General features: G+C 42.6%; 2 protein-coding genes across 3 annotated transcripts in view; one reads left to right on the top strand and one right to left on the bottom strand.

Moving 5' to 3' along the window:
• The window catches only part of PPM1D (protein phosphatase, Mg2+/Mn2+ dependent 1D), a 24,759-nt gene extending 11,431 nt beyond the window's left edge, over positions 1–13,328 (bottom strand). The window contains exons 1-3 of one of the 2 annotated variants that reach the window (XM_084299660.1): positions 12,678–13,328; positions 6,342–6,567; positions 3,870–3,994 (exon numbers count right to left, since the gene is read on the bottom strand). In XM_084299660.1, the coding sequence (XP_084155786.1) occupies positions 3,870–3,994; positions 6,342–6,567; positions 12,678–13,101 (775 nt within the window). In that variant the 5' untranslated portion in view covers positions 13,102–13,328. Of the gene's footprint in view, positions 1–3,869; positions 3,995–6,341; positions 6,571–12,677 lie in introns of both variants that reach the window. The other variant, XM_084299659.1, reaches the window with a different exon arrangement.
• Positions 13,329–21,251: 7,923 nt separating this feature from the next.
• Positions 21,252–45,930, top strand: APPBP2 (amyloid beta precursor protein binding protein 2). The gene is made up of 13 exons (XM_084299587.1): positions 21,252–21,413; positions 30,912–31,000; positions 32,053–32,204; positions 32,466–32,589; positions 35,541–35,709; positions 36,431–36,520; positions 36,999–37,066; positions 37,146–37,251; positions 37,607–37,731; positions 37,922–38,007; positions 38,440–38,630; positions 39,033–39,198; positions 40,009–45,930. The coding sequence occupies exons 1-13, from the start codon at positions 21,273–21,275 to the stop codon at positions 40,260–40,262; spliced, it is 1,761 nt and encodes a 586-aa protein (XP_084155713.1). The 5' UTR covers positions 21,252–21,272; the 3' UTR covers positions 40,263–45,930.
• Positions 45,931–69,983: the final 24,053 nt, after the last annotated feature.

The raw sequence follows: 69,983 nt of genomic DNA on the forward strand, positions 1-69,983 counted from the left end.
AGAAAACTGTAGAAGCTGCAGTAAGACATCTCCAGAACAAGTCTAGAAATCCAAATACACTGCACATTTATATAAAGCAGTATCAGTAAAGTCTGTAGAATGCTGTGCAGCGTTTAAATATAACTTACTGGCTTGTGTAATCCATTACAATTAATCTTCATGGTGTGGCCTACACACAAGCAGGAAAGACAACCCAAGAAGCACATACTGTCTAACAACTCTGCCCATTCAGATTTAAAATGTGTGTGCTTATGTACACACTCACCAAAAATTAAACCCTTAGACAACAATCTACTTAGATCATTTGAGGTCAACCACTCCCTCCTCCCTAGGGTTTCATGGTATGCATGCTCAGAGAGCTTTACAAAACAATTCTGGCATGCAGTAGGGTGCTCTGGAAGACAGCTTCCATATCACTGTCAGAGCCACCGTTCTTATAGCAGCTATACATCCAGAGTTCACTGTTCTGGTACATAGCTGCTTTTAGGGGTCAGCAAGAAATTCATGTTCATATGAAAAAAATCAATCCTGTATTGTGGAAGCCGCTACACCAAAAATATGGGAATGGTGGGGACATAAGATATCATCTTGTACTGTCACAGCCTTGTATTTATCATCCTGCATTTTGTCCCAGAAACCAAAGGTTTGCATTAATATATTTCGACAGCCAGCATGTGCTGAAAATGTAAACTTTCTGCTAGCACAAATCCGGCTACTATGCTACACATTCAGAGTTATTTCCTCTCTCAGTTCTTTCCCCAAGAGATGCACCTGTAAGCATGCTCAGTGGAGCCCATCCACGATGCCTTCCTGGCTGCCACATGGAAAAAATCCAGCTTGTAAATCTACAGCAGAGAGACAGTAACTAATGCACCATGCACACACGCTGTTCAAATCACACCAGCAAGTTACACGAGGGCTTGCTGCCCCTGAGCACTCAGGCTGTATGGTATGCAGCCACTTGCACTCATATCCTTGCCTTACACAAGGGGATTCAAGTATTTTGAGTTGCCTCACACCTGTTATAGGGACGGGCAAATAAAATGGTCAGTTACCATGGAACTCTGGATGCCGGGAAGCTTACACAAAGAATTGCACTCGAAGGAAACAAAACGCTCTTCTGATCAGAATGGGTAGCAAGTCCAGAGGTGAACAATTCTCTGAGACTGCGAGGGATTAAGTATCTATTACGAGGGAAACTGGTATAAATACATTTTCATTTCACAGAAAAGGTTAGCAGAAATAGCTATGCTCGGAATGCAGAACACTGTGCTACAGCTTAAGATATTTCATTAGAAGACATAAAACTTGCATACAGTAAGAGCAGCATACAGGTACTTTACAAAGACAGTACAAAACCTAAACACTTCTGACTTGTTATGGGACTATAAATAAATAAAACATCACTTAATCACAGTGGTGCCACAAGAAGCAGCAGTAATAAGAAGTGCATACCACAAATGCTTATTTTAGGACAGAAAGACACTAAACAAATCAAAACAGTAAGGGGAATGTCAACAGAATTAAGCTGGCTTAAAAGACTTCTAACACACCAGTATCCTGTCTGCTGTCCAAATACTTGACCAACTTGTTTTTCCCCAGTGTTTTATTCCTGCTATTCAGATATCTGCCCACTTTAAAGACAGTAAATTCACAAGTATCGGTTTATCTTGTAAGCGTGGGGCAGTGTCAAGAGACTCCTGCTGCCCCACTAAAAATTCTCATCCAAATAGTGAGTCTGGGGCCTGTATTCTGCAGCATGGGATTTCTGTTGACAACAGCCACCAAATTTGGACTTGGCAAAAAAGAATCACTGTGCAAGATCTTCGCGGGCTTGACTAGAGTATTGGTGACCACTGTATGCCAGCACTGATGGTTACTACTCCGCTTGGAGAGGCTCCAGAGTAGCAGTGCTGTGCCAACCAGGGTAGCAATCTGGGAGCCAGCCAAGAGGTCGAGCAGGCTTCCATAGCTTGAATGCAAATGGTTTTAGTTGTGGTAGGTCTTTTGTAAGCAGTGGAAGGGGCATGCTGGCCTCAGAAAGAAGTTAAATCCTGTTTCCAAACTGTGAGCGTCTGTGCGCCATCTGGGTCCCACAGAGCAAAGCAGCTGCGTTCCTTTTTGCAGGAGGTTTGTCATACCTCCTCAGAAGGGGATGTGAAAAGGCTTACACAGACTCCTTGAGCAGGCAAACACCAAAACACTGCCACATTGTAAACCCCTTTCTCCTACACGATTGCAAGACGCCAATGCCCCCTTTTAAGCGTTCAAATCTAACTATTGACACCAAGAATTGTGAAGTGTTCCCATTTCTTGGACCTGAAACTCCACAGTAATCCTCTTCATCGACATAACTGGAAAGAATGCAATAGGGGGCTAACAGATGCATCATTCCTTGAATTCCCATCTGCACACAGAACCCAGCCAAATCCTTTTGTTAAACTTGCTGCAAGGAATCAGATCAAAAAATCACGGAGCTATTTAGACAAAAAAAATCAAAATTGTAAGAATGAAAGACTTATCAAAATGTAACCTATGACGAACACTTTGCAGAAAAGGGGAAAGGAAGGATATGTTGCTTGGTGGATGAAAATCTTTGCTAGTCATCTATTAACTCCAAAGAACTTACTCAAACTCTCAAGTCAGTTTTACTAACCATAAAATAAGCAGCTAAATATGACACATAGTAAGATTTTTAAGATATGGAGGAAAAAAGTCAGTAAACTTAAATTTTTAATTTTATGGAAAAGATAACTTCAGCCACCTGTGGCCTCCTCCTTGATATGTAGCTATCTTCTACAATGTTAATTATCGCTGCAAAATGTTTAACACTAGACAAATCCATGCAAAACACGTATCACTGCCTCTGAAATAAGATGCAGTAATGTTATGCACTTATCACAAGAAGACAGTCCCAGGAACAGACTGTCCCCGTGACACACTGCCAACTGATCTAGGAACACTGACAACACTATCACATAACTGCCGTGCTTGCCAAGAAGAAATTAAGTCACAGGACAGTTTTCACAGGTAAAAACGTGGTACATTTCCATAAAACCTAACCTATACTGGGTGTATCTGGATAGAGAACTCCTCACTGGGGCAGAGGGAAGTTGAAAGGAAAGAAAATGTACAGCAGATTGGAATTCTGCAGTGAAATTTAAGGCAAACAACTGACTAGAAAACAATAACACATATGGGCAAGAGGAGGCAAACTTCAAGTTATGAAGTACTTCCCAAAAAAGAATTCATAACAAGTTTGCTCGGTATTGTAATATGCCTTTCTGTCTTCTGAAAGAAGTGTTCCTAAAAAAAAAAAAAAAGTTTCCCATTACCACTACTTTTGCAAAGGCAAATTACAGATAACACACACACACACACGGGCTGACTTCTATCCTTTTGTTAATTCAACATTGTCTTGGAAGAAAACAGCTTCACCATGAAAAGGAAGACTGAAGTAACACATATCCTATGCAGCAGAACTTAATCTTACCACCACTTAGTCAAGAATGACTGTCCTCCCCTCTCAGCCAGACAGTGTGCTCCATGTCTCGGAGGCACTAACTGCTTTGTATGTTTCCATTTGCAGCACAAAGTACCATCCTTGTTGTAAGAGTGACATTGGAAATCCTGCATGTTGTACAACTAGGCCTTTATTCACTGGTGACACCTTTGACAGCTTTATTTGAAAAATCAAATCCATAATATATTAACAAGCTTTTATAAGGCCTTTGCTTTTAGAAGGTCTTATAATCAAGGCAAGCGACTGAATTCCTTTTAACCGAGTGTTTTGGCAAAATGGGGGGTAATTCAGTTCTGGTGGCCTGCATGGAGTGGTGTCTCACTTCCCGAACACGGGCACCACTTACCAAGTGCTCTGGCAACTGCTAGGAACGGAATCTGGTCAATGACAGTGCTGCGGCGCACGGGGCCATTGTGAGTCAGCCGAGGTCTCTTCCAAACGACGCGATTCACGCCAGACTTGTTGATCACACTGAAAGCATCAGAAAGCGGCAGGGGTTATAAAAAGGAATGGAAATGAAAGCATGAGAAATTGTTTCAATGACATTAGAACAGTTAAGTCTGTAAATATGGAGTCAATAATGACAGCACCCTCAGTGAGGTCCGCCACACAATTAAGTATTTCAAAACACCTGGTATCACTTGTACAGTCTCATTCCATATTAAGCCAAAGGGAAAAGTGAGAGATGAAGGGAGAGGAAAAGAAAAAAAGTAGAGGAATGAAGAGTTGGAAGAAGTTCTGGCTAGTTGCAACAACCAGATGTAAAAGTATCTTTTTTATCTGTCAGCAAAAAAGCAAAACACAATTTGCTTTTCTCAGATGAAGACCATCAACATCAACTCACTTGGGTGGAAATATCATGTAGTTCTTCCCTCAGTTTTCGCCATCTGCCAAAGTTTGGCAGTAAAGAACATCACAGTACAGTTGGGAAAAAAGAAATGAGCAGCCTTCTGTAGGAATTTCCTTACTGGTGCACCAACATGAGAGAGAAATAAACAAGGGATTGTTCATCGTTATCTGAAAGCAGGACACAGGAAGAAACAGCTCTGCCTTTAAATGCTAACACCTGCTCTAGGGCACTGAGCACAATGGTTTTAGTTCTCACAGGTGACTTCAGAAGGGTCAAAAGAGAAGCTACTGTGCAAGTGAAACCAACTATTATGGGGCAGAAAGAAAGAAGGGAGAGCACAAGGTACCAAGAGAGAAGAGGTAATGGAGCAAGGAGCTAGCAAAGTTTGGTCCCAATCAAGCCAAGAACTAGACACTTAAAAGCTAGCTTTTATCCAAGGAACAGCCAATGGTAATTAGGAGCTGAGGCGCTCTGGAACAGCCTCAAGATTCCTCATACTGAAGCTATTCAAGATGCACTTCCTGAGACTTCAAAGGCCTTAACAACAAGGGCATGTTTAGCTCCATCCTTTCACATGCACAGTGCAGCAGTCAAACACCACATCCTAAAATCCATCTCATCCATTTGTACAACTAATGACCACACAAAGCTAAGCCGTTATCTGAAAGGCTTCATTCCACACTCGGAGACTGGTACTAGGAATATCCTACTTTTAATGAGCAATCCAATCATGCTCTCACATTAACTTTTCCCAATTCACTCTCATGACAGAGAAGTCATTAATAAGCGTAACTGAAGTTTCACCTCACTCATCGCCTCACAACAGCCTGTACAGCCTTTAACATCCAGCTGGGAAAAAACAGGAGTATTTGTAGAGAGCAATTTTAAAAATATATGCTTTTTTTTTTTTTTAAACAATTTCCACTGATACAAAGTTCTAGAGAATGTTTCTTCAAAGCTTCGGAGACTTTCAATCACTGAGATACGTGACTTGGAAACCCATACATTAACAAATTTAGGCTAATTTAGTGTAGCTTGCAGTTTTGCTTTCTGAAAAGCTACCATCTGAAACACAGCTAACTGACCAGCTTCCACCTGCTAGAGATACAAATATCTAAAAGTTAATGAGCTGACAGGGTTCTTGTATGACTGATGTCAACAGGAAAACCTTCAGTGATCTCTGCCTCTGAACTGCTAAGAGAAGGAAACTGTGCCCATCCATCTGGTGCAGTACTGTAGAACGAAAGAACAGAGAGCTCCTGTGAAGCTATGCCAAATCCGAGCCCTGAGGTTTGTCTCAAAACATTAGTGCCATCTGACGAGGCTGCCTGCTTTCACCCTCAGTCACAGGGAACATGCATCAACCACAACTTGGAGATGTTCTAACTAACATCTGCCAGCTCCTGACAGTGAAAAAAGTACTCAACGTTAAGATATATGTTAAAGCGTCACATTTTAACATTTTAAGCATATATTTAAACAGCAAACTCAGTATCATATTTCAAATTAATATCTTTAATGTTCCTTAAACAGCAGCTTTGAAGAGCTTACTGAACAGCCGTCTACCTCACCTCAGGAACAGTGAAGTGTTTTTTTTCCCCAAAAAATCCATAGAATTTAATGAAAATAGATCAAACCATACCTCCGCTTACAAAGTTATCAATGAACACTTAGAACTGTAACCAGCTCAGCCACAGCAGAACCCACCAGGAAATTAAAGTTCTGTTTATACCATAAACCACTAACAAAAAGCACAACAGTGTAACACTGGAACACCAAGTTACTACCCAACAAGCTAGGAATCAACAAGAAAACAACAAAAACAGAGCATAGAGAGAGAAGGAATATAAACAGGCTGTGAGACTGACTGACACCATCCCCTAAAATGAGCAAGCTTAAGCCCAGTTAAGAGAGAAAGACATGGATAGCACTCAGATCAAACCTGAAGTGAAAAGCATAGACAGTTACCTGCCCCCGAGGCCTTCAATTCTCTCCCTTTCTTTGGGAAGTTCAGGCTTGTGGTCCTGCGTCACCTCCACAGCTCTCACAAAGTCATCTTTGGGGTCATCCTGGACTCCCAGCACCACTCCTGAATCACCAACATGAGCAACGTACATCTTCGACCCGCGGATAATTACCACGCTGGCAGTAGTTCCTGATGTGCTCGGGAGACCTGTCATGGTCTTTGGCCACTCTGCTGCAGTGAGAAAAAAAGCAAACAAAAATACCTTTGTTTTCAATGCTGCAGAACCAGTAACGTTTTGAAGATCAAGGCTGCGTCACAGAGGTTTGCATTATGTTTCAACAGGGTGTGCACACAACTACGGCCAGGCAAACCAGTGCCCACAGGTCCCCCCCCAACTTTCACAACATCACTCCCCCAGCTACAGCTTAAACTGAAACAAAGCCAATATGAAAGCACGGAGACCGGATTCCAAAAATTATCTCCTCAGGTTTAAATTTTCCAAGCATTTCTAGAAGAACAAGAGTATGTGGGAAGTGTTACTTGAGTGCTGACCAGATCAACCGTGTGTTTTGTTAGGATTCTACTGTTCACTTCCCTGCCTGAAGAGGAAGAAACATAAATCCGGTCATTTTGCCTGGACATCAAGTTGTCCGGACACTCCTGATTCTCTCAGAAGGAAATAAAAATGTTATTTTACTTTTATATTTTAGGTTGAATAATACCTCAGCCGTTTTATTCGTGTTTCCCTTTAAAGGACTGAACAATGAAGATTACTTCAGTATGCTATCCAACATCAAACCTTTTACAGAGAAGATATTCCTTGAATTCAGAACAATAAAATACCTTTATTAGTATGAACTGTGCATGGTTAGGTTAAACTCCTCCTTTCTCAAATCGTTTGCCCTTAATTTCTTATTACACTACTCTCACAATTTACATGCAATTGAAGTTTCTCTTTCATGCCTTTTCTCGTCTATTTCTGTGTCTACACACTGGTTGTTCTTCCAAAACACCACTAAATGACTGGGACAACATCCTAATTAAGAAAGATTAGGCATACCAGTCCTCCTCCCTACTTCAGTACCCTCAGATAGCAGACTTCAACTTATCAGTTGACTTCAACTGTCAACAGCAACCTCATGTTTCTTCTTCGCTGCACACCCACTCATGTCTTCAGACAAACTAAGAAGGGGGACTCATCTCCTTGTCACATTTTGTCTTCTGCGCTTCGCAATCCGTGCTTACACAGTACAATACAACAATTCCACTGTGATGCATTCTGTTTGCAGGAAATAGTCAGGCCAGATAGCCAAAGCACTGTTTTGTTTTTCTCTCTACAGCATAACAACACAAGAAAAAAAAAATCATTGAGGCCTTCCTCCCTGTGAAAATATTTTAAGCTGCAGACATGTAAAGCAGAAGCAAAAGATTAGGACCTTATTACATTCCAGTGCCACTGAACAATGTTCAGATGCCCAGGGCAAGAAAAAGAAAATAGGGACGATGTGCTGAAGGGGAAGCACGTTTATAATATAGACGGCCTCCTGATAAAAGCTGCATTTCCTCATTGTTAGCTACCAAGATATCCAGCATCATTTAAGCATTTAAGTCCTGACAGAGGCTTCTAGCTTTGCGTTCTAAATACTAAAATACACTTTCTCCCTCAGAGTAGCATTATTTCAAGAGCAAAAACATTCAATCAGCTTATTGGAAGTACTTTGTCTGGCAATTTTAACTGTGGATATTAAATTTAACACATTCCAAATGGAAAGCAAACAAGGGAGGAAGCCAAGTGGTAATGACGACTTCAACCATGCACTTAACAGAAAACAAGCTGCAGCTAATGAGTTTCTGTCAGTGTAACAACCCCTCAATAGCAATAAAATATATTAGAGAGTCAAATCAGTCTTTATGGGAAATGAAGAGCACAAAGTGAAATCGCCCACTTATGAGAAGAAGAATGATAGAGCAGCCTCGGTTTTTAGGCTCCGACAGAACTAGAAATTACATCTGCCCATCATCGAGGCATTTCACAGTTTATGTCTTGCTCTTGGTTAGAAATGAGTATTACACATAGCACAGCACACTTCTTTCTTTAGAGATTGGCTCATCATAAATTAACAGAAGTGTCAAAACTCCTGAGCTCTCTTCCAAGCTCAAGTACTACAATCAAAGTCACTTACCCAACTCCCCCACACATCAGGGCTACGTTTTTATCAATCTTATAAATTAAGCAATAGGACATCTTTCTGCAACAATTTTCCCTCTATTTGAAAGACACCACCCTTCACCCAGCTAATTCCAACTGGTGTTATAGCTGGCACGTCAGCCAGCACCCTGAAATCATCACCTGCTACCTAGGACAGTAAGTAGCAAGCGTTTTGCCTTATGAAATTCGACTTGGTTATATCCCTTCCTTCAACACTTAATTGTCAAAAAACCTTAGTGCAAACTATATGTAAGCCCTTAAAAAAAAAAAAAAAACAGGTTGCTATCACGAATTCCTTGCTGAATTTTTCCTGCATACTACCACAACCCAGTAAACTCCAAATGCTATTTTCAATGCCTATTCTTGTCATTTTGTTCTTTCTTTCTAGTATTTAGATGCAAAATAAAATAGTTTTAACTTAAAAAAGTCCTACATTTCTTCTGTGCGATACCCCAGTAGTCCAAGTGATCCACTTAAGATCAAAAGGCATCTTCTCCTCTAAATAATTAACAGAATAGGCAGTCATGCACTGTTATGAGCATTAAACTCCTCCACTGGTAGAAACTTCAGCTTCAGTTGCCTTTTCATTCAAATACAGACACACCACTTATTTTCCCCTACCTGGCCACACCAGCCCCAACAAAAAATGCAGGTTTTCTTCGCACACATCCCTTCAAAGCAACCAGATGAAAAGCCATCCCCTTTCGAGTTTAGAACTTTACTTTGGTAAGTTCAGAGCAGACTGTTACCGACTTTTAATACCACCAGTTCACAAATTCAAAGAAATCCTGACACTACAAAGCTCTCAAAACAGGGCTCACACTTCAACATTATACCTGAAATGTCCATGCATTTCATACCACTTCCACACCTTTAGGAAGGGACAGATGTAACTACGTAGCATGCCAGGATTTCAAAGTTAGTAAGAGTTTCTTTGTGGGGCCCACATCCCTAATTCTGTACTTACTGTCATATAATTATTAACCTACATACTAGAAACATGACTACATCCCAGAATGGACACAACTCCTCTACAGCCAGGGGGGTTTAGAACTGAAAAACACATTGCTCATGAAACAGCATGATGCACAAAGTGAACCAGCTGATGCTAATGGCAAGTAGGAGGTAAACCCACATCTGCGTCTAGCAGGGCACCAACAACATTGCCCGACTGCTACAGACTCACAATACATGCCCACAAAATATCACATTTCCCAGTTTAACAGATGCACTTCCCACTCTTCCAAGACAAAATAGAAAAAAAAAAAAAAAAGAAGAGCATGCATGTGAAGTGCTTAAGCTATACAAAGCCATCAGATTTATAATCTACTTTGTTCCTTACAATATTAGACGGCTTCAAGAGAGAAATCCATGCAGTGTTTTAAAACAATTCAAACTACAACACCTCATTTCAATTTGGTTTGATTCTAAAAACCTTGATAACTTTCAAAAAAGTAAATGCTATATGAACTTTTAATGCACCTGTAGACTAAAAAAAAAAAAAAAAAATGTACATTATCCTGAAAACCTGCATTGCCTCCAGTGGTCTAGCTCCTTTTCAGATAAGGACACATCCATAAACTCAAACATTGCTAAGAATAACCCTGACAATATGACTTCCTTACAGAAGAAATTAAAATATTTTAGTTTTATTCTTCAAATTAAGTTTAATGGAAGAATTATAAGCAATGCAGGAGCATACAACTTTCTAAGTTTTAACTAGCAATACTAGTAACTTGTACTTTTTTCAACTAAAAAATTGTTTAAGTAGTACCGAGATAAATTTAACACTTACAAACAAGCTTTTGACTAGACAAATGATGAGTTACAAAAGCAACACAATGCAATCCCCAGTAAAGCCCTGTCAAAATCTAGGACCTGCAGAGCCTGCTTCTTGCAGAAACCTTTCCCATCACTGCTAGTTGTAAAAACAGGCTTCAAATACAATTTTTTACTTTGGGAGTTCTAGCACACAAAGATTTGGGAATTTTATTAATATAATTAACCTCACTAATCACCAGCAATGACAAAAGGGTGTTCTTCTTTCTTAACGTTTCTGCTGTACTCATCACCAACACATTTCGTGTTAATCACAGGAGATGGCTGCTGGGGTAGCCCACTGCTTCCAAGAGCCCAGAGCACAAGCTTCCCTTCCAATGGCCATCCACTGCGAGCAATGAAGGCTCCGTGCTTCACACCAAAAACCCAACCCAGCCTCCTGCCCCCGTTCCACAATCCTAAAATACCCAGTCTCTCCAACACAGAGTTAAAGATCCAGACTACATAAAATGACGTGGAAAAATTATTACAAGCAAGATGGGCACTGGGATTTCGTAACACAGCGTGAGAAGTTATAAACCAGATTAGTAATTGTTTTATCCCATTACACTCTAGCTATTAGACACATGCAGAAGAAACCAGCAAGACCAAACATGTTACTTAGAAGAAAAGTTTACTGTATACCCTACCTCAAACTGCCATCAAATACAGCCAGAGCTATGCTGTTTTTAACAACAGTTTAAATTAGTTCCACAACCAAAGTATTATTTACTAAACACATTGTATTAAAGGAGCATTTCCTGCATTCTGTCACTTGCCTCTCTCCATTTTGTAGCTACACATGGTTACAGTGACAAAGAGCAGATGAAGGATACTACAACCAGACAACCGATCTCCTTATCTTTCTCCCCACACCACCTCTCCCTGTGTTCACACATCCTTCTCCTTATCGTGCAAGTCTGCAGCCCAGGAGGCCGTGTGCCCATTCACCACTTGTTCTTCAGCATCAAGGTTATGGTCAAGTTCTGGCGCTTCTAAAATTCACACCCTTTCCTTTCTGCCTGGTATCAGCGTGCCCTGACCTCGCCATTCCTCCTCTTATATCTTTTCAAGCATCTGACACTTGTGCAACTTCTCTATTTCGATATTCAAGGAAAAACAAAAAATGAAACCATTCTGACAGCATAATACTCTCACACCTCCCTCCTCCCCAGCCCCAAATCACTCCACCGAAACCCCGCTGTGCTGTAAATGCAATTCTTGCTTTTCATGTTTGCCTCCCAGGCCCAACTGTCAGTATTCTTTGTCTACGTTTTTGATCCAATTTTACTGCGCTCCCCTCCTGCCTGCCTGTTTTTATATGCTTGCTATTTATATATTTTCTCTTTCTAGTGCTTTCAAACGCATAAAAGAATACGTATTACATCATCCACACATATCTACTTATGTTGGATATTAATGCACACATAATAACGACCATACCCTAAACCATAACCTTTACCCTTTCAGGAAACTCGATTCTGCAGTATCACCAGATATCGGGGAGAAGGAAGAGGACAAGAATGATTACTGACACCCGTCCTGGCACTCTTCTTTGCCTTACCTGTTTAGGACCCCCACTGTCCTGCTGCACTTAAGTAACTGAGCCCACGTATAACCTTAAGGAATACCGAGCGTGTTCTGTTTTGGCAGGTACCCTGCATATTCCCTGATGCTCAAACAGTCAAGTGAGCAAACTACAGCCCTGTATGAAACAGACACATTTCTCATCGTTCCATCAGGACTCAACAGAAACAGCTGGGATCAAGAGACAGGGGAATCAAATATTTTAGGCTGCTAAAATAACTTCTCATGACACTCTGCTCGAGAGAAACTTGGGGGGGTTCCATGTAATTCCCCAAGACAACAAGACAGAACCTCCTCTGCTAAAGGTACCTGGGACATCCAACTTGCGATACCTTCAGAACAAACTACAGCTCTACACTCTTCAGCTACACAGCACAATTGCCCTGTAGTTTGTCCTCAGCCCCCGATTCTCTCTCTTCCTCTCCCTCTGCTCTCTACTTTCCCTCGATTTTCCACACCACCCGCTTCAACGCCGCGGGTCGCAGCCCGCTTGGTGCCCAGCGCCCCGCGGGGCTGGAGGGGGCTCGGGGCGGCCGTCCCACGGCCGGGAGAAGAAAGAGCCCGGGGAAAGGCAGCGGCGGCGCCCGGTGGAAGGGAAGGGGACAGAGAGGGGGGGTCCCTGGCCCCTCGGAGGGGCTGCGGGGGGGACCGGCGAGCCGGGGACCGCCGCCTGCGGGAGGAGGGGACGGGGCACGGCGGCGGCCGGAGGGCGCCTGGAACTTACGCAGCTTTTTCCACATGGCCCGGTGGCAGGCGATGAAACCTTTGCGCAGGGCGGCGCAGACGGCGGCCGGCTCGGCGGAGCCGAAGCCCTTCTGCTTCTTGATGAAGCCCCAGAGGTTCTCCCAGGCGAACTGGGCCGCCTCCCGGCCGCCGTGCCCGTCGCACACGGCGAAGAAGGCCACGGAGCGGCTCGGGGGCCGGCCGGGGGGCAGCGTCCCCTCCTCGGCCGCCCGCGGGCCGGCCCCGCTCCGCCGCCCGCTCTCGCCGGGGGGGCTCCCGGCCGCCGCCGCTCCTTTGTGCGGGGGGCCCCGGCGCGCCTCGGCCGGCGGCTCGGGCTCCACCACGATCTGGGTCACGTCCTCCATGTATTTCCTGCCGCCCTGGTCGGAGAACACGCTCACCCCCAGCGAGTACGGCCCCTCCATGGGGCGGAGAGGGAGAGGAGGGGGGGGGGGAAAAGAAAAAAAAAAAAAAAAAAAAAAAAAAAAAAGGAAGGCTCGGCCCGGCGCCGCCCGCCCGCAGCCCCGCTGCTGCCCGCCGCGCTACTGCCGGGGGCGGCGGCGCCGCTGCTGCTCGGCCATGGCCGCGGCCCCGCTCCGCGCCTCCGCCGCTCCCCGATCCCCGGCGGGGCCGCGGGCGCGCCCCGCTCCGCCCCGCGCTCGCCCGGAGCCCGCCGCAGCGCCCCCGCCTGGCCCGGCCCTGCCGCGGCGGAAGGGGCGGCCGGGAGCGGAGCGGAGCCGCCCGCAGCGCGCCCCCTGCTGCCCGCCGGGGAGCCCCGGGCCACGAAACCCGCCCGGAGCAGGAGGCTTCGCTGACCTGGGGGCGTCCTGCGGTGCTCCGCGAGGTGTTGGCACGGCCGCCTTCAGCTCCCGGAGATGCTTCTAAGGAGGCTGAGCGCGGCACTGAGCCTCGCAAAAGTGTCCGGGCTCGCTAAGACGGAGACAACTCTCGGCACGAGTGCTGCAAGTACTTCGGATTTCCTTCCCTTAACCACCTCGGAGTCGGGAGGACTTAAAAATAGGAGACGTGCCGGCAAAGCTTTGCATTTCTAGAGCACCTAGGGATTTGAAAACCTGTTACAAACATTAATGAATTAATCCGCGCTAATCCAATGAGATAACTATCCCTCCCCTATTTTACAGGTCTTTATGCCATCAGATCAATCGTCAGATCAACAGCCAAATATAGAACTGAGAAATCCTGCTTTAAAGAAGTCTGCCCGTTACATTTCAGAACAGAATATTTTATAGAGGCACACTTGCGATGAAATCTACGTTAAAGATGAGTAAAGTAGGTAAAGACCAATTTGAGCTTCATGCAATCCACAACACTGCAACACAGCCTTATTTCCCTTCTAATTACCATACAAAGCATGGCACATTGATTGCCAGGCCCGAAGCAGATCCTCTGCCACAGCACAACACATGGGGTGAATAGATTTTCTTCCTACTCTGAAACAGACAGAGAACAAGGAAACTGACTCAAAACTATTGACAAGAAACTAACAGAAGAGTATTGTCTGATCTATTTCATCACAGGGACAACTGGAGTCTCACCATTACTCCTGAAAAAATACAATATTTCTATTTCATAATAGAATAAATGTAGCTACTCCAAAGATTACAATGTAATATCAGTAACAATTTCCTAACCCATTTAGAGAGGAAAATCATGGGCTACTCCTACAGCAGAACCAAACAGACTGACTCCTACCCCGTGCCCTATGTGTGTGTATATATACATACACACACACATACATAATCCTATGTATATATATACACATATCCTAGATAGTCTGATATTTGTGAAGTTAAGGAAAAAAAAGTAGTTCTGACAGAGGACTCGCCTATTCAAACTCCCAGGTCTCCTATGTCCAATGACAGTTTTGCATTTTCAGGTGGAATAGAGCACCTAGTTTCTGTTGATACCAACTTTTACAATCAAGACAATTAACACCACATAAATAGTGCCTACACTCATAGACTTTAATTGAATTACATTACATGGTTTTTGATTATTTTTTTTTTTGGCATGTAACAACTACATTCTCACGGCTACCACTGGAAAACAACAATGCCACTATTTACAGGGCACGCAACCAGCTGATTCTCTAGCAACAAAATGCCTTTTCCCTCCTTATTTCGTCTTGAAGTTCTTTAGCTCACAAGAAAGATTCAACTAAACCAAATACAGGAAGAAATGGGAACATGCATACAAAAGTTGAAGTTTCAGGGAGAAAAACATTTACTCCAAAACCCAAGTAACAAGAAATAATTGAAGGGCAAGATTTCTTCATGCATCTCTCTCTCAGACACAAATATTGGGAACGCTTTTTTATTGTTATTACTTTAATACTTAAAGGAACTAAATGCTAAGCAGAAATCACTCTGGTCCAAGAGCTATTTTAAAGGCAGAATATTCTAAAGTGAGGTTAAGTGGTTTGTCAATAATAAAAACTCATACATGAAGAACTGCAATTGTTTAATGGAAAATGTTTTTAAATCAGATATTTAGTTGACCTTGACAATGGCTTATTCTCATTTTGGCCAACAAAAAATGAAATAATTTCAGAGTGGCTGTACAAGGATTATTATTGCTTGGTCTGGCCCAACTAATTTAAGTCACCTCTCAAAATTAAACAGCCACAATTTCTTTTGTGTAGCAAAGCTGTTAGCTTTTTTTTAAAAAAAAAAAAAAAAAAAAAAAAAAAAAAGTAGTTTAAAAGAAAATCTCAGACAGGCTTCAATTAGTTGCATTCTGAAAAAAGAATTACACTATTTTTAGCCAAAAGCTGTTAAAATAGTAAAAGAGATAACCACCTATAGTTTTAACCCAGTGAGGCTGTCAGGTTAGCTGACATCAGAAGAAGAGCATCATAACTTCCATTAATTACTTTCAGATGTTCACTAATGCACTGTGTAGTTCACTAGACATAACCATCATTGTTCTCATTAGCGTATCTGTTGAGGATTACCTATCAACAGGCTCAAAGCCTGCAAAAACAAAAAGGAAATAAAGACACAAAGGAGAAAAAGATGAAAAAGATCAAATGCCTGGGGCTCAAATACCAGAAAAAAGAGAGGCACGCTAACCAAGACAGAAAATCCAAGAGAGCACTGCGCACCAAAACACCGTATTGCTCCTCACATGACACCTCCTATGAAATTAAGCATTTTATAGTTCTACACTCAACCAAGTGAATAAATGAATTTACCTTCTCTCTAGGAGGAGGAGGGAAGAAAGTTCACACAGGTACTAACAGTTTTCACAGCAGTATGCCTTTCCCTCAGCTGAGTCAGACAACAAAAAGAATTGACAAAGCTACATTCAAATTCATCGTAACTACACGTAACAAGACAGCACTGGGTGGCCAGCATCCTGCCTTCTCTTCTAGTAGGGTGCTTTAGAGTTGCATAACATTGTGTTTTGTAAAAGCCATGACTAATTTTCTCTGACATTAAAAATACAGAAGTATAACAGATCAGATGCTTAAAAACTCAGAACTGGGGCACAAGCTTAATAATCACAAGACACCAGAAATCAGCACTGCCCATCTGACTTCAACATACACAAGTTCTTGAAGTCTCTTAATTCGTAAAGCACCTCAGCTAACATTGGTTGCTAACCTTCAAGTCTTTGCGCTCACAGACACACAATAATCTCTCCTTCCTCCTGCTCCTAAGCAAGCTTTGGCAACCTTCGTTTGCTATCAGCTTGGTTTCTCTTCTCGTGCAGCTCTTCCATAGCCTACATGGGATGTGTTTGACCAGAAAGGCAAAAGAAAAAGATCAAACCAAACAGTATCCACATTCTTAAAGCTTTTCCCTAGCCAATGAAAGAGTGCGGGACCTGACCGTGCAAGGAGTTAACCTCTGAAGCTGATGGAGTACAATCTCAATTTCTTCACATTTGCTATGCCATAACAGCATTGCTTTAACATTTCTTCTGAAATGTGACTACTGAACTGATATATATAAAGAGTGCAAAAACAAAAAAGTATTTATCTGGGTTGCAGTAAACATGAAAGCAAAAAAACATGCCAGCATTAAAAAAGATCTGACAAGTTCACGTGCATGCTCCGCATTTAGCTCTTGTTTTAGAGCAACAGTCTGTTATGCTGGCTCCTCTACAGTTTAATGATTTCCTGTTAGGAATTTAAAATTAGAAGCCTCCAACAACTTCCCCATAAACTATTTTCAAGGTTCCTTTAATATCCACATCAAGGAGATATAGAAGGTTCATATGTTATCCATGTCAGTTCACTTCCTTCCCACTTCAAAATAAGCACATTGCAAGAAAATTCAGCAGGTTTTTGTATTGTTTTCTTAGAACTTTTTCCCCTACTAAGTATGTCCAGCCATAGTAATTAAAAAAAAAAAAAAAAGGCTGTTCATTTACACAACCTCATATTTAAACTGAGAGAAAACGAGAACCACCAACCACTTCTGAAAATCCTAGAGTATGACAGCTGATTGCTTAAGTCTTGTAAGAAAGCTAAGTTTTCCATCAATGAGCTGGCTTCCATCTTCAACTCCATCCATACTGAATTTCACCTATGTGAACACAGCAATTTCACAAACTGATTTTTGCACTTTGACAAGTACATTACCTTTAATGAAAGCATGTAAACGCTCTTGCAGTGGCAGCACGTGAAACAGATTGGATCTTTTTCATCCATGCTTTCTAGAATTATATTCCTGCAATACAGACATGGTATTTTAGTACTTCACACCTATAGATCAGAAGTCATACACCACTGTTTATTCTTTTGACTCTGAAATGATGTAATGTAACTACCACTATTACACCCCACTCACAAAACCATTTGAGCACTTGCAGGCAGACATCCCATCTCGGTTCCTCACTGGGTCGATGAAAGGACTCAAACACTAATCACCACCTTTCCAACAAAAACCAGCATCTATACCTAACAACCAAAAATCACTTAGTATATGAATGCTTTTTAACTAATTTCAGATCAAAGCAAGTCAGGTGAACCTGCAGTTAACTTAATCTGACTTCAGAGCACCTGTGAAAAAAGCACTAGCAAAAGAGGCAATCCTGCTGCTTCCCAACTAAGCTCTAACAAACATAAAGGTTCTACTTTGGCTGAAATAAAAATCTGCATATGCAACCGAAATAAAATATACGACCACTTTCCAATTTTCAACTCAGCCACAGAGTCAGAGAGAGAGAGAGAGAGAATACTTCTACTCTTTGTAGCGGTTTCCAGATTGAATTATTTGTTAGTCATGAAAGCATGGTTTTGGACACCAATTTGGAAATGTTCATGTGAACAACCACCTCTAGCAAGGCAAACTTCAGCAACTCACCGCTGTATCGACAGTAACTCCGTATCAATAACTTGTTGGGATTTTTTTGTTTTTAAAAGGTTTTGAGGACTGTTTTTTTAACATGGTGTAGCATAGCATCAAGCTTCAACCACATTCTATCCAAATTATACAACCATCTTTCTCTGCAGATGTAAAGTCTCTTTTGCATGAACTTCTACAGACAGCATTTTGACAACCAAGGGGTTGTTTGATCTTCGGGGACAGCTTTTATAATAGCAGACTATGATTAGATTTTCTTTATACGTTTACCCATTACATAGGCTTGTCTGCATCCCTATTCACTGCAATGATACACAGATGTACAGAGCCATTGCTCTCCATACGCGTTACATGTGAGTTGTTCAGATACCCAGATGCATCTTCAAAAGCTGAGATTACAGAAGACAGACTGACTGAATGCTTTTGCCTAAGCAACGTGCATTACCATTTTGCTTTCAGACGCAGACAGTATTTGTAAGCGTCCTTTAAATGTTTCCCTACATAAAAAAAAGACAAAAGAATAGAGAAAGATATCAACAAAGATAAGAATATCCATCAGAACCTTTGCCAGCAAGTACTGGAGTCAGAAAGATTTTCTAACATCTGCAACTACTAATAAGCAATCACATTAAAATAATTTACATATGTGAAGAGCACATCACTGAATGAAGCCAGTTTGCTAATAGGTTCACAGTACAGTTTAAGCAAATAAATCCATATATTGAACAAGATAAATTTAAAGGTGTCTGGAGAACTAAATAATGATTTAGGGAAACATATTTTTTTTCTGAAGTAGCATGCTACTGTATGTTACTCAGAATGGTGATCTACTATCTCAACATTAAACACACTGAATTGCCAACTCCACAAATACTCTATCCATGCTTTTGCAACTCAAATATGTATCTACAATAGAAGATTACCAAGTTGCTCACTGGATAAATATATTAAAACACACACTACTAATAAATAACAGAGCTACCACATCCAAGTTGTATTCCTACCTAAAGATTAAAACACTTCAGCCATTAAGATTACTCCTTGGCCTCTATCAAAGTTAATTACAGACTCAATATATAACAATGCACTCCAGAGAAAGCCTCTATCACATCTTTTCATAAAGATGTTTATTTCTTCCCCTTGAATTGCACGTGATACACCTACCTACGTAAAATTACACAATAACAGGTGTATCCTGGCTAGTTATTTTTTAAGGCATAGCAACTTAAGAAGATAAAGCCTGTTGCTACACTCTCTTGGAAATTATATTTACTTTATACAGATGTTACTCATTATTAGATTTTTTTTCCTCTATTTTAAAGCACAATAAAAAGCATTATAACTTCAAAAATTACCATTTTCTAGGCATAATTAATACTTTTCTTTTATACAGCAGAAAGCTGCCTTATCTGTACTCTCCTCGCATGCCTCCAGCTCCACATGCTCTGAACTAGCTCTCTAGAAAGTAACTGAGGTAAATAGCCTCTGCTTCTTGGGGGACTGATTGCCAATAGAAACCATCTGTCTTTCTTCAATTGAAATAAAAACCACATGATCTCAGAAAATAATTAAAAGACACCTGAAAACACCAACAGGCAAACGAGGATAAAGCAATCTTCTGTGGTCTGTTTGTACCATGCTCATTTCTTTCTACCCCATAACACTTTTTTCTGTAAGTAAGTGATGAAGAATAATGCTCTCATAAAACTGGGGGGTGAGAGAGGGCAGCACTAGCAACACCTCAAGGGTTATTAGAAACAGTCCCCAAAGTGAAGTGGTAGATGCTCCACAACCAGTAACTTTTAAAATAATAAATATGCAGTAAGTCACAGCCACCACCCTATATTAGCTAAGCTAAACCAAAATAAAAGTTAATAGAATAAGCAATATTTCTCTGTCCAGTTAGTGCATCTGGGATTTGTGTTTTTTTTTTGTTTTTTTTTTTTGACCACAGTTGTGATTAGTTTTATAAGTTCTAAAACTGCAGAATACTGACTGTGAATAGATGGGACCACTGTGGTTCAGGACCACATAGCAGCAGTCAAATCTGAGCATTAACTTAGTGCGGTATCAAAATCTACACCAAGTAGTAATCTCTTAGCTCATGCCTGTATTACACAGGGGCGACTACATCGCTGGCTACAGACATAGTGCAAGGCTGTTTTACTCCAAGTTATCTTAATTGCCTGTCCCGAAAGTATAGCATCTGCGGCCAAACACTATTTAATATGTCCCTAGTGGCGTGTGCACACCCCACATGGAAAACAAATTAAGAAGAAAAACATACCTCAAACAGCGTGATAAAGATAAGGAGATATTGGCAAACTATAGTGGGGCCATGGGGTTCATTTACACAGGGAAAAGGGCGTTTTTACCACACGGCAGCCCACGAGGAACACCAGGCAAGCATGTGCACGTAGGGCACGTTAATAAACCCATGGCTTCCAAATAACGCTCACCTTGAGCTGCCTGCGCACCTGAAAGCCCCAGAAGGCGAGCACCAGCAGCACATCACCGCGGGTTAAGCTGTAAATACAAACACGGGTCCCTTCCAAGGCGGGATATTTGCTGATTCCGTGAAATCCCTCTGCTCACGGCAGGGCAGGCCGCGGAGCTCGGCGTGGGAGGGGGAGCCCGGGGCCTCCCCTGAGGCCAGGTACGGGGGGTGCCGGGCCCGCTGCCCCCCTCACAAACAACTCTCAAAAATAACTTCCTCACGCCAATAACGCCCCTATACCAGTAACGCCCCTACACCAATAACGCTTCCAGACCCCGAGCCCAGGGACCCCGAGCAGCCCCCGGCAGCCGGGCCGCAGGTCACGGCGCTGCCCGCTCACCTCACGCTCCCCCCCCCCCAGCCCCTCCCCCCCTGCATTTCCCCTCACCCCCGCCGCAAATCCCGTAACCCCTCAGCCCTTGACTTCCCCTTGGCTTTTTCTTCTTCTTCTTTTTCCTCATTTTTTTTTTTTTTTAAATCCTCCTCCACTCACCGCCCCACATTCGTTCCCTCGCGCCTCCCTAGAGCAGGCGGCTCAACCCCCCCACACCCCCCCCACACCCCACACCTTTCCCCTCTACCCCCCTCTCCGCCATCCTCCCTTCGCACCCCGGCAGCGCCTCACATCCTCCCCTTCCCTCCCTCTTCCCTTCCTTCCCTCCCTCCCTCCCTCCCTCCGGGGGCCGGGCGACCGCGCAGGGCTGCGGGGCGTGAGGCGGAGCGGGGCCGGGCTGGGGCTGGGGGAAGGCGGCTCCGCACACGCAAGATGGCGGCGGTGGAGCTGGAGTGGGTGCCCGAGACGCTGTACAACACGGCCATCTCGGCTGTGGTGGACAGCTACGGGCGGGCCCGGCGCCGGGACATCCGCTCGCTGCCCGAGAATATCCAGTTCGACGTTTACTACAAGGTGCGGGGGGAGCGAGGGGTGTGTAGGGAGAGGTCTGGGCCTGGCTGGGCCTTAAGGGAGGGGGGGGGGGGGTGGAAGGAGAAGCGGCCACGGGGAGGGAGGAGGAAGGGGAAGGGGAAGGGGAAGGGGAAGGGGAAGGGGGGGCCGCAGCCGGGCCTGCCCCACGCAGGGAGGCTCTGAAGGGAAGGGGCGCGGGGTCTCGGCTCCCTCCCCGGTGCTGCTCGGCCGCAGGGCAGGGCCCGAAGGACGTGGGGGGGGGGACACGGAGCTGAGGGCCTGTGAGGGGGGAGGCTCCGGGGGGGAGGCTCCGGGGGAGGCTCGGGCAGGGCTCGGCTTGTGGGGTTAGCGGGGGGGGGTCCTGGGGAGGGCTCGGGAAGGGCCCGGCCCTGCCCTGCCCTGAGGGGCTGCGGGGACGTGGGGAAGGGGTAGGGGCAGGTTGGGACCGAGCGGTTTGGGTTTGGGGGTGTTTTCGGTCCAGTTCGGCCCCCCCCCCTTTATTTTTTTTCCTTCTACCGGAGAAGGTGATATCTGGTAGAAGGCGCTGAGTTTGCCAGGCTCTCCTACGTTTAAAGATCTGGTGGGAGCCAGATCCGAGACTCTTTAAATGATCGAGCTGGTTCGCCTTAAATCTGTCTTTCACGCAGTGGCTATTTCTCATTCAGCTGCCTCTAAAATATCCCGAGTTAGAGGAAAAGGTGTGCGAGGACGGTCCATTAATTTCTATTGTCCACTAAATAGGTGCTTCATCCATCTACAGGAGCTGCTGGAAAAGAGCATTTGTCAGGAGAGAAACAGTGTGTAAGAGCTATGGAGGCGGATAACCTTTTTTTCCTCGGCCAGTAAATTTCTAAAAACCTAGGATGTGCTAAATGAAGTAGTTTTTCAGATGAGTCCTTATGAACCAGGAGTAGTGGCCCATCCCATACGTATGGAGTAACGGTATTTAGAAGGGTGTCTAGTTTCGGTAGACAGAGAAACTGTTTCTGTGGAGTTGAAATACACGTTTTCTGTATATTAGGCACTACTTACCTAATCCATAAGTGTTAAGAAGCACGGGAAATCTGTATATGAACATGCTCACAGAAAATTATGGGGTTGGATACAGCAAGTATTAGATAAACACTAAAGGTGTGGAACTAATAATGCGGACAAACATTTTGAGGTTTATTTTTAGCTGTTCGCAGGTATGGCCATTGACAAGTAAGCTTCCTTGACCCTGTCTTGACATTCATACTGAAAAAGGGATGGTTCTCTAGGGCTTTAAAAGCACAGAAAAAGAACTTCAAATGATGGAAGTGTCTAAGTATATGTTCTTCCCAAATTGTTTAAAAACTAATTCACAGGTGAGCTAAATAGATCAGCGACTTCCTATGTTTTATTAGCACTCTTCAGTGGTTGCATCAATTCGTATTCATTTGGAGTTATTTCATAATGAAAAATAAACCAGCACTATACTTGACTTCTAAAGAGACTTTAATCTGTTCTGATCATGTACAAGTAGTACATCATCTTGTTCAGGAGATGGTAACAAGCATGCTAAAGGCCTGTCCTCAAAAATACTGGTTCTGTTGTACTAACCGCTAGCCAGTATAACTTTTGTTAATGGTGATAATTTGCTTTTTTTTTTTCCCCTTTTATTTATGAGTTTTACAACAGGATGATCTTTGATCTGAGAAGTATAAGGTGCACCTCTATTTCTCATACAAGTATATACCTATGAGATGTCCAAATACAGCGTAACTGAAAGCAGGTTACGCAGTGTAGTGAGTGTCTTGCCAATGCTGCCAATAGCAAGATGGTCTTCCATGCCTTCACTCTATTTTCACGCTATTTTGTACCTTTTCTGTGTAGGAGAATCTATCCTCTTTAATAGTCGCATTTAAATTAGCTTATGCATAAATGTGACTAAATCTTGGCTGGGATGCTGAAAGCAAGTCTGCAGCCCTGACTAAACGGTGTTCCATATGCAGAGATGTCTGCCTTCAGTGAGCATCTCAAAGCATAGCCCAGATAAATCTTTTGGAACAGTGCTTGCGTTTTTCTATGCACCTATACAACACCGAGCATGGTTCTTGATAGCTGCAGCGATACAAAGGACATCAGTGAACCAGGTTAGAACGAGAACTCCCATACCACCTTTGAACAATCCCCTTCCCTGTTTCATATGGTGCAAAACCCTGTTTTGTATAGTGCAAAAAAGCAAAACAATTTGCTTTTTTGTTTCAGAGCACAGGTACCAGGCTTTCCGAAATGATACTGATAATAATTACCATTATAGGTTGGGGAGGTATGCTCAGTGCATCCTGACAATGAGTTCTTTAAAGCAGAATTTCCAAAATCACTAATAGTCTTTAAAAGAAGACAAACTAGAAGCCTTCTCAATCTTTGTTCTGATTATGTGTTGATGGCTGCTCTGTTGAAAGGGCATCAATTTGTTGTTAGTATTGTATAGAATTGTACTTATTTTTTAAATACGGCTGAGGAAAATTGGTGGGTAATGTAGAACTTGTGAAAATAGCTGCATTTAGACCTCGAAAAAGAGGGAGAATCTTTCTGTGATTATTGATAGGAGGTATTTTTTCAGTCTCACATCTAACTTGCAAAAAATGCTGTTATCTAGGTGTTATTTGCAACTTGTGGTATCAGAGAAACTGCCACCCGCTTTGTAAAGCTAAAAGGTAGCAGCACCAGTCAGACTTTATTTTGATACGCACTGTGGATGTTAATTGGCTGTGGCCATATAGAACTATTTTTAACACGTTCATCAGTATGAACACTTGAAATTAGCATTTGCCAGTCTTGATTGCACAGTTTGCTAGCTTGGTTACATTGGTTACAGGATATCCTGGAAATTTTCAAGTCTGCGTTTGTGCTAAGAAAAATATAAATGTCTTATCACATCTGTATTTTGAAGAGTTTAATAACTGGTATTGTTGCAAGTAACACCTGCATTTGGAAAAAATGTGCAAACACAGTGTATTTTGTTTCCTTAGGATCTTTGCCAGGCTTATGTATATCCTGGTGGTGTTGTTTCCTAGTAAAAGTAGTTCGTTCTTTTTTTTTTTTTTTTTTTAAACGAGGTGAGGTCCAACTTTCAGAAACCAAAGAAAGAAATATGCTGTATCTCAGTTAAAATGTGAGAATCGTGCCTGGCAGCTGGGCAGTATTTGCAAATGCCAAACTTTTTTTTATTAAAAAGTAAGTGACAACTGGAATAAACAGAAAGTCCTCAAAAAAAAAAAATCTTTTGTGGCTTGTCAGGGAAAGGATGGTCTACTGAGGGAGGGAGTTCTTCCAAATAACCGAGCTTTTGACAGAAATAAGACATTGAACTATGTAGTCCAGAGACTGTTTACTTAATGATGTATGCAGAAGTGAGTTGTTTTCCCCTGTTCCTCAGCTTTATATTCTGTTATATGTTAATTATCTTTTTTTTGTTGTTGTTGTTGATTCTCCTGGATATTTGAAGTCATACTGCCTCACTAGTCTTAGTGTTCTCTTTTGTAGGTACTTGTTGCAGTTACATGCTAGCAAGCTAATCTTGGATATACGTAGGATAACAAGGAGTTTCGTCTAGTGTCTAATTTCCTTTTGAAATGTCTATTCTGGATTGTGCTGTTTTTTTTTCCACATTGATCTTTCTTGAAAATCATTTGGGTCCAATGTTCTTTGAATGTTTTCTGATGATATCATTAACCACAGGAACAATTGGAGATGACAAATTGTCTCAGTCAGTGCGGACCCGTAACCTTTAGAAATTGCACTATGCTAACTTGTTTTGTATTAACATTTTCAGGCAAAATCCAGAAGGCTATAATCATGCTTTTTCTGTATTTTAAGTGGTCAATAAAACTTCCGGAGTGCTCCCGCCTTGCTGTGGGTCAAAATACAGGTTTTTAACTTACATCTTGATAGCTCCAACTTCTGGACAATGTGTAGCCAGAGCATTGTCTCTTCCCTGTATTCTGGTAATCCAAACAAGAGCAAGTATGGCTAATAAAAGCTCTTGTATCACATCTAGTTATTCTTTGAATGAAACAAAATGAATAAACAGGAATTTGCTGACACTTTGCAACACACAATAGAGCGTCCGTTTTCTGCATTGCAGTGGAGACTGCTTTAACTGATGAAGAATGATTATAAGCATCTTTTCCATAAGGTCAGAGTAAATCTGGTTCATCCCTCATATTCCTGGGTATGTGATGAGGGAGGAAAAGATAAGCTACCTATGAATTGAAGTGTAGCTGTACATCTTTAGTTTGAACATCTTTGTGACCAGAGGAATACAAACAAGGTCATAAGCAAGCGATGTATCGTAGGAGGCAGGCCAGAAATCCAGAACAAGTGGGTCATATTTTGTAGGGCTTCTGGCTGTGACTGACCAGCGTGACTTCACCAGGCTTAATTAAATTAATGCTTCTGTCCTTCTAGGGGTCAGAAATACGTATGTGGGAACCAAACGTGGTTTCCATATGTGTGCATGCATACAGGCATTCTCATCACCTGGTTAGACTTCCAGGCTGGCACATGCAGTAGGACTTCCCTGAACACTTTGGATTAAATCATATCCATCTATCACCCCCTCTTTAAATTAAGACCTCCCACTGAAGGCGAAGCACCGTGTCATGAGCTTTTTTACCAATGTTTATTGCTCTTTATTTTAATATGTCCCTTATCTGTAGTCTAAATTTGACTGGAACTGAACCATCCTACCTTATGTCATTGGCTTGAAACTCCTTGCCTTTGCTTACCGTTTTCCTAATTCTTATTATTTACTTTGCTCTTTATTTATTTTTCTTTTTGAACCTCTGTGTGGCATGTTTTCTGATCCTGATATGTATTCTGGCTTCCCTGTTTTTTTCAGTATCCTTGTTAAATCTTATACACTGGAACTCAGCATAATTCTGGTAATGAGGTCACATGAACAAAGGTGTTCAGCTGCTGCTGAAGCAATAATTGCTGTTTCTACTTCATTTCATTCGTACTGATTTAACTTGAAATCAAAGCAAACTGGATAGAAAAAATAGGGTTTCCCTGCTGTGGAGAGTCACATGAATGTGTGACTCTAAGGTTTGTACTTCACACAAAGTGTACGAGTTCTGTGTAGATGTGAAATAAAACAAAAAATGCTGATGTGATACAGGAAGAAGAGCGAGTTGGAAGAAGTGAAGTGTGCTCTGTATGTAAGAGTATAAGCTCAAAAGTTATCTGTTAAATTAGGCTTATTCAGTGAGGGGTTTTTGTTAGTTGTTTATTTTGCTTGAGGTTCATAAAGATCAGATTCTAATTAGAAGTATGTTTTCAAATATGTAAAGTTTGCCTTTTTATGCCTAGTATCACATTGAACTAGCCTTGTCCAGATGCTTTGAAGATGGATTTGAAATTGATTTAAGAGTTCATGTACCTACATTTCTAACTGATTATTTTCTAAGCCTGTCTGCCACCTGTCCCCTTGGCCTTTAATGAGTCATTTGTCAACAGATTGATCCAGTGCCCTAATGATTCCTAAAAGTCTTTCTTCCTTCTGTGTTAAGTAGGGGAGAAAGGGGGGGGGTTGTTACAGCCAAACTTGTTTCCTAAATACTGATTTTGGTGTTTAGGTATACAATCCTTCCTACATTTAGCATGGCATTCTACAGTATGTTACTGAACATCACTAAACTTGCTGGGTAGCTCCATGCAATTCTTTGCATCTTTAATTCTTACCAAAATGTCCATATTTATTTTTCAGACCTCTTCCAAACTGGAGCAATAGGAGCATATTTTTCAAATTGCATGTGCTACAGTTCTTCTGGAGGGTCCTCTTACAACTGGTTAAATTAATCTCCATCTGCTTTTAAAATGTGATTAATTTTAAAAAGCTAAATGTATTTTTAGGTTTCGATCATGTGTTTTCTCTTGTACCCAGTGAAACAGCCAAGAATGCTGGTGATACTAATACTGTATCACTTTCTCTGCGATGTTATGGCTTTGCTTGTACTGGTAGTTTAACATCTTTGTCTTTATTTCTAGGGGTTTGCTAGGAAGCAGTTAGAGCTCAGCTTAATCTATTGAGAGAGAACTCTGACAAGAACTTTAACAGAATTATATGGGCACGATGGTATGATAACAGATAAGTTACAAGTTAATGTTATCAATATGTTTGACTGGGGACATTGCTGTATGCAGCTTTTGAATGCTTTGGACAGCGTGCTGTGGGTTAAATGTAAGCCTTAATTCCTGAAGGAAGATCACGGTGGTTTTCTCATAGCTGTGCAGAACAGTTGGACTCTGCACATGTGTAAATAACAAGGCAACGCATTAAGCTTATACCTTGGTTCGTGTCTTCAGTGCCAGAATCGATGTGTCAGATTGAGCTGTTCAAGTTGGAAGTCATACTCTTACTCAATTTTCTGTAGGTTTAAAAAAAAAGAAATCTCTGTTAAGCTCCAAATACGTTTTTTTAGACAAAAACTTAACCTCTTCCTTCTTAAGAAATGAATAGTTTTCCAGAAGTCCAGACCTCTGCCGTTCTTGTCAGGGCATGTTTTTCTTGAATCACTGTTTTGTTTTGTTTTTCATGTTATGTAGCAAGGCTTGTGGTCAGGAATTCTGTCTCTCTGGAACTTTAACAAGAGAATCATTTCTTCAGTACTTGCAACTGCTTCTCAATGAGCAAATGAGTGTTACTGAGTCTACTGGAATTGCTTCACTGTATACTCACTATTTCCATGTCAAATTTTGTTTGAAAATATTGCTTTAACAGCTCTAACAGTTTAAAGAGACTTCAAGCTGAGTTGGTTCCTCAAATGTTTGCCAGCGTGTCGAGGCAAGGGGTGAATAGTGTGGTAAATATTCCAAGGATACTGTATTTCTGGTTATACCAGGAAAAAACGTTGGTTGTTTTTCAGATCCAAGAACGGTGCCTTGAGCACTGAGTGCTCATCTCAGCGTTGGGAATAGCAATGTGCACATGGCAAACTTGGCCCTTTGGGCCTGAAATAATAGATGTACCAAAAATGAGGATGTGGTTCGGGGCTCCCCCCACAACCAGGGCGTTTTTTCATTGGGAATTTAAGAATCCCATGTAACAGTGGGCATGATACTACAAATGTTTATGGAACTTCATAAATATATTAATTTTTAAAGGTCATATTAGAGTTAACATTTGGCAAAGCAGTGTTAGAGTAATCACTGGGATTTTTAGTTAGCACTGCAAAGTGATGAGGGGAAGTTATGATGTACTTGGTTGAAAAGCGACATATTGAACATACGCTAGTCCTTCTGACCAAGTCTTGGTAAAATAACTTGGTGTTAAGTCTTAGTTTCTTCCACAAATAATCTCATTAATTGTTGATAAGATGTCTACCTCAAGAACTGGAATACTAGGCAAGATATAATCTGTTTCGATTGTGAAAAATATGTTTTAGGTTTTATATATAATAGTTACCTTTACAGAGTTGTGTGGAGAAAATGAGACTGCTTACCATAGCAGTAGTTTTCTGATACCCCGGGCTGGATGGTCTTTCTCTACCAGAGAGAAAATAGCTTCAGAAGAAACTGATTTCTTTGAAGTACAGGGACATGGCACTGTTTTATCTGAGGAGTAACTTTGCACGCAGACTTGTTCTGTTTTTTTAAGGGACTTCCTTTTTTTCCAGTGAAATGGATGACTAAAAGGAAAACATTCATTTCTGGCAATTGACATTATTAGGTCAAAGTATTTTTGAAGGTTTTTTTGTAGGTTCTGTTGTTAAAATAACAAACTTACTGTGCTGTAAAATCAATGTCATGTGCTTTTATAAGGAGAGTTAACTAAAACTAAGTTTCTGGCTGGGGGAGATGTTCTCACATGCTTTGTTTGAACACGAATTCATCTGCTTCCCGTCTTTGTGGTTAAAAAGGCAAACAGAAGATGCTTATAAAGGTTTTTTAAGAAATTATGAGAACTCAGAGGGGAATGTTAAAGTTCTCATTATATTTGTGCTTCTACTTGAACACCTCTAGCATGTTCTATCAGCCTTTGCTTACAGAGTGAGGGTGCTGCTCACTCACAGCACATGGAGTCTTGCTGCCAACACACGTCAGCCTTGGGCAGTGTGTGTTTGAATACCTTAGCATGTAGATTGAAAAGTGGGGTTTGCTGAATAACTGTTAAGAGTGCAACGTGGTAGTGCTTTACCTGCATGCTCCTGATGGTGTGAAACGTTACTGCATAATCTGTTTGGTGTCAGATCATAGTGTAGTGTCCTGGTCCTGCCTCACGTGGTGCACACATGAAACAGGAGAGAAATGGACCTCAAATGGCCTTTGTTGAAAGATGCAGCATCTAGAGAGGAGTCCTTTTCCCCATGGAGCCACCGCCTTGAAAAAAAAAAATATATATATATATATGTTAAGGACTGGGGGGTGTCCTAGAACACCTAAAACAAATAAATGGTTGTACTGGAGCAGCCCTGTGTAATCCAGTGCTGTGCTTCTGACAGGAGCTGGGGATGGATATATGAGTATGGCAAGTGTATAGTGGTGCTTCTTTGATTACATACCCAGCTTTCAGTCATTTGTGGTTCAGGGACTTCGATGTCAGGATTTAATAGCCCGCGATGGATTTTTCTGCTGTATATTTGTACAGACATTTTCATACCTATGTAAATTCTTAGTATTTATAGCATAATGTGGCAGAAAGTTCTGCAGCTTAACTCTGCGTTGCATAAAGAACTGTCTCCATGGTTTGTGTTTTTGTGAGCAAGCCAACTGATATATTTGCTTATCTGCAGGTAAAAATTAGTTTGGACATAAAATTAGACATTGCTTTTAATAAATTCATGAACAGATTCACATGAATATTCCCATTTACTCAAACAGGAATTACTCATGTGAGCTCAGGTATTAATGGGGTCAGGGCTCATGCCTGTGTTTAGCTCTGGGTATCAGTGAGTCATTCATTACAGAACTTGTGTTTTTTGTTTGTATATATAATTTTATTGTTGCATCCTTTGTTCTAGGGGCCTGCTCAAATTTTCTAGGATCACAATATATTATTTTATTATATCCTTTATGCTTTGGCTTTGGATTTCCACTTACAAGTATTCTAAAATAATGCTGGTTGCTAGATTCTGTGTAATTTTAAAAATGTTTTCAAAGCATCTGGTATCAAAGAAGCTATTCATTGTAATTCTTGATAGCTTGGGGAGTTTTTTGGCTTTGTTTTTTAGCTGAGGTGTCATGTTGTTTTGATGATGCAGGTGAATATAGTGGATGTTTGGAGAAAGAAAGAAAAAAGTGGACAAAAACAACTTGAAACCACATACAGAGCTCTCATAGCTTGTGTTTGTTCAGCTTGTAATGCTAAAGTTGTGCTCCTGTGTGGAGATAGTGGAACTGTTACTTTTTAATATTTACTCCGGCTCTATTTCAATACTTTGAAGTCTGGGTTTCATCATAAGTCATCCTTGTGTTAAATTTCCCAGGAGAGTGCAAAGTCTTAAATTTTTAAATATATTTGTGTCTTCTTTTCAGCTTTACCAACAGGGCCGATTATGCCAGCTGGGTAGTGAATTTTGTGAACTAGAAGTTTTTGCGAAGGTGCTACGAGCTTTAGATAAAAGGTAAGTATCTTAATATTTTGGTAGTTCTCATTTCAGCTCTTAGCCCTTGATCTGGGCTTTGAATCTGGAAAAGGTCTCTAATTTTCTTGGGTTTAATAGCCTATGTGATAACCATAGGAAATACCTCTTCAGATTTGCAGAAGGGCTTTTAAGGTACAGTGTCTCTTTCTCTGTCATAAAATAAATAAAACAGTTGTAACTTCTATGCAAATACACCAAGTCATCTGTGATACTTGGTACTCAGATTGCTTTCTTTTTCTACTGTGCAGTTTGTGCTAGCCGTAAGTCTTGTGATAGGTTTCACTGCTCGCCAATACCATGCCTTAAAAGTTTTTAGACCTGCGGGTGTCCACTTCTGTTATCACATGCAGTGTATGCTATGTCTGGAAATTATACACGTGCTTATCTCCATTGTTGTGACTGTTCTGAATCAGATGAGTAAGACGTACAGGCCAGTCAAAGTATGTTTCTTTAGGTTGCAGCTAATTCTAGGGGAAGGGTTATCAAACTGATAGGATCGCCCCAGTTTAAAGAGTTTTCCTGTCTTTAAATATTACCACTCTGTATTGTTACAATCAGAACTTGACTTTTTTAGATCAGATTGTTTGTAACCAAAATAAGTTTTATGTCTTCAGACATATCTCCCTTGTTGCGTGTGTGATGTTAATGGGTTCGTCACTGCTCATTTATCTGCAACTTCAGTGGGAGTTGTGGGACAAGGGTGGACTTTGAGGCTTCCCCCCCTCTGAGATTTAGCTAAAAATGTTTTCCAGTTCTAACAATGTGTGGGTAGTTTGTATATCGCTTACACTGGAGGGTGTCCTTGTAAAGAACTTTGTGTACACTCGTTCTATTTGTTGGCTAATCCAACAACTGTAACCCATTAGCCTTGAGATTGACAATTATTCTGTATTCATCTGGTTTTGGTTTGAGAGAAGGTCGGAGTTACTTCTTTGAATCACTACTCATTTGAATTCATGGCACTCGAGCCAACTGACTGCAGTGTTTTAAAAACTTTACGTATAACTAAATTCTGTTTTCTTTTGTTTCAGACATCTGCTTCATCACTGTTTTCAGGCTTTGATGGACCATGGAGTAAAAGTTGCTTCTGTACTGGCCTATTCTTTCAGTAGACGGTGCTCCTACATAGCAGAATCAGATTCTGCTGTAAAAGAAAAAGCAATTCAGATTGGTTTTGTTTTAGGTAACTGATGATAAGCTATAAAATATATTCTTTTCATTCAAGCTTCAGTTAAGCTAATGCTATTTTTTTTTTCTTTTTAATATCTGTAACTTCTTTTAAATAATGTATATACGTTTGGAATACAAGTTTTAGAAAGCTACTTGGTGTCTTATGTATATTGGATTTAAATGTCTGAGAATTTCAGGCTGCTCTCTGCTCTTTGAATGTTTGGGATTTAAAATTTGCAGGCATGATGCTTAATATTTTATTTTTTTTCTCCAGGGGGATTCCTATCAGATGCTGGCTGGTATAGTGATGCTGAGAAGGTATTTCTTTCCTGCCTTCAGCTGTGCACCCTTCATGATGAAATACTTCATTGGTTTCGTGCAGTAGAATGCTGTGTAAGGTGAGCTCACCTTTTTTGCATGAGGAGTTTTGCATTGGTGTTTTCTGAAATTACATTTAGTGTACAAGAAGAATTCACCAAATATGAATGCTAAAAATACAGTTGAGCAGAAATAAAAACATACCTTTCCTGATAATAGATCCAATATGTTCTTGAGCTATTTAATTATGTAGTTAGGTAAATTCAGGTGTCTAGTTCTTGTTAGATGCCTTCAGCCACAACTTAAGCATTTGGAAAAGAATTTGGTTTTAGGAGGCATTTAGTTTTTGCATCTGGCTGGTTTCACAAGACCTGTAGTGGGGTCCGTTCAGGTAAGTTCCCCTGCTCTTACATTCATGTACCTAGATGTGTGATGCTGATACAGTAAGTGGCAAGTAGCCAGGTTGTTTTCATTGGCAATGGTGTGACTGACCTCTTCGTGTGTTGCAGCTATGGGCTTGAATACCTATGTACTAGTAAGCATAGTTAAATTTGAGATATATATTTTTTTAGCTGCTGTAATGAACAACAAGGTATCCTGTTTATCTGAATATAGACAAAAATATTGTTTTGGAAAACTGCTCCAAAACAAAACTGCACCTAGTTTGTAGTTGGGTAAATGAGAAGTAAATGGGTTTGCTAGTAGCTGATTATTTTATGTAATTTTTTTCAGTGTTGGAGAGTGATATACAGTCCACACAGTTGTGGATAAAATATTTTCATTTCATGCTAGAAAAAACATCCATCATTAGAATGATTTCTTCTGAACTGGAGCTGCTAATTCTGTTTGGGCAGAGACAGCCATTGTTCTTGTAATGGAAGCTGATGGCCTGCATATAACATTAAGTCTCTCTGGGCAGCAGTGTGAATGGAGAGATACTGCTTTATGCGTTGGCATCTCCCAAACAATTAAATAACTGCACAGTTTAGTTGGAAATATATCAAATAAAAAGAATCCTGAAACGATTCCAGAAGTGCTAAGTATGTAAATTCTGAAAACCCTTTTGTGGGAGAGAGCAGTAATTGTACTCAGCTTCAAAGTCACAAGGTAGTAAGATAAACTTTGTTGTTACCATCTAATCCCCAGTGTAGAATAACTTGTTTGAACCACTTGAATAACTTGTTTAAGTCCAGCACTTGAAAATACAATTCTCTAAGAAGTGGCTCTTTCTATTCTAAAACCTAGGAAGTCCAGTCTCCAGGGGTTTAATTAATGCACTGTATTATTAATAGAATGCAATTTAAAAATGTAAACCTTCGTTATCTAGACATGATTTGGTGTTTCTTTGTTGTACTAGCACTAGTAAACTATATGAGAAAACTCAAGAATGTGATTTGGGATCTCTTATACAAACTTTTATACTACTTTATTGCAGGTGTAGTGCTCCTATTGGCTTGATTTCTTTGATTTTTCTATCTTACACAATAAGGCACAAATATGTAATACAAATACATGGTTCTCCCATGTCATTGTTTCACATCTTGCTAATTCTTTTTGGGTGTTTTTTAGCCTTACCAACATGTTGTGTAACCCTGTGGTTGCTGTTTGTTACGCTATTAGAGAATGATTTTACTCTAAAGGGGAGAATTGCAGACATTAAAGAAGATTTGAAGTTATTAGCATAAAGGTTATAAAGTGTTTATTCTATGTCTTTCTCTTCTAAAATTCCTTTGGATTAATAATGGAGTTTTTGTTACTCAAACTAGATCACATTTAAAAAAAAAAAAAAAAAAAAAAAAAAGCAAAAACCTGCACAACCCTTTCAGTTTATTATCTAAAGGATTAGATTAGGTTTAGCTTGATTTCTGGTTGGTTGTTTTTAGATACTGCTGCTGAAGCACCAAGGTACTGGATATTGTCTTTCCCACGTGCATATGTAAACTGCAGTATTATCCCCACTCACATACGTCATTATGTGGGATGTGGGCTTCATGTATTTGATGATGGATGGCAGCTCCTCAGCATCTCACTAGTTGGAATAGTTTCCTCTCTTTCTGAAAACTACAATTGCTTTGTTTTTCTCTCCAGTTTCTTTAAAATTCCTGCCTTTATTGCATCTAGATAGTTTTCTGCTGCCTGTGACCAAGAACACAATGCATTTCTGCATCATGTTTAGTTCTCAGAACTTATTTAAGGAAAAATAATTGTCATTTTTTTTCCCTCTGGGTCTTTGTCACAGTGTTTCTTCTTGGAAAGCTGATGTTTGTTTACTTTGCATGTTTCAGGGGGTTTTTGAAGGTCTTTTGATTATCTCTCTGCATGGCTATCTCTCTGCTCTGTGCTTGCCTGCCAATCCCTGCTTGTGAAAATGTCAGCTTTATTTCCTTTCTTGTTAATGTTTGATTTCATGATACATTTCAATCAGAAAGTATAGGAAGAGTATTATGGGTAGGCTGAATTTATAGGGCAAATTTAAATGTATTACCTTGCTGTTGCAGGAGGCATAGCTACAGTAACTTAGAAATCTCAGAGTAAATGCTTACAGGAAACAAGTTTAAAGAAGAGAAACATTTGGTCTAAAACATAATTGATCTTGCCTTCCTCTGTAACCGTTTATTGGAAGATCTAGTGTAATGTATCATAAAAGGTATAAAATATTGCACTACACATTAGCTCGTGTTTCCTGAATTTAGCCCCTCTTTGCAGTACAGAATGGATTTTATGAAAAATAAAATATAAAGCCACAGCAGAGTGGTTTGAGCACTGGATATACAATGATTCATCAACATGGAAAAAATCATTTGACGTTTCCAACGGTAAAAATTCTTGCTGTGCAAGATGCAAAGCATGGAGTACTGAAACAGTATTCTGTAAACAGTTCTTTTGTATTACTGAATTCAGACAGTGCAATTTTGCTGGGATGATAGCCCAGTTCTATTGTAAGTATAATGCCAAATAATAGATCAGTGGTACTGCTGTATAATGAAATGGTTTACTCAGTGTTTAGAGGATCTCTTTACGTCTTCCTAAGGTTGCTGCATGTTCGAAATGGTAACTGTAAATATCACTTGGGAGAAGAAACGTTCAAACTAGCTCAGTCTTACATGGACAAACTTGCAAAACATGGTCAGCAAGCAAACAAAGCAGCACTCTATGGGGAGTTGTGTGCACTGCTTTTTGCCAAGAGCCACTATGATGAGGTGAGTGGGATTAGTTTGTTTTTGTTTTACTTTAGGAAGCTGGTTATGAAATCTGCTAGGACTTTTCATGACTGGCTCGCTATTCATATTGTATTTCTCGCTTAAGTTCCTGATTGGTTTTGGTTCTTGTGTGGTAGTGCCAGAGGAATACTTGATTTACCAACTGATTTCTATGTGTTCTTAGTCTACAAGCTCTTAATGGTACTTATTCCATCATTAATAATCTTATCACATATAATTTCTGAGTATATTTTGGTTATCAGGAAATGACACATTACAAAAAGCTTATTTTAATAGGTAAAAATGAATCGGAAAGCAGATAGCACTTTGCAGCTAGTTTAGAAAAACTGCAACTTCAGTGTAACTGCTGCATAAACTGCAATTTTCTTTTAGCTTCTAAGTACACTGACTAGCAAGCTGTTGTTTACAATAAGAATTGTAAGGATTACTTAAAGACTATTGAATACATTTTTGTCTCTAGAATATATTACATTCATTGTAATTATACAGAACTTAGACCAGTGTAAAATACTTCCAAGTTCAGTTATTAAGCTTAAGAGGAATCTTTAAGTTGGCCTTCTCAGATTTAGCTGAAAAAACTTTATCAAACATATGCAACTAAATAACTTTTTTTTAATTTTGTAATGTATATGATCAGTGTATTTTTCAGAGCCTAGTTATGAAATTCCAGACTAAATATGTTGCTAACTTTGTTCAACAGGCTTATAAATGGTGTATAGAAGCTATGAAGGAGATCACAGTTGGCCTGCCTGTAAAAGTAGTAGTGGATGTTTTGCGACAAGCTTCAAAGGTGAATTTAAAATCTTCCACATTCCTTTTGTAAGTGAGTTACTACTGAGAATTGGTGAGGATGGGTAGTACCTCCAGAACACTCAGGAAACCTGGTCTGTATTGTAAGCATTATGGTTATTTGTCTAATTGGTCTGTCTCAGCTGTATGGATTTTTTTTTCCTTTTCCCTGAAACTGACTTACAGCTGTTCAAAGGAACCTCATGACAGAGTTAACCTGAGAGCATTCCATGAACAGGTGGTCTGTTTCCATCTTTGTAGACTAGGTGCAGTACTAGCACTCTGTTTAGTCATTTATGTCAGAATAAAATATGTTTATAAATGTTATCTGTAAATTTTTCTTAAATAAGTTGAAAATTACTTTAGTAACAATGACAGTATTTTGAAATTAGAAGTGACAGTGAGCAATTGGGCCAATATCTGGAGGAGATGCATTCTGAGTGTGCACCTCTTCATGTGCTTCATTTCTATGTGTTTAGGCTTGTGTTGTAAAACGTGAATTTAAGAAGGCTGAACAGCTGATAAAACATGCAGTATACCTTGCTCGGTAAGTAGCATTCCAAAAAATACCTTTTAAAATTTATGCTTAACTTGCCTCAGTTTGTAATGTAAGTATTTTCCTACAGGGAGCATTTTGGAGCCAAGCACCCCAAATATTCTGATACGCTACTAGACTATGGATTTTACTTGCTCAACGTAGATAATATATGCCAATCCGTTGCGATCTATCAGGTATGCAGCAAAACTAAATGTCTGTCTTTGGTTTCTATTACTGAAAAGCTCTCAATTTTTTTTAGTGTAATTTGCATGCAGTTAATTCAGGGAAAGAGACAAAAGTTGTTTAAATTACTGGCAAGCTCTTTCAAAAAATAATGAAAACAACCATTAGTTTTTGTTTCCGTTTTGCCCTGACTCCTGAATGGATTTTATATATATTTACTGCATCAAGTGTGTACGTATAGGCCTATAGTACACACATCCGACATTTTTTTCCTTTTTTACAGTGACAGAAATTCATAAGTTGTTGTTGTTGTTTTTTTTCTCCCCTGTATTGACTGATGAAATGGTGTTCTTCTAACTCTTTCAGACAGCTCTCGATATTCGGCAGTCGGTATTTGGAGGTAAAAACATACATGTAGCTACAGCTCATGAAGACTTGGCTTACTCTTCTTATGTTCACCAGTACAGCTCTGGAAAATTTGACAATGCACTGTGAGTACATTGACCTGAGGTAATGGCAGTAAATCTAGTACTGTAAATGGGGGAAAAATGTTTTTAAATGATACGAATTTTCTGATCAGAACTTAAATGTATCTGTTCATTTTATTAATGTTTTTAACACTTTACCAGTTAGCTGCTAATTTAAATAAAACTCTGGCTGCATCTATTCAAACTTTTTCAGATTCCATGCTGAACGTGCTATTGGCATTATAACACACATTCTCCCAGAAGACCATTTGCTCTTGGCATCTTCAAAGAGAGTTAAAGGTAGTACACTTAATTGCGTTACTTGGAACAGTTTAATACTGTGTCAGTGGAGATCAGTCATTCAGATATGTTTATCCTGTTCCCCAACAGAGGCATTGTAACTTGAGCTTTTTCCCAAATGGAGGTCACTCTAGAAGACTCTCAGCAGTCCTCGGTGCTCTTTGTCAACACACTTGTAAAATACAAATAACTTCTTTAAAACTTAGTGGAAGACTCATTGAATAAAAATAGTAAAAGTATAGATTATTTAAAAAAAAAACAGGTTGGTAACTCTGGTCATACCATTTGAAAGCAGTTTGTAATAATCATAAAGCCTGATTTAGATGTCTCCCGAGGTCTCTTGGGTAGATGACTTTCTGCTACCTACAGTTAGCGTATTTGTGTTTAGAACACAGTAATTTTGCTTGTTTTTTTTCCCTCTGCTATACTCAGCACTTATCCTGGAGGAGATTGCAATAGACTGTCATAACAAGGAAACTGAGCAGAGGTTACTTCAAGAAGCTCATGACTTACATCTGTCCTCGCTTCAGTTAGCTAAAAAAGCTTTTGGGGAGTTTAATGTACAGACAGCAAAACACTATGGCAACCTTGGAAGACTGTATCAGTCCATGAGAAAGTTCAAGGTAAGATTATGCTAATGTAAATGTCTTAAGATCTACAAAACCTCTATAATTCTGTCACTGTAAAAAAAAATTATGGCCATAATTCATAACCTCAGTTGATATTTTTATGGCTGAAGAACTTGCACTTTAATGTCTCACTTTGCTTTGTGCAACAATAATTAAGATGCCTTCAGAGACAGCATGATGTCAGTTCTGAAGACGGAAGTGATACTATTTGACCATCTAAAACAGTATTTTGGCTTTTATTTTGGTTTACCTAGTTCTTTTATGCCATTCATGAAATAGTACAGTCTATTTAGCCACTAAATAGTTATGTTTCTTTGTCTCCCCCTTTTTATTTGTATTTATTTATTTAATGCATTATGGTGAGTAGTCTGACCTATGTGAATTTGTTCCTCACAGGAAGCAGAGGAAATGCACATCAAGGCAATTCAGATTAAGGAGCAGCTTCTGGGTCAAGAAGATTATGAAGTTGCCCTGTCAGTAGGACATCTAGCTTCTCTCTATAACTATGATATGAATCAATATGAAAATGCTGAAAAGCTTTATTTGAGATCCATAGCAATTGGTAGGTGATTCTTCCAATGTTTGTCTACACAATACTTCTAATACCACAGAAAAGCTTATTACTAAAACCTTTAAAACACTTCTAAGGAACTTAATTCAATATGTGTATTTCTATAGGGTTTCAATGTAAGTCTAATACTTTTTCTTAAATGTTCTGCTTGGGACTGAATTACAGGATTTTATCACTCCCAGGTTTGCATCAGAACTCACTCTTGAAAACATCTAGAAACATGACCAATTAAAAGCTTTGGTGTTAGTCTTCAGACTACATTTTGGAGTTGCAGCTGTAACTTAAACGCAGAATGTGGTTACCTTCCGAAAGAAATGGAAAGCCATTGTGCCTGTCAGCCTTCCTTGTATATTCATTATTTTTTTCCCGTTACCACTTGCTGTGAACTTACAAATTAAGTGTATCTTTGGGCCTTGCTCTAGCTCAATTTTGAAACAGGCATTCTTATTTCATATTGTTAACATGTAGAGTGGGTTACCAAAAAAAAAAAAAAAAAGATCTTAAGGTAGAAGATTGAAAAAAAATTTTTTAAATTAATTTCGACTGAAACCATGACACAAAATGATTGCCTTCTGTATGAGGCTGCTGGATTCTATCTATGCATGTAAAGCTAGTAGAGTCCTTGAGGACAATTTACAGTTCTGTTTAAAGGAAAAGTTTGATATCAATGTCAAGCATTGTCCAGGAAGCTTGCATGTTGTAACAAAAAGGTTCGTGTTGCTGATAGAAATTACATGAGAAGTAAGGTACAATGTATGGGTGGATTACCTTTTAATTTTGTTATCTTCTGGGTTTCTTCAGGAAAGAAGCTTTTTGGTGAAGGATACAGTGGACTTGAATACGATTACAGAGGTCTCATTAAACTGTACAATTCCATTGGCAATTATGAGAAAGTTTTTGAGTACCACAATATTTTGGCCAATTGGAACCGGTTGCGAGATCGGCAGTTCTCTGTTACAGATGCTCTGGAGGACGTAAGCACCAGCCCTCAATCCACTGAAGAAGTGGTCCAGTCTTTTCTGATGTCTCAGAACATTGATGGACAGAGTAGCTAAGAACTTGGTCAATTAACCAGTTAAGGTTTTTTCCCCAGATTACAGGGGAAAAGTCATACTGTGAAATCTAAACCATGTAGTTCTCTGGGGGCTGGAATTTGCATTGAAACACTGGTCCAGTCTACTGAAGAGTGCCCATACGGATGAATGTGTGTTAAATTCTTATCAGCATGTGTATGGCATGTTTAGTTCGGCTCACATTTTTAACTGGGTATTCCAGAAAACCCCTACTTTCTCTCTTCTTTCGAAAGAACCTACTTTACAGAAAGTCTGCAAGAGAACATTAAATAAAACTGTTTGAGTTCAAAAGAGTTGCATTCTTGTTATGAATGGAAGGTTTCATCAAGAGCTTTCTTCTGATATACAGAAAGAATAAATGCTATGCTGTAAGAAATTACACAAGAGAGGTCTTTCTACTGTATGCATTGTAGCAAAGTTAATCACAAATATTAAGAAAAGGGAGAATGCCTTGGCTGCCACCTTACGAAGAGAAGTGGCAAAGAACCACTTGGGAGAGAGCAACGTACTCTTTGTGAACCACGATAAGTTGATGAGCAAATAACCACCGTATGTTGTTGTTAATATCCTGAACTGGACCAGTGTTCATCTGTAAGCGATAGAAGATCCAGTAGACCAGCAATCTTAGTTTTCTTTGGTACCAACCAAGAGTGCTAACTTTCCTAACAGGACCAGGAAAATCAAAAGTGGACCAGCCTGCTAGAAACAGTTTTTGGACCAGTGGCTTTAATTTAATATTTCTGCCCCTGCATTCACTTTTACGGTAGAATTATTTCATTTAGATGTATGATCAGTGCAAAATTATATTCATGTAATAGATACAAAACTAGGAAGTGAACGTTCTTTAGCAGTTGCGATGGCATGTCTTTACTTAGTAAGCGTATACAGATATTAATGTCAATGCCACACACAAAAACTAGAAATGCTTAACTATTTGCTGCAGCCATTTTTTATTTTTATTTTTGAATGGGCTTACTCTAATAATTGAGGCAGTAACTTGTTTATACCAGTTAATAGTTTTGTATTACAATCCAGTTCAATTTTATGTTTCTGGAGAACACAGCTTATTGTACAGTTTGCAGGGGTCAGTGGAAAATGCCAAAAAGCACAACAGGTCTTTTTTGTGATGCTTCATTTCTACATTAAATGATAGTACAACCAGAAACTGATTCCTTTACGTTAATTTAAAAAGCAGAAGTCAGCTGTAAAGATCCTTTAATAATGCCTATCTCACTAGCCTGTCTTAATTTTTCTTCTGTTGGGGCATGGGGGCTGCTTTGCTTTTTTTTTTTTTTTTTTTTTTTTTTTGAGTGTGTGGGTTTTGTTTTCTGGTTTTTGGTTTTGGTTTTTGTTTTTTTTTTAATTGTTGAGGTAATACTCATTTGAAAGTCTGTGTAACATAGCAAACTAGAAACAACTCACTGCTGTTACCTCAGTTCTTATTATAGTGGCACAAACAGTGCTCCTATAGTTAGGATTCTGTCAGTTTGGGTTCCCTTCCCCCCCTATTTTCAGGGGTTTGTAACTTGGCCATGAAAGTTCAGTCCAAGCTGAGGTTCTGCAAGCAAGGTTCCTGCAGGACTTGGACTGGATGTTTTGTTTGGGGTTTGTTTTTTAATTTGTTTATAAAGCTTGGGACAGGGAAAGCTGCTTGATGGTCTTCAAAAAAAGAGTGCAGAGAAGAAACAAATGTCAGACACTACTTTGAGCCTAACGGCTCTTTTAAGAACTGAAATTGTACAGGCCAATAGTTCATATACTGGTGCCTTCAAGTATAATTTTGGGGGAAAGGCTGAATAACACCAACTTGAAAATGCAGTTATATAATTAGTGCAGCTTTAATGATTGCACACTTGGAATACTTTTACTGACATAACAAGTAGTATTTGCATTAAAAAAAAAAAAAGCTGGTATTAAGACTTACATTGCAGTGTATCCTCAAAGGCTGTTCAAGGAAAAGCCAACTTAAAATTATGCATGGATTTTAAATCTAATTTCTTCATAGTAATTTTTCTTGTTTACGAGTGCTTTAGGTACTACAAGCAAATTTGGCTGTCTACCAGGCAAAATATTTTCATCCCCAAATGTTCATACGTTAGGGCACTGATGAATTAGTTGTTATGAATTCTCTTCTTTAATCCTGTTAAAACTACTTAAATGAAGCTTGTAATATTAGTATCAGAACTTGGGCAGGGGAGGCATGCTTAAAATTGTCCTAAACAAGCTGTGTAGCTTCTGTACAGCAGAAACGTTTAACAGCCTCAAACCAGGTACGTGGATTTCCACTTACAGCGCCTGGAGCTGCTTGCCTGGGGTTTGCAGTCAGGGCTCTGCTTCCAGCTTTTGACTGACAAAACTCAAAGGTCTCAAGGTTTTTTGTTTGGGGTGGTGAGCTTGACTGATTTCAGTGCAAGTAGTCTCCGTGAACCATTGCTGTTATTTCAGCTCTCGGGTTTGTGTGTGTGTTTCGTGGATTGCCTTCAAGTTGTGGCAAACAGGAGGGCTCCTGGCGTGGGACAGGTTAGGGAGGCGTTACACTGCTGAGAACCAAATGTGTTTGTTCAATTCCTTCAATGAGTAGCTTTATTCTGTTTTCTCAGACCTTCTGAGTGGATGTACATTTCTCTTTCCCCAAGCTACTTCACCAGCATGTTGTATACCTCGGTGCATTGGCTTGTCTGGAAGGAATTGATGTCCTATAAATCACCCAGGGTTCTCTTGGACGGTGGACTTTGGCCAAGAAACATGACTTGGAGAAGAGCACTTGCAGTGCTCCTCGTAGGACTACTAGCGTGCTTTTCATGTGATTAAATTAAATCGTGACCCAACTGTTGGGTTGAACTTCTCATTGTAGCGCTTGAGCAACTCCAGTCGTGCCAAGGCACGCACGTTTTGGAGAAAGGTAGCTGGGGCTGATTGCTGAAGTTGTCAAAGTGCTGAAGCTTTGCACAACAACTTTGCAGCTACAAAATGCTTTGTCGCCTGCTCTGCATGCCGTAGCTCAGAGCCTTCACCTAATGCTGTCCTTGCTGCAGATGCACTCTCCATGCAATAACCAAACTGACCTTTCTGGTTTTGGGTTCTGCCTCTCTGGTGGTGTTCTCAGAAGAACTTAGCTGTCTGTATTGGCATGTGGAGACGATATTTAAAATGTGGTGCTCGTTGTCACTCTGTCACTGTCTCTACTGTTACAGCTTGTTGTTTGATATCCCTGAGAAAATAGGAGTAAAATTGGGTGACTTCAGAGGAAGGTAAATGACTTGTTGTACCTCTGTAACGGCAGGAGCAGCTCCAGTGTGATTGGATTGGGTTTCTTTGTATTGTGTCATCATTATGCCATGACTTCTTCTGCACTAGGTAGAGCTAAAGGAGCAGAGCGTTATCCACTGTGTTCTCCGTACCGTGCGGCTTGTTAGTACAGAACGTGCCAACACAGACCCTGCACCTCCCTCCCACTAGAGGTAGAAATGAGGAATTCCTGTCCTGTTTAGCCCTAACACAAGTTTTCAATGGATTCTTTTGTCAATTTGTCAATACTTTACAATCTGATTGTAAGTATTGGAGAAGGGGGCTACGTCTAACCACTGTGCATGGTGGGAGACCTTGTGCCTGCTGAGATCCAGTTAGCCAGCCATGAAACAATAAAGTTGATTAATCATTGGCATTTTATATGTGTACAATGCACCTACCACTAGCTGAGAGTGCTATCTGGTGCTGGTGCTAAAGGGGAGAACAGGGCTTGCACCTCCAATGAAATGCATCTTCAGAATTATCTTGATGGTAAGTAATTGAATCACTCGAGTAACTGGAAACAAGTGGTGAGGACAGGTGTCACCTTATGGAAAATTAACTATTGTTTAAGCCCTCAATTTATTTTCAGCATGAAGCTTTTTGAATTGGTTATTTGTATGTCTCGTTTGAAGCAAACACTGCAATTTGTAGAGGGAAGAATGAGATATCAGGATTCCCGCACTGGGACTTGGGCTATTCTGGGTGACTTGTCTGTGGAAAGGGAAAAGCTTGCAAAGACTTAACTTGTCAGTTAAGGGGAAGGGGAAATTTGCAGAAGGATGTTCAAAAATAAGCATATCCCTCAGTTACTTGAAGTACAACACCTAGCAACTATTTGGCCCCAAACAGTTGTTTGGTCACTTCTGTAGCACGATGTTAACTCTGACCAGCCAGTGTCTGCCTCTGCATGCTGGTCTTCATGTGCACACTTTACTTGTATACCTGGTGTTTAATTTTTTTTTTCACACAGGGTTTTTGTTAAAGAATTTTGAAGGTCTTTTTGTTGTTGAAATCTAACTTATTAGGACAACAGTGTTCTTTTTTTTTTTTTTTTTTTTTTCAATTACCTTTAAAAATGAAGTTTTTCTCTAAATGTGCTGCAGTCTGAAACTTGCTAAAGGTGCCGTTGCGCTGCTTCTCATGGTACAGAAAATGCACATTTAACTTGATTTCCTTTTTAGAATCAGATGTATTGGTAGAGTACAAGAAGGAAAATGCATCGTGCCTAAAACATGATTGAAGCTATTGACAAAAACTTTACTTAATTTATATGGATCAGATGCAACTTTGCAGGCTAGCAGCAAGTAGCGTGGGAGAGGTGTTGCTGTTAGCAGTCTCTAAACAAAACTCCTTCCGTCTGCTGCCTGTGCGGAGACTTTATTTTATCCGAAGCTCATTGTATTCCCTTTTTTCCCTTATGGTTTCTATAATAAGAAAATTACTGGCCAAATGTTAATTGCAAATCTGACTGTTGTGGGTGTTTTCATGTTTGACACGTACGGCCTGTTGCACGTTTCGTTTCTTGGCCTTCTGAGGATTTCTGTGAGAAGCAGGGAAGAAATTTCCTTTACCTAGAGATAAACTAAACTGCGTACAGAAAATTGACAGCACTGGTAATGCTTTTGTCCCTAAATCTCAGGAATGTTTTAGGCAGTGAAACAGGTTTCCCTTTGGTGATATAAAGGTGCGTGCTCTAGGGTCTTGTTTAACAATATTTCATTGCAATCCTAGGTATCTATAGCATGAGTGGCCTTAGTGAGTTTGTTGAAGTGCACATTTTTTTTTTTTCAAAAGTAAATTTTAAGATGAAAAAGATATATACTATATAAATATATAGAGATATTTAGAAACTTGGTTTGTGGTGCACAAGTTCAGTGTTGGATCACTAAATAATTGTCGCAGGTACCATATGTGTAACTTTTTTCTTTTATGTATATTCCTTTATGGGAAGCAATGTTGCCATGGTAACTAGAACTTTACAATTTCTTTACTACTTAATGATGTGAATGAACTCTACATTTTATTGAATATTACCAGGTTCAGTACTATTTTTATACTTTATTGAACTACAGGGGATTTTAATTTAATAGCATTCTAAAAAAGATGTTGCTTGAACTGTATAACTGTATAAATTGAACTACTTATACAAAAACACCTCTAAACCAGAATCTTTACCTGTAGTGCCACAGTTGTTTATATGAAAATATCTTGAACATTACTAGATTTGGAAGACCACCCTACTTGTGTCAAGACTAACGTTTCGTATCCCACTTCTCACAGACTGCAGTGCCCGACATTATTTGTAACCATCAAACCATACTATGTTTGTAACCAGCATTGTGATATTCTGTAATTGTATTGCTGAAATGAAATATTGACCCAATAAATATAGTGTTCCTGCATTTTGAAGTATCTGAATTGAATTTGGTTCAGACTTTGCTTTTGATAAATACCTGCCCCCTTTCTTTATCATAACCTGTATAAAATGGGTATTGAGCTGTCTCTGTATCTGCCTTCGAACAAGGGAGTGCAGGGCTAGGAGGTGACTTGGTCTGAGTGCAGCTTGCAGAGGGCTCAGCCAGCAGCGGGTCTGAGCTTTGTTTCCTTTGGACTGTTTTGCCACTGGCACCTTTATTCTGGTGCTTCAGCCCCAGAGTGCATCCAAGCCAGCTGTTTTGGGATGGAAGGAAACCACGGACCTTGCTGGTGTCGGGTCCTCTCGCTGTCACCTTGCATCTCTCCTCTCCCTGTTGTGTGCGGGATGCGAGGTGGTTGCAGTCCAGTAACGGCAGGGAGAATGGGTCACTGAGTGGGCAATTCTGTTTTACTCTGTTAGGAAAACAGTGTAAACGTCGCTTGGATAACTTCTGATACCATCACTGCCTTTATTACTGGAAGGTGCCGTAGAAGGCTGATTTAATTTGCCTGGAGCAAGATGATAGATGATTGGTATTTTATGGAAAACTTAACTTGGGGTGTTTTCATCATAGCCGGCCCATTTGGTTTTGTGTTTTGATATCCTTTATTGCATGTTCTGTTGTAAGCGTGGTTGCCTTTGCACCCTGCATCTTCAGATACCGTAGCAGTTGTATTAGAAAAGAGAAGCACCGAATGAAGCTATTTATATGGGCTGTAAGTTTTGGTAGCTTTAGCTTTTCTATTGTTTTTTAATGGAAATCTTCAGACAGTACACTCCCCAAATAGATTAAAAAGCTGCATTTATAGTTCAGTAATTCAGACCACGCTGTGTCAGCATGGCGGTATCAGTGTGTGACAGCAGCTTTAGCTCTTGGTAGAAACAAGAGGGAGAAAGCCCTCCCCTTTCCACCTGAGGGGAGGTCATGCTCAGCTGTGCTGTGAGCCTGCCACCAGCTTTAATCTGAAATGTCTTCAGACACAGGGAAAAGGCAGCCCTGGCTGCTTCCCTGGGCTGTTTTCAGGTGTATGCTCACAAACAAGATTGTTTGCACATGGGGAGGTGCTGCCGTTCCTTCTGGTTCGTTTTTTTCCCCTCTCGCCTTGTCTCGTTGATAACTCAGTTGACCGTTTATGCACACTTACCTGCAAAATCCCCTAAAAGCTTGTTACTGATGAAAAACTGTGCAACTTCTTACGCTCTCCAGCTGTGTAAAGGCTCCTGGACGGTGACTGTGGCCCGGCGAGGCCTCCTGAGGAGGAGCAGGCCTGGCCCTGCTCTGCGCCTGTGTCTCTGGTGCTTGGGAGTACCCTGCAGGCCCAGCAATTCCCCTAAGCATGGCTTGAGGTGAGCTGCTGGGGGGGAGGTGGTGGTGTCTTGTTGTGGTGGTTTGTTGTTGTTTTAAGAATTAAAAGAAATGTAGCCTTGGGCTATCTGAGGCGCTGGGTGTTCGTCCTGGCTGGCTGCAGGTCTGGAGCATCGGGGTCGCGTATGTTACCCGCTGTGGCAGCACCAGTTCTGCTTATTCCTGACATCTTTTGCCAGGAATGTTGCTGCTTTCTGTGGCACAAAGTATGAGCTTTACTGTCCTGAGCGTAGCTGTCAACAAGGGGCCTCTGCATCTCTTCAGGTTTATGGTTTTAGTGGGGGGGATTTTTTTTTGTCTTGTTCTTTTCCTTGCTGATTCTGTGTTACACATTGACACTTCATAAAAAGCATGAAAATCTTGCTTTTCTTTAGAGCCAAACCCAAGGTTGTGCAAGACTTCCATGAATTCTCGGATGCTGCATTTAAACAGAAAAGAGCAACCGGCCTGAGTTAGGACAGGCGCGCGGAGCTGCGAGTCCTGCAGTTGTGCTTGGTAGTACTGCTGCCTGCCAGCCTCCAGCATTGCACAGCAGGAGAAAACAATCCTGGTGATGCTGCATTAGAGGCACTGATGCATTTCTCCAGTTTGTGCCGAAGGTTTTCATGTAATACATTCAGTGTAGGAACACTTCTCCTTGCCTTCCTTTGCCCATGTCATCTGTGAGGGACTCGATGGGGTGATTGCTGGCACAGCTCAGTTTTCCTTGAGAGCTCTCCTGTCACTTCTGAGTTCCCTCAAGTCCTACTGGAAAAAAATGTGGAATAATCCAGACTTGAGCAGGCTTTAATCTTGCTCAGCTTTGTCTTAAGCAAGGGTGACATTTTGAGGGCATACAGTGTTTTTCTGATGCAGCCACATGTGTTATTGGCTTATGCAGTGTGTGCTATGGGGGAAGCTTATAACCTTTAGCTGAAAGAAATATTGAAAATCAAGCCTAGTGAATCCTAAAATGCAAGCCAGCCAGGTTTTCTCTTCTAATTATTCCTGTCCTGCAGTGTTAGCTCCCTAATGAGTCTCTTCCTGAGCTGCAGTCCAACAGGGCTACAGCCACCTCGGGCTGGATGAGTGGATAGCTGCTGCAGTGTCTGCCAGGCCCGCCGACTTTGTGCTGGCTCCTGGGCTTTATGAGCCTGGGGCAGTTTGAAATAGTACGTGTGTATGTGTGGAAGTTAGGAAACTTTTTTTTTTCTTTTACTAGAGTATGTTCCATACCCCAGTCTCTTCCTCTTTTGGTCTCTCCTCCCAGGTCAGTGTGGCTGCTGGCCACGTGGAGGGTTTGTGTGTGTGTTTGCATGGGAACTAATGGGGAACAGATTCTGCCTTTGTCAGACGAGGTTTCCTTCCATAGCAAGGAAAGGTGGAGCTCTCTGCCTCTTCCCACACGCTGCTCTTCCATTCTTAGGTTTTGTACAAAAGGAAAAATGTAGTAAAGGTAGGCCTGATGCTTATGCATCCCTAATGGAGTCTTAATGCTGGTGCACAGCTGCTAGGAAACTCCAGGCTAAGGATGAATAAGATCACATGATTTTTAAATAACGTCATTTTCATTTTGCTTGGGTCAAAGCTTGTTGCTATGACGCTGCAAGTAATGCAGTATTTTACAGTTTCAGGAAACCATGAGGACTTTTTATTGCATACTTTCTACCTAGGGTGCTGGGTGATGATCCCAGATGAATTCCTTTCTGTGGGTGTCTGAGCTGTCCATGAGAACCTTAAAAGCAAAGCACACAAAGTGAGTGGGAGGGCCAGGCCAAGTCCCCTGAGGAGCCGCTGCCCCTCTGCATCCCCGCCAGGCAGATGGGAGCACAGGGCTGCTCCAGACAGACCCTCACCACCCAGGCTCTCAGGCAAACAGCAACCCCCAAACCTTGACACCTTCCTAACATTTCAGTATTGCACGTGCTTTATGATTCTGGTGTGTTTCTCACTGTAGGAACTCGGCAGGATCTGTTTGCTCCGTTTCTGCAGTGGAGCAGACAGGGGGAGGAGGATTGCCTGGAGCTGCAGAGCCGGGGGTTAGTGTGGGACTCCTGCTCACCTCCCAGACCATGCTGTCTAGCTAGTTCCTGGCTTTTGACTTTCTGTTTTACCAGTTTGGATTTTAAATGGGTAAAATTTAGCTGTTACATATGTACCAGCTATGATATGTAACAATCTGATAGCAGGTTGGGCTCTTTTAGAGGGAAATAGAGTCTTGGGAGAAAGGAAGTGAAAAGCAAGATGGTTTGTGAGCAGGAGCACTCCCACGGGACACGTGGCTGCATTTTAGCAGCTTGAAAACTGGCGTGTGTGGGCCAAATCCTTCTGTGGGCAGACTGTGGCACCTGTCTGTGGCAGAGCTGATCTTGCCAACAATTGCCCCGATGTCCCTTTTTCCTACCTTCTTCAGGGTTTGTGTATGGCAGGGTCTGGGTTCACCAGCCAGGCTGCCAGGAGCTCTGGTTAGCAAGTGCACCTGCGACAGGTTGGTCGGCGTTTCTGCTCCACGCCGAGAGCGTGCATGGCTTTGTGGGGATGGGCCCAAAGGCAAACCACAAGCATGCTCTGAGCATCCCAACTGCTATGCAAAAATGTGCTAATGAACCTCCCCTGGCGTGGGCCACCAAAGGGATGTCTTCTGCTGCCTCAGTGCCTTATGCTAGAGCAGTTTCTCCTGCTGTTTTTCCTATTTCTGCGTCTCCTCTGAGACAGCAGTTCAACCTGCCTGACTTCTCCAGCCCCACCACCGCTTGCATCTTCACCGGCTGATTGTTTTTGTGAAAAAGCCAGGTGTGGGTGGCTCTGCCTGAAGAGGGCAATGCTGTCCCTGGCCGTGCCCGTGGGCCCCAAGCTCCCAGCAGCAATACCTCAGCCATCATTTTCACCACTGGGCTGTGCCCCGGTGGGTGCGTTCGTGGTGATGGCCTCTGTGTCCTGGTTTGTGCCCTGGTTGTTCCTGGACGCCTCTGGTACCTCCATCGAGGTTTCAGCTGTTGTAGGGCCACTCCTGCTTGTTTCACTCAGGTTTCTTCCTGGAACTGAATCTGTGCTTTCTGATGGACAGCATAACAGCTTAAAAAGAACAAACAAACAACAAAAAAAAAAAACACTTCTAAGGATATTTAGATGACCAAACACTGACTCATGCTTGGGCAACAACTCTTGCTTCACCACGGCCCTGTGGGGTGGCAGTGGGTGAGAAATACCCGTGCCGCCCCACAAACCATCGCCCCGTGGTTGTGCCATGAGCTCTGCTGGATGTGGGATCCCCACTGACATTCACAGACCCACGTGGGCTGGGAACCTCAGCATCTGGGCACCCAACCCCTGTGTTTTAATGCAAGAATCCCTCTTGGTGTGCTCTCCAGAGGACCAGCGTTTCCCAGGCCCTTTGGAAGGCGGTGGGCAGCTGGCGGTGCTGTTTAGTGGCCATTTTTTGGACCAAGGCCGAGGTGTGCAGTGGGATGTGGGTGCTGAGCCCTGGTGCTGCGGGAGGTGCCTGTGTGGGGATGGGTGTGCGCTGCCACTGGATGTCACTGTCGCCTTGTGGTGCTTGGAGCACTGGGATGGCTGGGGGCAGCGGTCCCTGTGACAGAATGGCACTGCGGTGGGAGAGTGACAGCATCCTCCTAGGTAGGAGATGCCAGGGGAAAAAGGTTGGGTTTGTGTTGCTAGGGTCACGCTGATCGCTTTTTTTTTTCTTTTTTTTTTTTTCCCTGATGTTCTAGGGCTTCAGGTATTTCTTCGCTCCCACAGACTAAGTTGGACTGAGGAATGGGCTAATTCCCACAGTGAAAGAGCTTTTGGCAGCGTACGAGAGCCAGTGGATCATGCAGGGACGCGTGGCTCTGTTCTGCTCTGTGCCAAGAAGCAAGAAGTGGGGCTGCTCTGATGCTTTCAGTAAGTCTATAAACTGAGCTGGGACCAGTGTTCAAATTCAAATGTCATGGCTCTTTTTTGTTTGTTTGTTTGTTTGTTTGTTTGTTTTTTTAAGTTTGTTTTTTAAAAAAGGGCCTAAAAGCTCACATGTGAGGAAACGGGATAATAGATCTCCATCCACCTTTAAGAAGTCTGGTGAGTAAGGCTAATGGATGGCTGCTCTGCCAGCCTCTCTCTAATAAAACTCTCAAAATTATCAAATTACCACGCTGCCAACCTCAATCACTTACTAATTGCATATTGATTCTGTATTTTTATGCCCACTCATCTAAATAACGAGGCGTTTCCAAACAGTCTATTTCTGTCCCCCCCTGGACCCGCAGCCTGCTGTTTGTGCTGGAGCAGGGAGCTGCTGCAGTTCCCTCCCCACGAAGGGCAGAGATGCTGCTTTTCTCCCACTCGTCTTGCATAACAAAAGGCGTTTGTCAGCCGTTACATAACGGCTGGGGTTGGGTTTGTTGCTGCTTTTTGGAGGAGGCCTCGTCTGGAGCAGCCGTGGCAGGGCCTGGGGTGCTCACACCCTGCTCCTGCACAGCTAACGCTTGGCACCTCCACTTGCTTTTCTCCTCCCCAGGGAGATGCTGATGTCCATTTTTATTATTTTATTTTATTTTTTAACAAAGTGGGATGGGGAGGGCTTTTGGTTGTTTTTTGGGGTGTTTGCTGCCTCCTGCTCGGGGTGGCTGCATAGGCCGAGGCCAGGCCCATTGGCACCATGGCTGCTGCTGAGCAGAGGCCACGTCCTGGGCCCAGCCGAGCCTCTGAGGGGCTGGGAGCCAGGCTCGGGTCGTTCTCTAAGGTTGTGGTGAACTGAAGGCAGCACCAACACCCATCACCACCCGGCTGCCCTCATTCGGACTCGCTTTTTTCATATCCCCAGTTAATCTCGAGTGTCTCCTGCTAGCAACGTGATATTTTATTTTTCCTTTACGTTAATTTCCTCATTGTTGGAGTGCCTTTTTGGAGCCCTAAAACAAGTAGATGGTTTTATTTTGCCATAAACTAAAAGAAAAGCTGCACAGCTGGTTGCCCCTTTGCAAAGGGAAAGGAGGCAGCTGCTCACCTGCAGCCGCCGCTTATTTACGGCCGCGTTGCTGCCAGCAGCCAGATGACTGCGGCCCTTTATAACACAGAGCAGTGCCTGGTTCCTACACAGGGTTGTGCCTTTTTGAACTTACTCAAAACATTTTCCCAGTTAACTTTTTTTAAACTGTGGGTCTGTTTTTAATTTTTTTTTAAATAAACTTTAAGTGTTTCTTATGGACCTTTGAACTTCCTGGTGCTCTCAGCCTTTGCTCAGGGGATGTTTATGGGTGGCTGTGAGTGTGCTCATGTGGTTTAAACCCTCAGGGCTGGGGTTCTCTGGAAACCCTTGCTTGCAGCTTCCTTGGGTGAGGAGCTGATGCTCAGGCACAGAAATAAGCCTTAGCAAACACTGGCTTCACCTGAATGAGTTACTTGTTTCAAAGTTTAACTCCTGTGTCACTAGATAAATCCAGGGATCAGATTAGGTCTGTAAACATGGCTGGGAACACGGGATCAGTGAACAGCCCCAAAAGTCATAAGCCGTGGTGCTGGGGCCATGAGCTCAGCTTCCAGGTGCTGGCACCAGCCACTGCAACAGCTCGGTGTCTGCACCGTGGTGGGAACTGGCAATGCCCACAGGGTTTGTGCCCTTCTGGCAGGCAACTACTTGCACAGTGCAGGTTTCCCTCTGGCGTGGATTGAGCCCCTGCACGCTGTGGTCATCCCTTCAGGTGAGTGCAGCAGGGACACCTTGCGGGGCATTGCCTTTCCTGCTGGCTTACCTTAAACTTGTCCATTCTGTTGCTCTTGATGTACTTATACAGCTTCTGCAGCTGCTTTTCGTCATTCTCTGAGAAGAGGGAGACGAACCTCCACATCATTCTGGGGAAAAGACACAGGGATGGTGTACATGAGCATGGACTTCAGGCCTTCCTAGTGCTGGTTCTGGCTAGTGGAGGGAGACCACTGCTGTACCTGTGCGTGACATTTTTCTTTTTCTTTTCTTTTTTTCCTGAGGCTTATAAGCTCCTGAAGAACAGCCCTTCCCTAAGCGTGGGAAGCACCAGTCTCCAGCAGACACCCAACCTGCCCAGTGCCTGGAAATGCAGGGCCAAATTACATCTAAATTCCCCATGGGAGCCCATCTAGCCAGGAGCATCGCTGGCACAGGACCACCAGCCCAGTAAGAGGACAAAACCTTACGTCTTCCAGTGCTTGACCTCCGAGGCTCTGCAGTGCTGCTGAAGAAACATGTTGATGCGGTCCCCGATTATGGTCAGGCTTTCCTTTGTGTACTTCACTTTTCTCTTCTTGGGGAGGTGCTGGGGCAAACGCAGCTTCCTGAGAGACTTCTTAAAGGGCCTCAGGAACTCCTTGCACTGTAAGGGAAGTGTTGGAATAGGCGCTTAGCACTCAGCTGGGGGCTCGGGTGCTGCTTTTTGTTAAATGAGCTGATTAAGGTGATCCCAATGAGCCGGGATCATTGGGGAAGTGTTGTCTGAGTGTATTGCATAGGGATAGGGGAGATGGAGTGGACCTCAGCAGGTCCCTTGCAAGAGGTTCCCATTGCCCCACAAGAGCCCATCCTGCACCTCCCCAGGTTTACCATGCTCTGGGCATAGCCTTTGGAAGGGAACTGAGGGATTTCCACCTCTGGGAATTCCCTTCTGACATCACAGGGTGAAATATTAACTTCAGGCTACAAGACAGCTGTACTGCAGGGAGGGAAAGGGAACTCGCACGCTGCTGCTTCCTGTGGCCATGCCTGGGATGGTGCAAACATCAGCTGGTGATGCAAGAGCCAATGCTGCATCTGCACGCCCTCCTTTTTGCCCCTCCTCATAGTGTTTTTTTGTTGTTGTTGTTTTTTGTTTTTTTGTTTGTTTGTTTGTTTGTTTTGTTTTGGTTTTTTTTGCCACTTCTGATCTGTGACCAGGCTGTGTGTGGGTATGCCTCTGTGCACCGGGAATGCAGGATGTGGGAGCGGGTGGGCAGGATGTCCCCGTGCAGGGCAGAGGTGTGAGATGGAGCTTTGGGGCCATGGTGCCGGTAATATCGCTGAACCACGCCACCAAAGTGTCATGTGAAATGATAAAGATTGCAGTTTGTGTTTCCAAAAACCTGGCGGTGTATGTAAAGTGTGATTTTTTGGTGGGGGTGGCTGTTTAACTCAGTGTGATGTCCAGTTAACTGGAAAACAGCAATGAGGTTAACATCCAGACATGGAGGAAAGCTGCAATAAGATGATTTATCCTGCTTTTTGCTCTCTCTCAACAAGCTGAGTTACCACTGATTTTTTTTTTTTCTCTCTACCACTGAAGTCTATTTAGTATCTCACAATTTTGAAGGTGTCCCGATCGAGGCCGGCCACGTAGCTGACGAGTGGGGTCCTGCGTGGCGCAGCGTGCGAGCTGCCTGTCCTGGGGGCTGCCTCGCCCCTGCTGCCAGCCGCATCCCCCTCGGTGGCCTGCAAAGTGCCAAAGCTGCAGGTTAGTCGCCTGTTGGTGCCAATCCTCCGTCCTCTCCTACAAACATTGCTGAGGGCAAACCCTATCCTAAGGCTCAGAAGCATTTCTCTTCCTGCCAAAAGCATTTCAGCTTGAGTTTTCAGAGGTGCTTAATGAAGCTAGGTACTCAATTATAATTAGAAGTCCATAAGAATTGGCCACCTACTGTAAGTCCCTTTTGGAAACCCTACCTCTAATAAATTACAAGGTAAACAATGGTCACTCATTCCTAATAGCATCCATCAAACAAGGGCTGGCATCCGCTTGCTAAGTGGAAATCACAGCTACAGTGGGCTCAGTGTAACGCGGCGCTGCTCCACGCACAGCTTCTATGGACAGCTGCACAGCTGGCTGGAAAGCAAAGCAAAATCCTCAGCCACTGGGTTTGCCTGTCCCAGGTCCAGGGGGAATTATCTGTCGCACAGGGTGTCGGTTTTCCCTGCAGCAATGTTTCCGTAGGTAACTTCTCCACTCATTTTTTTGGAAAGCAATGATTGTACGATCAACTTAAACACGAGCTTATGGTGCCTTTTAAAGCATGTAGGAAGAGCAGTTCTTCCATTTTGTGTGTGCTCTGCTCCCTGGGAAGATCCCTACTGGTTTAGGACTGGATTTACAAAGAGGTTTTGGAAGTGATGCTGAGGCTGGGCTCTGCTCTCACCGTGCCCCTGCCCCTGCTCACCTTGGCCTGCCCAGCCGGGTTGTCCCCAGCCGCCCCCGTTCTGCTGCCCGTCTTCTCCATGGGACGCAGACCCCTCGCCTCCTGCTCGCACCAGGTGGGAAGGGGAAGTTGCCACGGGAGCTGTGTTTGAACCAAAGCGCACTGGGGTAACCGGGGGCCCGGATACCGGTTCCGAGTTCCACCAGCCATGGGAACAGCTGGGGCGCTGCCCGGAACGGTGCTGTCACAATGGGACAGTCCTGCAGGGCACAGTCACCTCTCCCAATCAGCTCTGCCATTGAATTGTGGTTCTAAGGAAATGGGCTGAAACCCCTGGGTTTTCCCCCAGGTGCTGTGCATGTTGCTTCTTAGAGCAGAGACCACAACTCCCACTGCAGTGTAAGGGAAATCTGGGGGCATCTCCCTAACAGGTGATGGTGGAAACCACCCACAGCAAGATGCAGCTCTCTCGGGTAGCATCTCTTAAAGCTCTGTTTTAAAACACGAATAAATTGCTCTTCCCAGGAAGAAGACTGGAAAGGCTTGAAGTTGAATTTGTTTTGGAAACTTACTTCAAGGCAAAATGCTTTCACAAATAAAAATGTGTCAGGCTGCTGTCATGCCCTGACCAGTTGGACAAGTGCAATTGTTTTGTCCCTTGGACAATTAGTGTAATTGCTGCAGCTGTGATTCAGCTGGGCTCCTGTGCCAGGTCGCTTCTGGCACCAGGAGTCATCCTGAGGGCCATACAGGGGTCCCTCTCCCTGAGGACCCCTGGGCATGGCATGAAGAGGCCTGGGCTCTGCTCGGAGCAGCAGGATGGATGCTTCTGGTGGAGCAACCACCGTGTCCTGATGAGGGGTCTTGAAGCTGGATAGGTTCTTGTTTTCAGTCCTTTACCTGTGACTGAATTCAGTAATGACAAAAATCCGCTAAGACAAACCTCGTAAGATGTTGGTGGTGTTTCTCCCTCTGTTTGCTTTCCACCACCCCCACGTCTGAAGTTTCGCTGTCAGCTCGCTGATGTGGGAGCCTCACGCGGGCTGGTGCTGAGCAGGCCAAGGACAATCACCTCCTAGTGCTTTGCAGCTAGGTTTGCTTTGACCCTCTGAGGTATGTTATGACTTGCTTAGTCTATACTAAGATTTTAAGGTATGTTATGTGTTACTTAACACGAGGCAAGGTCACTGCATAGCAGAGCGGAGGAGTCACGATAGCGTGGCTCAGCGTTACCTATGTGAGCGTTGGGGTTTTGCAAGGACTGCGTTGGAGGTGTTGTTGGCGAAGGGGATGTTGAAAGTGCACTTGGCTCCTCAACACCTGTTGCCAATGCTTCTCTTTTGCCTGCAATCATGACACCAGTCCCCGGTGTGGCAGGCAGCTCCTCTCCTTTTCACCTCCAGAGTTTACACCAGGAAGCTGACAGCCTGTGTCCTCAGCTCTCAAGTCAGGGTGCTGAAGGGCAACGTGGTCACAGCAAACAGGAGCACCAAGAGCAGTAAAGCTGCATCAGCGCAGGCTTTAACACATGGTAGCAGGTAGATTAAAGGCCATTCAGGAGCCCCAGGGACGTACACCGGTTGTTAGCATAGGCATAACCCATATTTGCACGCCCGTATCTTGTGTACTTGGGAGATTACAGCCTCCACAGGCATGTGACTACAGTCTGGAGAGGTTCTCCTGATTTATCAAGAGAACACTTAATGTTTCAGAGGACGGAGAAGGCCTTTGGTTCCCCTTGTAAATCCCAGTCTTTGTTCCACCTTTCGGCATGCATTGCACTCGGAGCACAGCCAAAGCCATAAATCCTCCAGCAGGAGGTTCAGGTGGACTTCCCTGGAAAGCCTTCATCTGAGGATCTCGCTGTATTTAGGTGTTGTCCATTAACCAGGCTCACAGCAGAGCAGTGATCTTAGCAGCCTTCTCCAGCATTACTTGGTACAGTAGCAGAGCAGGGAACTAAGAAGCTGAGTCTGCAAAATGCCCCTTTCCACTGTTGGACTGTATAATGCTCAAACTGTACCCTGACCACCGAGCTATAAACCTTCCCTGCCTCTTGAATGTTTTTGTTAGCACCGAGTCAGCATTCAGTTCATTTTGTGCATCACGTAAGGCCTGGTGAGTGAGTCCACTCCAGTGAGGTCAGGCACAAGGGATGCCTCTGAGCCTTCACCAGTCTGTGGTCGTCTCCTTTCCCCTGCCACCCTGCAAGACAACATTAATTTCTACTTCGAGGCCTATCGTGCTGAAGATAACATAACCCAGACCACATCTATGTAAATCTACCAGATTATGTTGCCTGCTTGAGGTCAGGAATCCTCTGAAACAATGTTCCAGTTGGATGGGTAAAAGTCAGGAGTACAAATAGATTATGCATCTCATATTTCCTCTAGTGAAGGGAAGGGAGCCCAAGTGCCAGTCAAACACGTTGCTGCAACAGTACACCTCGGGGAAAACTGCTCCTCTTCCCCTGACAGCTCTTCTGTGAAGAGTCATTGCTGCAATTTATTGAGTGCTTGGGTCTTCCAGGAGCTGTGCAAGCGCAAACAGTAAGCGACCTTTCTTGCAAAGCAGCTCTTCCAGTGCAAGACTGGGCACGTAGCCAAAAAGGAAACGTTTGTGAAGATACCCTGCTCATGCTGCTATTTGCTGTTTTATGCAGATTTGGCATGAAAACAACATGTGATTTGATGAGTCAGGTTGCATACAATAAATGCAGGTGTCTGATGCAATATTTATTCAGTGGTAGGTCACAGGGAAGGAGAGTGATAGCTGCAGATAATATACAGGGACTTTACATTATGCTTAACCCAACTGCGTGTACAGGTGGTTTAGTTTAATATAAAACCCAAGCAGCATTGCCGGACGTATTGCGATGTGATACTAAAAAGGAGTTGCAGTGAGGACTGTTTTCAGTAACCTGTTTCTACCAAGTGGATGGTGAACGCCTCGTTTGATAGAGTGATTAATGATACTCAGCGTGACTGCTCAGCCGGCAGGGGTGGAGGCTTTGCTAATTGGATCTGGAAATTCCTTTCCTTGTGCTTAAGGATGATGCAAACTTTCACAGCCAACTGGAGACCTGTCCACCCTGCAGCTGGATGCCAATAAACACAGCTCAAGTTAATAACCCTTGTGTCAGGGGAAGAGATCCAAAAGAGAATCTGGGCCTCGTTATTGTTCGTATGTGGCATTAGTAGAGTCACCGTAATATGCCATAGGAGTCCCTTTTTGTTAAGGGGTGGGAGTTTTTTTAATTGCTTGTCTGAGTAAACGTGTTAAAGACCCCAAGCACTATTTGTGACCAGGGGCATGTTGAACATGAAGCTGTGGTTGTTGAACACAAAGCCACAACCACGTCTGCATCCCTTTCCCCCTCTCTCTCTTCTTGCAAAGTCTGACCAGATGCGTTCAAAGTATTTGCATTCTGGAAGGCACAGCTGAACCTTCCTCAGCGCCCAAAGCTACTGGTGACCAGCCTCGTGTGCTGGTTCTTCACTGTCAGTAGATGTATCTAGGTGTGTTTCTACTTTATTTTATGCTTCAGCAGGTTTCTGGCTGAGTTTCTGCCTTTAGGTATCCAGTCTGATGTTAGGACACTTACTGGTGTTTGCTGATGTCATATCACTTGTTTTTGTGTTTGTTTTTTTAAACTGCTTGAAGTCCTCAGGAACTGAAAGAGCGTTATCAGCTTCCTTCACACTGTGACGAATGGGACAGTTACAGGCCTTCCTTCTTACTGCACTTCTGCAGTGTTTGTTTGGCTTATGCAAATCGAAATATGCATAGTTAATGGCATGTTAATAAACATTTCCCTTTGCTGCTGCTTCTAAAATCAAATCTGGACCAAGGTGGGTGGCTTCGTAGTGAAAGCAATCTAACTTCCTCTGTTAATCTGTTTTCTGATGCAGTGTGGATTGTGCCAAGTGCTAGCTCCTTGCCCACTTTCCCCTCCTTAAGAACTTTGCCCCCCATCTTAGCAACAGAGGAGCCTGGAAAATGATGATGCTGGCACGGCTGTGCCCAAAGGTCAGCTCTGCCCAGGAATGTGGCACGAGATTAGCGAGATGTGCAGAGAGGCATTGAAAATACGAGCCTTAAAGGTGCAAGCAATAGAGAGGCAGGGTGCAGAAAGGACTGAGGGAGAGGTGGGAGAAGTAAGTGTTGCATGGGGAAGGAGAGGGTTGAGAGACAAAAGGCACAGCTGGGTGGGAAACCCAGGAGCTCTCAAAGTCTTGATGTGAGAGGAAAAAAAGCTCAAAGCAGAGGCAAACAGCCCGGTATGGAAATGCCCATCCAAGCAAGGTTGCCTTTGGGTTGGTGATGCTTTTTTTTTCAGTCTGTTATAATGAAAATAATCTTCTGGGAAAAACCCCGTGGGTTCAGAGCTCACAGCACTGAGCTGGGCAAGGAGCAGCACCTCTCCACGGAGCGCCCTGGTGCTGCCAGTCCTCCTTGGCACAGCGCTGGTCCCTCGCTAGATTAGCCTCTTTGCAACGGTGAGGAATAAAATAATAACTCATGAAGTAAAAATAATACAAAATACAGAACACTAAAAAGGGATTTTCCTCTTTCTGCAATAGAGAAATAAATGGCTGACCACCAGAAGGGGTTCTTCTCTACTGTTTGAGTTTTCAGTCTTGAGGCTTTTCTCCGAACAACCCAGCAGGGGAAAAAAAAATTGCCGTGTTGTATCTGCCCATACAAAGAGGATGGAAAACAACAACTGGTCGGAGCAACTGGGGCTTGGAGCCAGGATCCTGCATCAGGTCTGTCCCCTCTCTGAGTCGTGGCACCTTCGGTTTCAACGCCTCTAATTATGGCAGAGGATCCCAAATCTGCGTTTTCTTTCCACCTCCTCCCTGCTCCTTTAGAAGGTGTTGGTACCTGGCTGTTGTGATCTTGCTGTTTGCACAGGAGCACTGCGCTGGGCTCATTTCCAGCGCAACCTGTGCCACCGGGCTGGCTGCCTGCTGGCGCATGGTGTGACGGGGCTCCTGGGCATGCAACGTGAGCCGGGGTAGCGGGGTTCAGTCTGCTGGCAGCACCCGTGTCCCATCCCTCTGCTCCAACCTGACCGATGCCCTTTCCTTGCTCATCCCGCCTGGCGCCTCCTCTCCCGGCCCCGTACCCGCACCGTGCTGCCCCATCCCGACCCCGGGTGCGAGGTGGGCGGCTGCTGCTTGGGGGATTTTTACAATTCCACTCAGTGCTTACCTCAGCTCATGGATTTTCCAGAGGAAGTCAGGTTTGGGTTTGAGGGCGGTTTTTATAAAATTATTTTTGGTTTTAATTTGAAAAGAAAAGAAAGGAAATCCCCCTCCAGCCTACAGAATGTAGCTTTCAAAAGAAGTGGCTTATTTTTTCTTTCTTAAAACATTGAGCACCCTGTTATGCTTAAAATAATAGAGAAATAAAGGCCAGCCCTGTTTGTGTGATGGGTTTCAGCCTCTTGTATTGATGCTGCAGTGGGGTAGCTGTAGTGAAACGTAGGCTCTGCTGAGATAGGCAGAGGGGAAAAAAGCAGTGTGTGCCATTTAATTTCTGCAATGTTCTGATTCCCTCCTACCAGCCTGAAAATACTAAACACGATCCTTTGTCTGGCATATGGGGATTTGGAGAATTGTTGCTAATTACTGCAGTTGTGCTATCTAGCTTAACTGGCTTAAATAATATATTAAGTGCTTTAATGTTCTTCCACAACGTGCTGGAATGCAAAGAGGTGCGTTTTATGCCGTTTATGGCAGGCACGAGATGTAACACTGATCTGCAGAGAAACTTGGGTTTGGTGACTTACTGCTTGTATTACTGACCACCAGGGCTCCAGATGACCAGGGCCTGTTGTGCCGGGTGCCGTGCAGATACGGGGTGAGCACCTCTGTCTTTTGGGGCCCAAGTTCACCTGCAGGGAAAGAGGCAATGGGGGGCTGTAGGAACGGTGGGGCTGGACTGCTGGGGAGGCCAGGGGAGGACCTGGGGATGTGGCTGGTGGAAGTGCTGCGGGGTTTTGGTAGGTCTGATGGTAAAGCCTGGGATCTGGAAGAGCATCACGGGAAGTTGTGATCTAACTTATTTAGGGAGCATTCCTATTATTTTAATTACAGTTCAATATGAAATTAGGAACATATTGGTCAGCATTATATTTAGAAATGGGAGCACTTCAGGGTCTAGAAATGCTTATTCAGAAAAAGAAGGCAGACTTTACAGCCTGCTCAAGAATCCTTTTTTACACACACACATTTATTTATTTTTTGGGTGGTGGTGTTGAGGGGAACAGTAATTCTTAGTCATCTGATTCCACCCAAATTCCAGTGTCTCTTGCTTCAAAATCTGTTTTTTTTTTCGGTATCTGCTGTTGTATCTAGTGTTTAAACAAAATGTGAGAAGAGCATGCTGTGAATGGCTTGTTGCAGGACCTAGTGTGATGAATAATTATGGAGCAGCTGAGCAGTGCTAGCCAGAGGCTCAAAGAATCTGGTAAGACACGTGGTTTGGTTTTATTTTTATTTTATTTTGGGGTGGGGTGGAGGGTGAGGGGATAAAAAACGACTGACACTTCAGGATGTTATAAACCACAAAGGGAATTAGCAATAATGATAAAAAGACTTGCATGTTCTGACCCATAATTTGGTTTAGTTTGACGTAGTTCCCTGTAAAATCACAGGACTGTTAGAATGCGCTAGTAATTAGCAGTATTTTATCCATTTGAAATTAAGCATTGTGTGCATGCTCTGCAGATTAATGAAAATTATGTATTTTTTTTTGTCTGGTTTTTCTTGCTAATAGCCTGAAAATAGGAAGGTGAAAGACTTGTGTCAAATCTTCAAGAATAATTTAGCAATTAAAAGGCTGGGGAGAAAGTGTGATCTGAAGACCTTCAGTTTCCCAGCTGTGACATTAAATTTACAGCTACCTTCATTCTGATTCTGTTTTAATATTCCTGCAGAGGAGCAAGCAAAAAGAACTCCCCAGGCTGGCTTCAGTGAAATGGAGGAGCTGATAGACAATAACAGGGTACGGGCTGGCTGAGGAGTGATTTTTGTTGGTGCTAGCAGGCTCGTGTCCGCACAACGCTTTGGATGCTATAAAGTGATATATGTCTAATGCTGAAAATTGAGAGATGCTCTCTGGGAGATAGGAAACGCTGTGCGAAGACAGTTCCTGATTGGCTACATGGAAAAATTCAAGGTCATATATGCGCCAGCTTGCAGGGCTGCACAGCTGGTACCTCGGCACTAAAAACAGCAGAATCAACTAGAAAGCTGTTAGTGAGCTATGTGGGTAAAAATGGAAGGATACGCTGAAACTACCTGAAAGTGGAAGAAACAGCTGGGAAGTGATAAGAGAAAGAGAAATGAGAGGTAAAACTCTTGCCCATCAATGGTGTCCAAGCGCTCTGTAACAACTTCAAATTGCTCCCTTCCTTGAATGCACCAATTTTCTTTTTCAAGCTGCAACGATTTGGCAACTTCCAGCCCCTCTGAGCTGGTCATGCATTGCTGAGAGATGCTCAAGAATCTGCTCCATGGTCCAGGCCTAATGTTTGCTCTGATAGTTGAAAGGAGCTGCTAGGCCAAATGTGCTTATATGAGTAGCTGGGCTTCTAACCAAAGGGTGAGTGAGTGCCAAAGGCTTTTACAGATCGTTAAACAATATGTTTTATATAATAAAAACACGTATAAATGCTTAACATAGCAGGCAAAACATTTGATTAATCCCTAGTGCTCTACCTGGCTTCGTGGGTGCAACCAGCCCACAAAAGCGGCGAAGCGAAACGCCGCGGGAGCTGCTTGTCCACGGCCGTGTGCCGTGCCTTGTGTTTGAGAGTCCACTCTCAGCACATCAACAGCCACCGGGTGCTCAGCTGAAATGGCAGCTAAACGATCTGGTCATCTGCATCCTGTTGTGGCTTAGTGCTGCATGGAGGAGAAGGAGGTGTGATGTAGTGGTTTGAGCAGATGGCAAGCTGTGGGACCTTTTTTTGTTGTGCTGTTGGCTCGATCAGGAGCTCGTTGTTGACTCTGGGCGGATTACGGGCATGACGCTAGCTCGGATAATACCACTTTGTAAAGAAATGTAAAAGCCTTAATCACTATCATTAGCCATTTGACACCATAAAACAGAGGTCTGTTATTTTAACGTCTCTTTCTTATCTCTGTCTGCAGCATCCTTAGCTCAGGCGGGGAGGTGTCACTTTTGGATCGCCATCCGTGGCAGCGTGCACGCCAGCAGGACGTGTGTGCGTACGGATTTTTGTATGCAGACGTCCAGAGTTATTCTGCTGTCTGCATTGTGAAAGCACTGAACTGAGACATCAGTCTGCTGGCACGGCGGGGAAGGCTGACAGGTTTCTATGTGGGGATCTCCTTTGCCTGTTCCGCGCTTGAATTATGTGAAACCTTAATTAGCAAATAAAATGCTTTGGCCTTCCCTGCCGACACCTGAAACGGCATTGAGGGAGGTGCAAGGAGGTGCCAGATGACATGGCAGTCCTGGCTCCATGGTTTTTGTTCTGCTCTGCTGTCCTGCTGTTTTGAGATGCGCTTTCCATTGTGTCAGCTGCTGGCAAAATGTTCCTAAAGTTGTTACATGTTTTATGTTTTGGTATTGCTTTTTCTGTATGCAACAGTCAAGCTGCTAAGATGATGTTGGAGACCCCGTGTGCAGCAGCTGTTGAGCTGAGAAGAAAGAAGCTCACTCTTTGAAAAGGAAAGCTGCCCTGGTGGGCCGCAGTGGTAAGCCACTGCCTGCTGCGCTCTGCCGGTGCTGTCACTCTCTGGGGGCAAAGCAAGCATCCTCTTCCTATCATGCACTCTGGACTTTTCTGAAATGGGGTAAATATTACTCACTCCTTGAAAAGCCACTCCTTTGATTTGCTCTTCTGTTATTAATTATGTGTGCTTCCTTTTGTCACACCACTTTTTTTTTTTTCCTTGCTGCTGAAGATGGGGCTGTAGAGAAATCCGTTACCTCCATTTCAGTGGCAGACGTGTTATCTGTCTACAAGAGAGTACAGAATTGCTTTTATCAAACATATTTCTTTTGCCATTGTTTCTTGATGACAGATACTACTCTTAATCTATACAGCGACAACACTTTGAGATGGGAGATCTGTGTTGCCATCAATTTTTGTTACGGTGATAAATCATGGCATATCTCACTTTCTGAATGACATGCTTCTGGATTTAGGTCTGCATTTTTTTTTCTTTGTCACAGTTTTTCTTTTTCAGTGCCAGCAGCAGCCTTGCCAAAGCTCATCTGTTCCTTTAGCATTCACTCCAGCAGGCTGATTAATTCTATCACACGTCTCCCCATACACAGCATAATCAAACAGGTTGATAGAAATTCAGGAAGGATGTGATATTTACAAAATTTCCTAATGCTTCATGCTTATCTTTGACTTCCATTAGTTGTGGCACCTTGTTTCCTCTGGGTTGGAGGGATGTCAGCAGAGTCGGACAGGAAAAAGAATTTTTTTCCCCCGTTTGCGGGCCTCAAGTGTGATGGTGTCACCCTGCCACACACAGGGAAGCTTTGCTTATGAGAGCCTTGAGTGGAGGGTGCCTTATGCTGTTTTCTTCCGTGTCTCAAGGGCAGCTTCAGTAAAAATGGGGGATCGCTCTCCCACAAATCTTAAAATAGTAAAGAATGCAGTTCAGGTGCCTCATTTCTTTGGCTAGGTAGATAGTGCTGAGTCAAAAATATGTATCAGTAGGAATACAAGCAGCAATTTCAAGTGGCTTTAAACCTGTTCTGAGCTCCCTAAGCAAAAGCATCCGGGGGGAAGTGGCTGAGCAAAAATATTAAGTAATCCTCCTCTTAAGAGGAGGCAAAATTAAGCAGAGGCAATCCACAGCCCAGATAAGGCTCCTGCCTCACTTGTCTTTGCCTGGCGAGGACGGAGAAGTGCTGCCCACACTGCTATCTCCTGCCTTCCCATCATGTTTATATGGTAATCTGTGTGGTTTATGTGGAACTGACTCAGTGAGAAAGAAGGTACTGGGTGTCAGGGTGAGCTTCAGCCAAGCTGTGAGGGCACTGGGGAGTGGGGAGCTATAGGGCAGGAGTGAAAAGGGAAGGGCCCGTGTACTGAAAATAAAGGGGAAAAATCCAAATCGTCTCACTCTGAGTCCCCAGGCAATGCCACGCTGCCAGCCCAGTGAGCGCTGCATTCATTAACAGGTCCCATCAGGAAGGGGGGGAATTACTGGGTTTGCAGAAATCCCATTTGAGAATTTGCGGTTAAAATATAAATGCAAAATTTATTAAAAACATGGTGGGGTTTCCTGAGAAAGAAGATAATGTTAAGACCTCATTTTCCTATCTGTTGCTGCTTGTTACAGTGATGTTATTCTATAGGTATTACATTTGTTTTTTTCTGTGTGTTTGTGCATTTTGTTTTATTCAGTTTTGGCCATAAAAGCCATGGCAATGCTCTGCTACAAAATTCATGCTGGCTGTGGTGCTGGTGTGCTGCCTTGTATGGTAAGTGTGACATAGGAGGGACCTAGTAGGAATCTGTTCCTTTTTATTTCTGTTTCTAGTTCATACGAATCTGTAGTGAATGTCACCCTCTGACTACTATTCAAAACCACATACTTCCAGAAAAATGTGGGATGTGATAAAAGTTGTAGTTTACATGTAGAGTTCTGCTCTTCTTTGAGGAAGCCTCTTGTGTTCCTCCGCCCCAAAGACATCAGAATTAGATTGGCAGAAGATGATTTGAGGTATTTCCGTCACTCAGCAGTTAATTAAAAAGATATGAAATTGTTCAGCTATCAACACCGCAGGCCTATGGTAAATGAATACTCTCATTGCACCTCGATATCTCTCCCACCTTCTGCTCCTTCCAAATATTTGAGATGTGCTCTGCTGCACTGCGTTCCCACTGTCTGCGAAGCACAAGGGCAGAAGTTGTCTGATGTTTGTACAGTGCCTCAGACCTTGTCGTGGCAATAAATGCAAATTACAGATGATAATCTGGCCAAGTAGTTCTTTACCAAGTTGCCTTCTGACTGAGGGGTGAAGATAGTTGTTCACTGTGTCTGTGTTGGAGATCTGGGATCTCCATTTCAAAAGCACATAAATGTCTGGAAAGAATAAAGCTGTTTGATCTAGGCCTTTGACATGAGTTTTCCTCTCATTCCATCAATTCCTTGTCCCCTCATGTTATTTAGTACTGTTTGTCTGCTGGGCCACCACTTTCTGTACAACACTTCTGGCAGTTTTAGCGTTAATTTTAGCTCTGCCCCCCTCCCCCCCCCATCTCTGTGCTGAAAATTCCTGCTTCCTTCTATCTGGTATTAAGTACAAATACTAAAGAATAGTGTAAATTTTTAAAAATATATTATTTTTATTTTTATTTTTAAGAGCATCTTCAACATAAAGATTGCAATTATCCTGGAGAGTTCAGCATTTCAACAGAAGAGGATGATACCTATTTTGAGGTAGTTTACAAAGATCAAAACATATATGACGTCCCTGGAGGGAGACAGATGCTGGGGAAAGAGGCAAAGATTTGGAGGCAAGTAATACAGCAGGGCCCAGAAGCTGCATTTTTGGTTCCTTTTTTTTTTTTTTTTTTTTTTTTTTTTTTTTTTCAGTGAACTTTAAATCCGGAAATCCTAGGGACTACACCACTCTTCTCAGAATTGTTTTTGATTCACCGCAGCAGTTCCACAATTACTTGGCTCATCTCTTTTGAGTTCAGGTCTTAAGAATGCAACTCGAGACACCTCCTTAGCAGATACCCGCTTCAGCCTTAGCCCGCAGCTCAAGTCCGTGACTGTTTTTCCCTTCCTGGTAGCCTCGGGGACTGCCAGCCACCCCCCCCGGGGACTGCCAGCTGCTCTGCCAGGAAGGCAGTGATGCTGTGCACCTCCTGCAGCCTCTGCGCAGCAGTAAATGTCTGCTTTTCCACAGATACTTGATGATGATGCAAAGACACTTAAAGATATTTGCTAAACGCTTATGAATCTATTTGTGATTAGCGAATAATTAAATAAATCACAGCAATCATAAAGGCACATGGCCGGTTAGTTAGATTTGCATATATAACACTTTTCAAACAGAGCAGAGGAGCTCAATTCATCTAATAGAAGCCTAAATTCACTGTATCTTAATTTGATTTACCTTTGACATAACATTTAAATAGCAGCAACATCTATAATCTTGTGCTCCTCAATAAGGCTTCATTAAAAACTCGCTGCCAGATCTAATCCACGGTTAGCATACAAAGTCTTATCTCTAGGTTCCTGCTTCAATGCCTTTGAGAACATGCTTAATTTAATCTGAACAAAGACACTGCCATCATAAGCCTCCAGTCTGATTTTTCCAATCTAGAATATCTTTGTTATTAAATTTGGTGCAAGCCATGGTGCATACAATGGATACAGCAAATTATTTTAAAGCACTCTTCAAGGAAAATTCTACTGCTTGTTAGACATCTTTTATATCTGTGGGACGTAAGAAATGTCACTTTTTTTAATGTCATACAAAAATGCAGTATTAGTCTTAACAACTTAACTACTGCTTGAAAGTGCCAAGTTTTAATGTAATATATATTTTTTAACCATTTGAGAAAGAATGTTGTTTTTAAATGTATTAACCATCATCATTAACCATCTTTTCAATCCTTTTTCATTCTGCTTGAGGAAGGACCATCTCACTGCATGTTTCTGCTTCCTCATTTGCATCAAATACTAACTCAGCTGTTTGAGACTATACCTTAAGCTGGGATGGTGGCAGGATCTGATTTGCAATTATCATTTCAGACGTTCGTCTTTTCATGATATAGCAAGTGAACTAGTTGTCATTGAAAGCCCTGTACTGCCTAATAATCTCTGCTGCCTGAGAACAGGGCTTGTGTATGCTACAGAGTTTTTTCAAGACAGAGATAAAACCAAAATAATTTTTAAAGTACTGGTTAGGCCTCTGCTGAAAATGGAATAAAGCTCTGGTCATCCATACTTGTAAACGTGATCTGAAACTGGTATAGAGAAAGTCTGCTAGGTTGTGGTGGAACTTTATTAGAGAGGTAACTAGTAGAGCTTAACCTGTCTAGTTTTTGAAAACAAAAGCTGGAAAGGGAAAGACTGGTATCTATAAATATGAAGAAAGCTGTTGGTAATTCATCCAGGTCCCAGCATGGAATTTGGTAAGAGCAGGAATGCGTTTATCAATGGTGGTGGTTGCACTAGCATCAGAGGGAGATCATTGCCCTGGTGTGGGTCCCTTCGCTACTGTGTGCCTGGATGAAACGGGCCCGAATGTTATGTCAGTTCTGCCGTGTGCCTGGCTACTTTTGTTGTTGCTGTTTAACAACAAACTCACTGAAAGTAAGAGACTTAAGGGAGGTTAATAGTCATGGAAAAATTGGTGTGAAGACGAGAAGAATTTGGTGTGAAAACTACAGACAGCTGCCTTATGACACCATTGTAGTTGCTTCCTGCTCTAATTGCTTTCGGTAGCTGCTCTGCCAGTTTGGGTCTGGCTGGATCCCAGTGCAGCTTTTTGCTCCAAGCAAAACAGGGACTCCCAATGTATCATTATCTCTGCAATTCTGAGAAGTAACCAAAACGTAAAAAGATTATTACTAGGCATAAGATCACACAGGAATAGCATAGCAAAGTTAGGAATTAAACTGTGTCTCCTCAGCTGTGAGTTAACACTTTTGAAAAGTGATCTGTCACAAATGGAGCATGGCAGAATGAATGTCATTGTTAGAGGCTGGAATGGTTTATTTAATCACAAGATAAAGCAGATACTTCTCCAGCTGCTTTGAGCATTGCCAGCTTCGCTTTTGATTGACATGTTGCCATGTTTGTTGTATTCATTCTGCAAAATATTTTAGAGTTTATATTGCGTCTAAATAGAAGCCTGTTTGAGTGAGGGACTACAAGGTGCATTGAGAAGAGAGATGTAAGGGTAGAAAAAGAATATATGAGGGCACTGAAGACTCAGGCTTAAAAGGTAAGGGTGGAACGAGTGGCTGGTGTGTTAAGTATGTTCCCAAGAATTTCACTTGGGTTTTTAAAAAGCACTTAAACTTTCTCCTTCTCCCCGTATTCTATCTTCCAGGGAGGCAAAAGGTCCACTGGGTTGTTATGCTTGAGTGTAATTATCTTCTTGGTCACGAATGTAAGATACTACAAAAATCTGGTGATGGCAGAAAAGGAGGATTTATGAAGTTTATTACATCTGCAGTGACTCTGCAGTTTAGTAGTGTTACAGGAGAGAGATTTGGCCTTCCACCTCGCTTCTCTGTGAGCTGCATTCCTGGCTTTGCATATCAGATATGAAATTTGTTTGGAATGTTTGCTATAAAAATACCTACGCGTGAACTTACATCAGCGAGAAAATAACTTTGGCTTGACCTTTCGTTAGCTCTGATGTGGTAAGATCGTTCAGCAAGGAAACCCTAAGTTAGGGAATGACTTGCAACTGGTGTTTTCACAGGCTTGGTTTCCGCACGGGAACAATCCTTGGAACGACCTGCCCCTGGTAATCAGTGTTT

This window comes from Netta rufina (assembly GCF_964035555.1).
Source record: "Netta rufina genome assembly, chromosome: 21".
Taxonomy (NCBI): domain Eukaryota; kingdom Metazoa; phylum Chordata; class Aves; order Anseriformes; family Anatidae; genus Netta; species Netta rufina.

What these genes read in the sequence shown, in the direction of transcription:
- APPBP2 (XM_084299587.1), top strand. Translation starts at nt 21,273, where the DNA reads ATGGCGGCGGTGGAGCTGGAGTGGGTGCCCGAGACGCTGTACAACACG. An exon ending in CTACGAGCTTTAGATAAAAG is followed by an intron (nt 31,001 to 32,052) that starts GTAAGTATCTTA and finishes CTTTTGTTTCAG; the next exon opens with ACATCTGCTTCATCACTGTT. An exon ending in CATGCAGTATACCTTGCTCG is followed by an intron (nt 37,067 to 37,145) that starts GTAAGTAGCATT and finishes ATTTTCCTACAG; the next exon opens with GGAGCATTTTGGAGCCAAGC.